The sequence below is a fragment of the Acomys minous genome (assembly GCF_964271855.1).
Source record: "Acomys minous genome assembly, chromosome: 6".
Taxonomy (NCBI): domain Eukaryota; kingdom Metazoa; phylum Chordata; class Mammalia; order Rodentia; family Muridae; genus Acomys; species Acomys minous.
Genome location: NC_140487.1, coordinates 435,187 through 496,134, shown reverse-complemented (window position 1 = coordinate 496,134; position 60,948 = coordinate 435,187). Strand labels below are relative to the sequence as shown.

Genomic DNA, 60,948 nt, shown 5'->3' with positions numbered 1-60,948 from the left:
TGCCGGTTTTTCATTTTCAAACTTGATCCAAGCCCTTGCTACTGTAAACCATTGCATTTTAGCCAACATGACAAATGCAGAGTATATGTAACTGGAGACCAAACGCTCCAAGTAAGGGGAAGCTGTTCTGTGGCTGGTTGCTAGATGTACTCATGCGTGCCTGCACTGTGAGCTCTCTTTGAGAACTAAGCTGGGGCTGGGGCTGGGGCTGGGGCTGGGGCAAGAGCTAGGCGGTAGAGACAGACTTTCTCCATTGAGGATCACAGAAGAGACCTCTGTGGGAAATGGGGCTGAGGTCCTTGTGAGACGAGCCTCAAAGAGGCACTGTTGATGAGAAAAGGCAGTTTCCTCTTTGTAACTTCTTACGGGAATTTGGCGGGCAGGTTATTGGATAGCCCAACCTGAGGCAACCAAACCCTTTAACATGTGTGCCCATATGCCAGGCTCCTAGGAACAAAGGTATTTTGCCAAGGGCTGAAGAGTCTCTGCAGCCCACCTTTCAGGACAGTGTCCCCTCTAGGAAAAGACACTTGTCAGGCCATCAGAGCGGCAGCTGCTCTCAGGACACACTCAACCACGAAGACCTCACTTTTGTGTGAAGGTCCCTGGGAGTTTGAGGCAGACTCACTTCATTTTCACTTTTGGTGGTGGGGCTTGTAGCTCCCTTTAAGCTTTTCCAAGAAGGTCAGAGCATTCTCCTCTGAAAATATTTTATTGGTACGTTGACTCTGAAAACACTCCTTTCCCACCCAGCTGCTGTAAAGTCTCTTGGATGGGCCACAGATCCATCTTTGGGGAATGGTTCCATAAAGGAGTTGGTAGGAGCGGGTACGGAGCCCAGATAGGACGTTAGGTCTTCTGAGAATAGCTGTCTCACTGGGCATCGGGGTGTGTCGGGGGTGGTCAGGAGTGGAGCACCTTGGAGCTTTATTGCTGGTGAAGGCCAAGGAAAGTGGGACCCCTCCCCCTCGCCAGCGTAAAACTGCAGCTGGGGCCATCAGCACCCACCACTCTGGAGAAGTTGGCACTGATTTCCAATACACGGAGCCTGGCTGCCGACCCACCCACCCAGATGCCCCTGGATGGGGAGCAATCAGAGAGAGGTATCTGGACCAGGCAAAAGTGGGGAATTATTACAGTGTGCAGGTCTTGGGCAGATTAGATGCCAGAAAAGGGGCAAACGGCTTAGCTGTGAGATAGCCGCCTCTTCACAGGTCTATGGTGTCGCTGCCCACGCTCAGCTCGTCAATCTGTCGGCAGGCATCCAGGAACTGCTCTCGCAGCAATGCCTCCTCAGCCTGCAGCTCAGAAGCATGTTCAGGGGAGTCGCGGGAAGGTGGGGATAGAGCCTGGTAGGATCCTGAGGCTGGGAGGCTGGGGCTGCTTTCTGAGGGCCGCGGGGGACTGAGGACACAGACTAGCGGACAGCGCGAGGGCCGGTCGGGGCTGGAACACAGAAGCATGGAGGAGCTGTCCCGCGAGAGTCCACACAGAGAGCCAGATGAGGCGCTACTACCTGCAGGCCAGGCCCCGGGAGAGGGGAGCTCAGGAGGAGCTGGGGATCCAGGTCCCTTCTCCGACCTCATACTGGGTCCTGCTCCTGTCTTGTTCCCCAGTGAGATGGTGCGGTAGAGGCCGAGCCCAGGCAGGGCTTCTCCAAAGGCAGGCCCCTGAAAGAGACCAGGAGCCAGCAGCGCCTCGCTGCAGAGGGCCTCCTCGATGCTGCGCCGCAGGTTGATGGGCGAAGGCGGGCGGAAGTCCACGGTGCAATCGCTGCTAGGGGAGGAGGCTGATGACTGCGTTGGGTTGGCCCCAGCATCTTCGAAGCCCCGGCAGCCGCCACCTTGGAGTAGGAGGTCGGGGCCTGGGCCCGCTAGGGCACATAGCTGCAGCAACTCCGCGTCCCCACGCGCGATCGCACTCCCTAAGGGTTCCTTGTCGCGTGTCCCAGGGACCCAGCCTCCCGGCAGCAGGGGCGCAGCGTGTCCCGGAGACAAGCGGAAGAGCTTGGCCCAGCAGCGCCGCGGCACGCGGGGGCTGCAGAGTGCGGGGTAGAGCCCCAGCAGCGCTAACGGGAGCGCGACGCCCACCTCGCCTAGACGCAGACCTAACTGGAAAGCCCACCAGGGCCAAGGCCCCTCCAAGCCGGCTTGGCTGCCGTATCCCAGGGCATGAAGCACCTCGTAGCCCTGCAGGGCTCCGCTCAGTAGCCCAAATGTACCCGCCACCGGGGCTGTGCGCGCTGCGCGCCTCCAAGACTCCCGCGGGGCGAAGGGGCTGCGCACTTGCGGGACGGGCGTAGCACCCTTGAAGCCAGACCCTCCCAGAGGTGCTCCGGCCCGCCGCCGCCGGCCGCCCCAGCAAGAGAGTGCCAGCAGGAGCCCGGACAAGAAGGTGGCGAGGAAGGCGTGCAGCCCGCGGGAGGCGAGCCTCAGCGGCCTCAGCGGGCGGTGCACGGCGCTCCCCAGGGCGGCCGCAGCTGCCAGCCCTAGCCCCAGCAGCAGCAACGCCGCCAAGCTGGCGGGGCACCTCGGCGTGCGTGGCCGGGCCAGGAGCAGGCAAGCCAGGCCCAGGCCAGCGGCGAGGCAGGGCAGCGGAAGGTCCTGCAGCAGCAGCCAGGCAAGGGTCGGCAGCCGGTCACGGTGCCCGTAAGCGTCGTAGAAGAGCGGGAAGGCTCTGGTGGTCCCCGCCGAAAGCAGCAGCAGATCCAGCAGTGCCAGGCAGGGGGCGCCGGGCGGGCAACGCCAGGGCAAGAGGGCCAAAGCCAACAGAGCCAGCAGGGCCACCAGGCCAAAGAGCGCTCCTGCCCCATAAACATGGGCCTCCCAGGCCAGGCCCCAACGAGCCTTGGCCTCTGCCCAGTCGGTCTCCAGGGTCAAGAAGAAGAGAGGCAGAGGGGAGGCAGGGGCCTGCCCCAAGTCATCGGGCAACTCTGGCTCGCTACAATAGTCTGGCTCACATTCAGGCTGTACCGAAGGGTTCCCGAAGCTGGCAGGTGAGGGCTCATCTAGACCAGAAGAGTCAGTGGGGTCTGTGGGAAGAAAACACTTGGCAGAAGCCGTTAGCAGCCGCCCCCCTCTCCCAGCCCTCAGCTAGAACTCCGAATGCTTCTATGAACCCGTTTTTCACCTCTCCCCTTCTCTTCCCAGAACCCCACCCTGCAGGCTGAAGCTTTCAGTGATCACTCTCCTCCCATCTGTCCACTGTTCATTCCTCCACCCCACCCCCTCACGCCTTGATTTTATTGAGGGAGAGGTTTTCTTAAGAAGTTACAGAACTTTGCAACTGGAAGAAACTGTGTGGATGTCCCCTCCAAATCAATCCCCACACACACCAGAAAAGACGTTTTATGAGAAGAACGTTTTTGTTTTCTTTGAACGCACACGAGTCTCCATACTTAAATGATTTGCGGCATGCGGGAGGCACTTAGTAGTTTTCATTGAATAAACGACCCCTTCTAATTTACCAAAAGAAGAAACCGGGGGTTTTAATAGAAGGACTTGTCCAAAGTCACAAATAGTCAGAGGACGAGGACCCAGATCTGAGTATGAATCTGCATTCCAGTCCCACCATGAACTGTCCCACAGTACCAATATGCTTCTCTTCCCCTAACACACATGCGTGTAAACACACACACACACACACACACACACACACACACCTGACTCCTAAACATGTCTAGCACTAGAATAGTCCTTTACCTGTCCCTTTTCAACACTCTCTTGTCCCTAGCCACAGAACATGCATGGACACATGTATGCACGCACAGAGCAGGGAAAGAGGTAAGAGTCCCCTGCCCTGTCGTTCTAAGGCGAACACAATTTACTAAATGTCCTTCCCAAGGCTACACACCAACGCTCAGCCAATGAAAGGCAGTAACCCCCATCCTGACTCACCCAGGAAACCATTATTAGTCTAGGGCTTTTTGTTACATGTTTTGTTGTTGTTGTTGTTGTTAAGACTTATTTATTATGTATACAGTGTTCTGCCCCCACGTGTGCCTGCCTGCCAGAAGAGAACATCAGATCTCATTATTGATGGTTGTGAGCCACCATGTGGTTGTGGGAATTGAACTCAGGACCTTTGGGAAAGCAGCCAGTGCTCTTAACCTCTGAGCCATCTCTCCAGCCCATTTTGTTGTTTTTATGAGATAGGGTCTCACTCTGTACTCCAGGCTGCCCTCCAACTCATTACGTAGGCCAAGCTGCCCTCTTAATTCACAATAATCACGGTGCTTCCTGGGTGCTAGGGCTAGAGACATGAGCTACTATGCCAGGCTCAAACTAAATACCCTTTCCCCTGCCTGCCCCCCATGCTCTACCACAGAGCTACACTCACACCCTCTAGTACAAGGCTCTTGATATAGGTGCCTCTTTTACTTACTCCCATTTTACAAAAGATAGCGTTGAGATGGGCCTCAGAGAGTGGACTTGAGCTCCCTACAAAGGAAAAATCAAGGGGATCATAGCGGGGAAACATGCTATCTAAATAAGTGAGCCCTTCAGGTGTGCTGGGTGTCTGCCAATACAGGCTCTGGCATCATCCTATGCCCCAACATCTCCTATGTTTCTTGGGGAAGGGAAGTCACTGAAGAGTGGAAAGGATTAAGACCCTTGGTTCTGGTCTCCTGAAGCAAGAGGACTCAAGAAAAAAAAAAGTTAAGACTCAGAGACCCTCCAGTGGCCACCCAGAAACGAATATGCTAGAAGTTGATCTCCTGCACCTCAAAGGTTCGGCGGGACTACAGCTGCAGGCACTGAGGAAGCAAAGGTGGTAGCAAAGGACAGAGATCGCCTGGAAGGTGGGAAGGACAGGAGGACGCCAGTGTGTTCTGAGGAGTAAGGGGCTTTCTGGTGATTACACTCTTGCCCCAATTGCCTGCCCATGCCCCAGCCATGCCCCAGCTGAACAAGAGAGAAAGACTGAGGAACGCCCACCCCAGACAGTTCTCCCTCAGGCTGGGGACAGCAAAAACCCAACAGAAGAAAAAGGAGTGAAGTCCCAGGCAGCTCCAGAGAAAGATGGGAAGAAGAACTGGACAGCTAGGAAAGGCATGAAGCTGGCGATCAGAACATTCAACACAGCTCCCCCCACCCCACCCCTGGCCCCCCGCGGCAGCTACATGGGGCAGCATGCACTGTGGTTCTGGTTCCGGTTCCGTTTCTCAAATCTGAACTGGGTAAGAATACCTATTACGCAGAACAGCAGTGAAGATCAATGAGATGTGTTCCTGGTGTGTGTGTGGGGGGGGGATCATCTGATGTATCACACTGTCCAGTGTCATGACAGGCTAATGTTCATCTGGGATCAATCATCAATTTATGTTTGTGCGTGATCAGTTCTGTCTGACCTCAAATTAGCTCCTTTTTTTTTTTTTAAGATTTATTTATTAGGTATACAGTGTTCTGCCTTCTTGTACACCTGAAGACCAGAAGAGGGCATCAGATCACATTATAGATGGTTGTGAGCCACCATGTGGTTGCCAGGAATTGAACTCAGGACCTCTGGAAGAGCAGTCAGTGCTCTTAACCTCTGAGCCAGCTCTCCAGTCTCCAAATTAGCTCTTTTTTAAAGATCTATTTGATGTGTAACTATGTGTTTTGGGGTGGGTATTGACAGGTGAGTGCAGGTGCCCACAAAAGCCAGAAGAGGGTGTTATATCCCTTGTAGCTAGAGTTACAGACAGTTTTGAGTTATCCAATATGGGTGCTCAGAACCAACCGGGGTCCTTTGCAAAAGTAGTATATGCTTTTAACCACTGAGTCATGTCTCCAACCCCAATAGAGTACTACTTGGTTTTACAACTTAAGTCTATGCTCTGTGTAAAAAGACCTTAGCACATCCTGAACTTGTTTAGAAGACAACAGTAAGTCCACCAAGTGAATATCAACCTGTCACCTCTGCCTGAGTTGTTTGAAGGACACCAACCTAGTGTTATGCTACCCCCTCCCTAACACCTGTTCAGGTAGCCGGCTGGTCAGAGGAGCCATCAGCCTAGTGTCAGGACATCAAACTAGTATACCCCTTCCCTTATTTTCTGGCCCCCTTTGATACCCTGGTCTAACCTACTGCTAAGTTACTGCTGAATTACCTGGGCTTCATTTGGCCTTTTCCTGCCCAGGAGCCCATAGTCTGTCCACACCTGTCATGCTGCTCCTCTTTGCTTACTACACAGACAAGTGCTCTCAGAGACCACACCCACTTCTTACTTACTGGCTATATGAAATACCATTTCTCATCTCTGGCACAGTGGCCAATAGAGAAAAGTTCAACATTTATAAAATCCAGGATGGAAAATAGGCTAAGCATGGGGGTGGGGGTGGGTACACCTCAAGTAGCAGAGACAGATTTATCAATTTGGAACAGCATTCCTAAGGACTAGAGTTTGCCCAGGGAGCCCCACTGGGCCAAGTGTGGACAAGGCAGGTAGGAGACAGCCTAGTTTCTGCCTGTGAAGGGTCCACTTGGCCTCATCTCTTGTCTCTCCATTTGTAGCTTCCTCAGAAATCACCTTGAGTTTTCCCCCAAAAAGACAGTGATCCTGTAGTCCCTATATTCCCAGGAGATGGATCCTGAGCAGGCCACCCCTTCAGGGAGGTTCCATCCTGTCCTTGTGGCCCCTTGACCTCAGGAGTGAGAGAAAAGATGGGATGTCAACATGAGTAATTGGTGAGGCAGGGCTGGCTGAGGAAGGGGGATGGGAAAGACTAAGCTAGGTCCAGGAGAAGCCAGGTCTGATTATCCACCAGCTGCCCAGATCAAAGGGCTGAGGAATCAACTCGGGATGCTGGAAGCTGCAGCCCATTTAATGGTTTGGCTACGTCCTTCTCCCTACCCCCAACCCCAGCATCGCGGAAGACTGATACTCTACAGCAGTAACACTGGAAATATTTAACAACTGGATGGTATTGGCCATTCACAGCCCAGACCTGCCAGTATTGTCAGACAGCACAGGGGAGAGCATTAGGATGTATCTATGGGCCTGAAGTCCTTGGATATGGAAGAGCCCATTATAAAATTTCAGTGTGTAAATGGGTTGAATGCAAGCTATGGTCCAAGAAAAGGGGGCCCAGTACAAAGAAAGCCCTATATCCTGGTATGATATAAACGGCACTTAAGTTAGAAAGATCCTAGGATGCTCTGTATGGTAGAACACACCTGAAATATTACCACTTGTGAGGTAGAGGCAGGAGGATCAGGAGTTCAAAGCCAGTTTGAGGCAGGTCTGAGCTACAGGAAACTCTTATCTTAAAAGAACACAAAGCAAAACAAAACAGAATATTTTGTTACAAGTTTGGTCCTCTCTCTCTCTCTCTCTCTCTCTCTCTCTCTCTCTCTCTCTCTCCTTATGAGCAAGGGTTTACCCAGGCTTCTGGGTTTATGCAAGAGAAGCAACAAGAAGAGACTGGGCTCCTGCAGCCACCAGCGAGGCAGGGGTGGGGAGAGGGGGTTGTGAGGCTGGGCTGCCTCTGATACTGTCCAGACTCATTAAACCTGCCTGGCCAGCACTGTCACCCAGGCTGACAGAATGCCAGCCAGCATCTATCCCCTGAGGCACAGAGCTGCCCCCCACCCACAGCAGATCCTGCCACTGCTGCACACTAACTAGACACCGAATGGTCATCCTTACACAGCACAAAAGGGAAATGCTATGACGATAGCTGAAGAAAGCCATAAAATACAGCACACTGTCGGGTTTGGGGCTGGAAGAAGCCAGTGTGTCCATAGCTGGGCTGAGTACAGGGTGGTTTAGATGTTTAACAGACACGGGAAGTCTTTGGTAGAGTAAAGTTGGGCTGGAAGTCCCTACCCATGGCCCCATGACCTCATTCAGCAAAGCCTGAATGAGCACCTTTGAGTACCTATATCCTCTGCCCTGGGAACTCTGTCATCTCACCATCACGGGGGGGCCAAGGCCAGAGTATCAGCAAGGCTGAGTCAGGAAGTGTATTCAGGGTGCACTGTGAGCAAAAGGCAAGATTAAGAAGCTACTGTTTAATGGGTTTCTACTTGGTATCCAGCAAGGATTTACACTATCGAGACACGTTAGGGATTCCATGGCAAAAGGGTACCATTACAAGCTGTGGTCCAAGAAAAGGAGACCCAGTGCAAAGAAGCCCTATATCATGGCATAATGTAAATGGCACTGGAGTTAGAAAGATCCTAGGATGCTCTGGATAAATGTGAAGACTTAGGTTCAAAGAGGTCAAATGTTTCCTTGGCACCATCCACCTGTCTAGGGCTCCCGAGAAAAGAGACACCTGTCTGTTCATGGTTCTCTCTTTAATGTCTTCTCAGTGAAGGGCTCATCCCATCATGACAGCTCAAATAGCAGAGGAGAAACCCCCAAGACTGGGTGGAGTGGAGGTAGGAAAGAAGGCCAGGCCCTCAGGGTGGAGGGTGAGGAGGGAGTGGAGATGCTGTAGAAACCAGGAAGTAGCTCTGCACTAGCTGCCTCTGGCTTACCTCTTTCTGCCTTCCCCTGCCTATGGCAGCAAACATCTCAGAGAAACACTTAACCTAACTCCATGTGGTACCTTCCCAGTCAATGCTTGCTAGATCATTAATGTGAGCTTTCTCCATGCTGACGATGAAGAGAAAGGCAGATGGTTATGAGGACAATGACATAAAAAGGTCCCAGGACACTGCTGAATGTCTAGCATGCACTGTGTCAAATACAAATGACTGCTTGCTTACCATGTTGCACTGGTGTCGTCTCAACTGAGGCAGAGCTTGGGGAGGCCACTGAGTCCAACAGGCTTGGGCCTGAGAATTTCCTTTCTGGGAGAGGTGGGGGTAGGGACCAAGTGGTACCAAACAGCCCTGTAATAGGAGTATTATGGGACTCAAATGTCATCCTACCACCTGGCAGTGGCTTTGGGGGCTTTGGAGAAAAGTCTATCTTTCCTCCGACCTTGCCCTAAGAAAGTCATTGTCCCAGGAACAGTAGCCACGTGTACAGGATGAACTAAGTACCAAATCAGAGTCAATATAGCAAAGAGACTGCTTCCTACACCCCACCTCCCACCACCACCCCCCCCAAAAAAAAACCCAACCCCACTAGCCCTTGCCCTAGAACCTGAAAGAAGGAGTGCAGATGTGCCTCAGGCCAAGAAAGGTGGTGATGGTCAGACCCTTAGCTCAGCTGATACCATGTATATATTTGTTACAATGAATCTGATACTCACCTGGAGAATCTGACACTTCAGAAGCAGAGCTTGGATGTGCTGTTATGACTGGGGAACTCTGGCCTGAGAAGTTCCGGAAAGGGGACAGAGTAGTACCAAAAAACCCTGTGGGAAGGAGTCTGGGCTGAAGCTGCCTCCAGTTGATGAATATGCGCTGTGGACATCAGATATTCATCAACTGGTGCCCAGCAGGGATTCGTCTCAAATGGGTGGCTACTTACCAAAAGGTCCCAAGCGCCCAGCAATCTCCGCTAGGCTGGCCCGCAGGCTGGGCAGCAGGGGTAGTGACCGGTGGGCAAGAGTGGGAGCTGCCCCTGCTCTCAGTGCCACATCAAACTTCAGCTCAAGCTCACTCTGATGTGGCCTGGGAGCGCTGGTTGGAGGTGCTGTGGCTGTCAGAGCCGTGGCCCAGGTCACAGTGCCCATCCTAGGCTGAGAGGGAGCAGTGGGCCTCTTCGTGGGCCCTGAGAGGGGGGGTGTGGACTCAGGAGGCAGGGAGGAAGCCCAGGGTGTAAAGCTGCCTTCAGCAGAACCCCACTCTGGGAGGTAGTTCCCAGGGGAACCCACCAGCAGTTCCCAAAGGGAATCAGTCTTCAGATCACCTTCCACCTCTTCCTCAGAGCCCTGCCCCAGTCCAGGGGAGAGAGCATGGGTCGCTGTGACGGGGCTCCCCCAGACAGCAGCAGGTCCCCGAAGATGGAATTTAAAGTTAAGTCCCAGGTTGAGAGACAGCACAGAGGCCTCACTCTGAGGTGGTGGGGTCAGGGTAGTAAGAGGGGCCCGTGGCACTGCGGAGGAAGCAGGCTGGGGACCCACGGGTACAGCTAGCAAGACCCAGCAGAACAGCCCCAGCTCCAGGCAGCCACGGCCAGCCATGACCCCTGGCTCAGCAGCCTGGGTGGGCAGGGGCTCACTTCTTCAGCACTTTGCAAGGGTCCTAGAGGGAGAAGAAGTCCTGTGAGTCCAGTTCTCCAACACCCTCTTCCCTTTTCCGGCATCAGATGCCCTAGGCAGAAGCTCTAACCAGAGAGGAACAGGTGCAGGCAAAATGTTCTGCCTCAAAGAGGCATGGTTACTCTTGCCAGCCCCTTCCACTACCTGTAGGCTCTCCCGCAAATCTCTTTCCTGCACCCTACCCCACAACACACACACACACACACACACACACACACACACACACACACACACACACTGCACCCAAGCTTCCCACAAGGGGCACTGAGGTCTGACTAAAACGAGCAGCAGCCTCATCCTTAAGGAGAGCAGAGAAAATCAACTTGGCCTCCCAGATGCAGTCTCCCCTCCTCCCTGGCCCCTCTACCCAGCTTCATTCCTCCCTCAAATATCCACTGAGGCCCACTGTGTGCCAAGGATTGTTCTAGTAGTAATACAGGGGCCAAAAACAAAACAAACCACCCTCCCGGTTGGATCCTGATCCCCACCTCCAGTCCCAACTAGAGAAACCGCTGGAGCACAAGGCCCCAGGAAGGGCAGAGCACAAGCCTGGGCTCTCTGAGCTGAAAGGCTACCCTGGCTACCCCAGAGCAGCAGGGTCTCTGGATTGGCAGAGGCTTTCCGGAGACTTTTGCTCCTTTCTCTGGGCTTGGCCTGCTCTACCCTCCCCTTGACCCTAGGAGTATGTGAGGGAGGGACCGATTAACCCTTTCTGGCTCCCTGGGAGAGGAAGGCAGGCAGGCAGGCAAAGCTGGGCTAGAGGCAACTGCAGCAGGCTACCACCCCCTCCCCAGAACACATCTGGTGGGGGAAGGGAGGGTGAACCAGGGACACACGTGCACCCAGTACCCTTACATCACACACACAGCCGCACCTAGCCCCCGTGGCACACTCACCCACGCACCCTTCACACACTCCTGCACACACACACACACACACACCGCCCTGATGAGCCCCTCTACCTCCTACGTGCTTCTCTCTCTCTCTCTCTCTCTCTCTCTCTCTCTCTCTCTCTCTCTCTCTCTCTCTCTCTCTCTCTCTCTCTCTCTCTCTCTCTCTCTCTCGCCCCTGCTCCCGCCGCCCGCATATGCAGTCAGAAGCAAACACAACCCTAACACCCTGTACAGATAAACCACACACCATCATTACCACCATCCCCCCACGCCCCTTACACACCCACCCTTCTCAGGCACACATGCACACGCGCGTGCGCACACCACACTCCCGCTCCCCCAGTCCGGACCGACGGACCTGCTTCTCGCGCTCCCGCGAGTCCCGGGGGCCAACTCCCGGGAGAAGGGGCGCCGTGTCTCAGTGGGCTCCAGCTGAGCAAGGCTCGGCGAGTCTAGCCTGTTCTCCGTTGCTCCCAAAGCCGGGACTCGAGCTAAGAGCCCCCGACTCCCCCTCGGCTTGTCGGGCGATCGCAGCCTTGCCCACCCGAAGATCCCGTTCCGTCCCTGGCCGGTCCTTTGACCCGCAGCGCTCTCAGCTGGCGGCTGGCGGCCGGGCTCAGCTCTCTTTCGGCACTCCGCTCCCTCCCCGCGGCGCCGCCTCCTGGCTGTGAGCCCGGCTCCCCGGCCCAGCGCCGGCGCCGGGGCCCCGCGGCAGCCGGGCTTCCACAGCCCTCCCCGTCGCCTCCCTCGTCCGCCCTCCTCTCCCTCCTCCTAGCCCGCCCGCCGCCCGCGGTTCGCCCCTACCCGGGCCGGCAGGCGGGCACGCACAGCAGAGCCTAGCCAAGGCCGCCTCGCTGCCTCGGCCCCCACGCGCACTCATTCACCCAGCGCTGCCAATCAGCGGCGGGAGAGCCAGAGCCTCGTTCTCAGCCTGATGCTAACAGCCACACACTCTAAGGGCCGCCCAGTGCACACACCCCCGAGCACACCATTCCCGGGAAACACCCTCGGGCGAGGGCACTGGGCGCGCTCGGGCGCGTGCACTCGTGCACACACACAAGAACACATGCATACATACGCACACGAGTGCAAGCACACATGCAAAGGTAGTCTGATATAGGATAGCATCTATTAAGGCTTTATGATGGATAAAGACTTATTCTATGGCACAACACTGTGTTCCCATTTTAGAGATAGATAAAGTAAGTCCCCGGAATTTACCAAATTGCTGAAGATTGCTCAGCCTGGTGGAGACTTGAACTCAGTCTCTCTCCTTGCCTTCTCCACCACCTGGTGGTTTGCAAACATTATACAGCTACCGAGGAGGGCCTCCTACGCTGCGCAGGCCAACTGCCAAAATGCCAATCCCCATTCATAGCGTCTCTTTTTGCTAAAATCGTTCCAAAATACTTAGCTTCAAAAAATGTCTGTGGGAAAGTATAGTGAGACAAGCTGCTGAGCAAGGAGGATCACAACTTGTCTCTAGTAAGACATGAGAGGAGAATGTAGAATCAAAGAAAGAGCACGCTGCCTCACCGGACTGTAGAAGCCAGGCAGAAACAGTCAGTAAGCCTGGTGCGCTGTCTAAAGGCTGTCGCACCGACTGACTGAGTAATTGTGGCTTGTTCATATGTCTGGAGTATTTAAATCCCTTCATGTTTTCCTTCTTCCAAAATGCTGTGTTTAGTAGTAACACACACACACACACACACACACACACACACACACACACACGAGAGAGAGAGAGAGAGAGAGAGAGAGAGAGAGAGAGGAGAAAGAGTCAGGCATGACAACAAATTCCTATAATTCTGTCACTCAGGAGGCAAAGACAGAAAGATTGAAAGTTTGAGATTAGCCAGGTTTACAGGTTGATAATCTCTAAAACAAAAACAAACAAACCAAAACCAACCCACCAACCAACCAGACAGACAGACAAAACCACAAAAGAATTACCCATCCTGTTGGGTGAGATGATAAAAACCTAACCTGGCAAGAGGATCCAAGCAAGGCTAGCCTCAGTTGGCTACACAGGGATTTTTAAGCCAACCAAGCTACATGAGAACCAGTCTCAATAAACAGCCGCACAGGCCAAAATTATCTAGTCCTGCCCCAGAAAGCGGAGAGCTAGCTAGCTTAGTGTTTTGGTCAAGGGAGGGGTAGGCAATGTGTTGCATTTCAGGAAAGCATCCGAGACTCCTTTTCTGATCACAGAACTTGTCCTGCCGACTGATACAAGATCAAATCAGGCCTCCCACCAAGCTCTCACAGCCAGCCCGTGATGGAGTCTGGGACTCATCCTGAATCCCCACACAAAGCACTGAGAAAGACGTGCCCTAGGTGTCCCTAAAGGACATCACTATTCTGGTCTCCTCCTCTCCCCCAGGCCACTAGGGGCTGCTACAGGCATCACACTAGCATCCTGACTATTTTTTTCTTTATATGCTTAATAAAAGTTATCCCACTGGAGACATTTCCTTTAAGTCTCCCTCTTAGAAAGCCTCATTTCTTGCTAACCATGTTCACTTAAAGACTTCTAAGTGAAAAAGCAGAAATAAACACATCCCAGTACATTAAAAGTGCAATCCTCCATGACCAAGTAGGGCCATTCCCAAGAAGTATATTTTTACAAAGATATTGAAAAGGGAAGTTAGGGCTCTTGATTAAGGTGGTGATTGAATTCATACCTCTAATTTTACTCCCTCCCAAACCCCTATTAAAACTTTAATAAGAAGACTTTAGACATCCATTGATAACTCCACATAGACGGAGAGAACATGAAAGGAGACAAAAGCAACAGGACTTTGGGGGCAGGATGGCAGGCAGGCAGGCAAACAGTTACCGACTTAGCTGCCCTGAGCAAAAAGCTGTCTCCAACTGACAGGAAGGAAACTGGAGCTGATTTGCACCACACTGTTCTCAGAAAGCACTGGGAGCTGGCAGTCCATGTGCCCCGGGGAACTATGGGAGCCTAGGCTAAAGGAAACACCAATCGAAACACAGCTAGATTCCTAGGTCTCTTGCCTAACTCCAAACCACCAAGAAATAGTGGTCCTCCTCACGACGTGGGGCGGGTGGGAGCGTGGGATTTTCCTCTGAGAAGAAGACGCTTGGGGCAGGCGGAGCCTCAGGCACCCTCTGAGCTGAGGCACCACACTGAAAACAGGCTGGGGACCCACGGGGAGCCCAGGTGCTGCTGGAATACTGAGTGCAGGGATCCAGGTCCCTTTGGCTCTTCAGGCTGGAGACTGGAAAATTCTACTGCTGGCTTTCCAGCAGGCAGAAGAGAAAGATTCAAGGAAGCAGACGTAGGCATCCTTCCAAGTCAGCCTAGGTGGGTCATCATCCAGTACCAAACCCAACCTGGGGGCTCAGGGGCTTTTTTCTTTTGTTCTGTCTTTTAAAGACAGGGTCTTTCTATGTAGTACAGGCTATCCTGGAACTCTCACTGTAGACCAGGCTGGCCTCACACTCATAGAGATCCACCTGCCTCTGCCTCCCAAGTGCTGGGATTAAAGGCATGCGCCACCACGCCCAGAGTTCTTGACCAGCATTTCACACACAGAGAGACACAGACACACACACAGACACACACACACACACACACACACACACCTCTTCCAACTTTAATCATGATCTAAGGATGTCAACCAGGGAAGCCTGGTAGGCTAACCAGAGGTCTTCACCTTTTCTTCCGGTCCTCCTCCAACACCAATCCCTCAGTCTCCCCGCCCCCTCTGCTGCAGACTGCTTGCTGCTGCCTCTGCCACCTGGCCCCTCTTCTCCATGGGTCACACAAATCTTCCCCTCTAAATATCCGTTCCCCTCATTCGTTCCCAGCCCCACCAGGCATTCCCAGGAAACCTGCAGCGCACTCCGCCGGGGACAGGTAGGCTACCTTCATCTCTCCCTCTACTCCCCCAAAACCCGAGCCCCCCAGTCTCATCCCCAGCTCTGCAGCAAACCACCTGCTTTTCCTTCCTCTGCGTCCCCATTCCCAGGCACCAAGCAGATCCTCCTGGAACGCTCTGCTTGCCCCTCTCCTGTGGACATCCTCACCCACCTCTAAGCCCATCCCGTTCTTGTTTGTTTGTTTGTTTGAGGCAGAGTTTCTCTATGTAGCCTTGGCTGTCCTGGACTCACTTTGTAGAACAGGCTGGCCTTGAACTCACAGTGATCTGCCAGCCTCTGCCTCCCGAGTGCTGGGATTACAGGTGTGCGTCACCACGCCTGGGCCCCATCCCCATTCTTAAGTGCCATCTACCAACGCACAGAAACACATTTTACCCAGAACTCCCAGAGGCCACACCTATCAAAACTCCAGAAGAATTTCCTATCACGAAACCCATGACCACCATACTCTGAAAACTAGAGAGGCCAACAGAAACCAAGGAACAAAAAAGCCATCCAACAAAGACAGGACCACATATCAGCACCTAGAATTATAATCTTCCCAAACCCAGATGCCCAGATGCCAATCCTAACCACCAGGAGGATGTCTCCACTGAAGCCCAGCAGCCCTCCCACAGCAGCCCCTGAGAACTGCAACGTACCTGAAACACAAGGAAAAGACCTTACAATAGCCTTTATTAATATGATAAAGGTCCTTAGAGAGGAAATGAATAAGTCCCTTAAGGAAATCTATGAAACACAGATGGGTGTGGTGACGCACACATTTAATCCCAGCACTCGGGAGGCAGACGCAGGCGGATCTCTGTGAGTTTGAGGCCAGCCTGGTCTACAAAGTGAGTCCAGGACAGCCAAGGCTACACAGAGAAACCCTGTCTCAAAATACAAAACAAACCAAACAAACAAACAACAAAAGAAAGCTATGAAACACAAACAGTAAAAGGGAATGAATAAAAACACTTCAAGCTGGGTGTGGTAGCGCACGCCTTTAATCCCAGCACTCGGGAGGCAGAGGCGGGCGGATCGCTGTGAGTTCGAGGCCAGCCTGGTCTACAAAGTGAGTCCAGGACAGCCAAGGCTACAAAGAGACCCTGTCTCAAAAAACCAACCAACCAACCAACCAAACAAACAAAAAACACTTCAAGACCTGAAAGTGGAAATAAATCAATAAAGAAAACCCAAATGGAGGGAAATCTGAAAATTAAAAGCTTAGGAGCTCAGACAGGAACCTCACAGGCAGCTTCACCAACAGACTGTAAGAGATGGAAGGGAGGGGTTGGAGAGATGGCTCAGAGGTTAAGAGCACTGGCTGCTCTTCCAGCGGTCCTGAGTTCAATTCCCAGCAACCACAGGGTGGCTCACAGCCATCTGTAATGAGATCTGGTGCCTTCTTCTGGTGTGTAGGTGTACATGCAGGAAGATTATTGTATACATAATAAATCTGTTAAAAAAAGAGAGAGACGGAAGGGAGACTCTCAGGCATTGAAGACACAATAGAAAAATGAATATCTTGGTAAAATAAAATGTTGATCTAAAGAAATCCTGGCACAAAATATCCAGGAATTCTGGGACATTGTGAAAAATACCAAACCTAAGAATAATAAGAATAGAAGAAGAATCTCAGCTCAAAAGCCTAAAATATATTTTAAACAAAATCATAGAAGAAAATTTTCGTAACCTAAAGAAGCCTACAGAATACCAAATAGATTAAACCAAGCCAGAACACCTAATAGATTAGACCAGAAAGGAAAGTCACCACTCCACCACAAAACATTAAACATGCAGAACAAATAAAGGATATGAAAAGATGCAAGAGAAAAAGGCAAAGTAACATATAAAGACAGACCTATAAAATAATACCTAACTTCTCAATAAAGACTCTAAAAACCAGAAGGGCCTGGACAGATGTTCTACAGACTCCAAGTGGCCACAGATGCCATACCAGACTACTATACCCAGCAAAAGTTTTAATCATAATTGATTGAGAAAATGAGAAAGTCCATGATAAAATCAAATTTAAGCAATATCTATCTACAAATCCAGCCTTACATAGGGTGCTAGAAGGAAACTCCAACCTAACCACAGCCCAGAAAATAAAGGGTATAATATTCCCAGAACAACAAATCAGAAGAGGGGAAACACACACACACTACAACCACCACCACCACCACCACCACAATAACAACAAAATATAAAATAACAAGAATCAGCAAACATTGCTGCTGTTGTTGTTTTGTTTTGTTTGTTTTTGTTTGTTTTTGTTTTCTTGAGACAGGGTTTCTCTGTGTGGCCTTGGCTCTTTTGTACTCACTTTGTATACAAGGTTGGCCTCAAACTCACAGCGATCCACCTGCCTCTGCCTCCCAAGTGATGGGATTAAAGGCATGTGCACCACCATGCCCGGCTTCAACAAACATTGCTAATTGATATCTCTCAACACTGATGATCTCAATTCCCCAGTAAAAAGACACAGATTAACAGACTAGATCAGAAGAGAGGATCCACCCTGCTGCATCCAAGAAGCACACTGTAACATCAAGTATAGACATCACCTCAGGGTAAAAGAACAGAAAAAGATATATTAACCAAATGGACCCAAGAAACAAGCTGGTATGGCCATTTAAATATCTGACAAAACAAACTTCAAATCAAAACTAATCAGAAGAGAGAGAGACCACTACATAATCATCAAAGGGAAAATTCACCAAGAGAACATTGCTTTTTTTTTTTTTTTGAGACAAGGTCTCTCTGTGTAGCCTTGGCTGTCCTGGACTCGCTTTGTAGCCCAGGCTGGCCTTGAGCTCATAGCAATCCACCTGCCTCTGCCTCCCAAGTGCTGGGCAATTCTTATTATCTATGAACCAAACAGAAGGACACTCAAGTTTGTAAAAGAAACACTACTAAAGCTAAAATCTTACATTGACCTTCGCACACTGATAGCGAAGGACTTCAATATCCACTCTCACTAGTGAGCAGGTCATCCGTACAAAAACCAAACAGTAATTCTGGACCTAACTGATGTTATGAACCAAATGGATCTGACAGACATTACAGAACATTTCACACAAACACAAAAGAATATACCTTTTTCTCAGCTCCTTATGGAACTTTCTTCAAAATCAACACATATTTCAACAAAAAGCAAGTCTCAACAGATGCAAGAAAGCTGAAATAACACCATGCACCCTATGTGATCGCCACAGCATAGAGCTGGAGACCAACAATAAGAGAAAGCTTACAAACTCATGGAAACCAAACAACTTGCTGTAAACATAAGGTTATTGTGTAATTCAAATGCTGATTTTTGAATGCTCTTTGTTCTGAGACTCTCTTGTCTCAGTGTATGTAAACACTGCTCCCCAATTGTCCCCTGATGTGCCAATAAAGCACCTTACAGCTAATTGCTGAGCAGGGGAGAGAATAGGGTGGGACTTCCTGCCAGCCAGGGGAGGAGGAGCTAGAGGAGGAAGTAGGGGATTGAGCCATGGGAGAGGTCCAGGAGCCATCAGGAGAGGAGCTGGAGCAGAAAAGCTACAAAGTGCCAGTATCTCTGGGTTGTAAGCTGGGAGGAAGCCAAAATATCTTAGAGGGTTACAAATAGTGTATTAACTTCTCAGTTCTTGTGCTGTGAAGCTTATTTAAATAATATAATGAAGTCTCAATTATTTGTGTGACAGCTGGGTTAAAAGAGAAATTGAAAAACAAATATAGCTGGGTGGTGGTGGCGCATGCCTTTAATCCCAGCACTTGGAAGGCAGAGGCAGACGGATCACTATGAGTTCAAGGCCAGCCTAGTCTACAAAGTGAGTCCAGGATAGTCAAGGCCACACAGAGAAACCCTGTCTCGAAAAACCAAAAAAAGAAAAAGAAAAAACCAAAAAAAAAAAAAAAAAAAAAAGAAAAGAAAAAAGAAAAGAAAGAAAGAAAAAAGAAAAGAAAAAGAAAAAGAAAAAGAAAAACAAATATAGTTATATAAAAATAACCCTAACACTTTGGCACCCAACACTTTCTCATGAGACTGTTATCAGTTGTGAATAAACTAAAGGCAAATTCACATCCCACACTTGGGATCAAAACAAAAACATGTTAGCTGGTCTCAGTAGGGAGGCAGAGGCAGGTGGATTTCTCTGAGTTTGAGGCCAGCCTGGTCTACAAAGAGAGTTCTGGGACATCTAGGGCTATTATACAAAGAAATCCTGTCTCAACAAAGCAAACAAACAAAAAACATGTTTACATAACTTAAGCAAAAATTCCACTACAACTAGCTAATGAATTAAAAAACTGCCAGGCATAGTAGCGCAAGCCTTTAATCCCAGCACTTGGGAGGCAGAAGCAGACAGATCACTGTGAGTTCGAGGCCAGCCTGGTCTACAAAGTGAGTCCCGAACAGCCAAGGCTACACAGAGAAACCCTGTCTCGAAAAACAAAACAAAACAAAATGAAAAAAAAATGGGTCAAGAAAAATATTGAAGAATTTCTAGGAATGAATGCAAATGAGCACACAATATACCCAAAATTCTGGGACACAAGAAAGTGGTGCTGAGAGGAAAGTTCATAGCACTAAGTGCCTACATTAAAAAAAAAAAGTCAGAGAAATCTCATACTAGTAATTTAACAGCATACTGAAAGCTGTAGAAAAACAAGAAGAAACTACACCCAAAAAGAGTAGATGGCAAGAAATAATCAAACTCGAGGCTGAAATCAATAAAATAGAAACAAATAGAAAACCCAATACAACCAGTGAAACAAAGAGTTGGTTCTTTGAGAAAATCATTAAGATTGACAAGCTCTTACCCACATTAAGAGGAGAAGAGAGAATATCCAAATTAACAAAATTAGTAATGAAAAGGGCAACATAACAATAGGCACTAAGGAAATTCAGAGAATCCTAAGGACATAACTTTAAAAACCTGAACTTCACCAAATCGGAAAAATCTAAAAGAAATGGGCAGTTTTCTCTATATATACCACTTACCAAAGTTAAATCAAGATCAGATAAGCAACTTCAATAGACTTATTACCCCTAGTGAAATAAAAGCAGTCATTAAAAGTCTCCCAAACAAAAAAGCCCAGGACCAGATGGCAGAATTCTACCAGATCTTGAAAGAAAAACTAACACCAATACTCTTCAAATTATTCCACAATATAAGAAGAGAAGGAACATTGCCCAGTTGAGTCCACAGTCACCCTGATACCCAAACCCTATTATAAAGACCTAACAAGAAAGAGAATTACAGGTCAACTTCCCTTATGAACATAGATGCAAAAATTCTCAAAAAAACAAAAAAAACAAAAAACAAAAAACAAAAAACAAAACAAAACAAAAAAACCAAAAAACTTGTAAGCCAAACCCAAGAACACATAAAAAGATCATCTACTGTGACTAAAGTGGAAGTTTCTGGTTTGTGTAATGTGGTGCTTTGCTGAAAGCTGTCTTGTAAGAGAGGGCACATGATATTTTTCTAGAAGATGGCTTGTGAGAGGGCATGTGATGTTTTGCTAAGAGCAGGCACGTGAGAGGGTGTGTGATAGTTGGAAGGAGTATAAAGAGAGCCACGGACAATGGGACAGGACTTTTGGCATTTCTATGCTGTGCAACACTTTGCTGATCTTTGCTGAACAACTTCGCTGGTCTTAACTTCGCAGAGAGAAACATTCTGGAGAACTTCTGCTGGGACTCCAGCTGTTTCTGGCCACTTCCATGGACTCATGCAGATTTGGCAGAGCTTCTCGGTTTCTGCCACGGATTCTTGTTGCTGTTTGATGTTGGCTATCAGACTGGGCTGCTGGTATCTTGACAATGCAGAGTGAAACTGGCCCAAGGTACTATGTCTAAAGGGATCCACAACCTTTTTTTCCTGTTAGCATTCCTTCTCCCCTTCCTCTTGTTGGTGAGTTAGAAATGAGGTTGAAGTGTTTAAGAACCCTAAGTAAAGTAGGTTTTGAAAAATCTAAGCCTATATATGATCAACTAGAGTTAATCTTAGAGATGCAGAGATGATTTGACATATGTAAATTGATAAATGAAATCCACCATATAAACCAACTGAAAGGCAAAAATTACATGATCATCTCATTAGTTGCAGGAAAGGCCTTTGACAGAATCCAACACCCCATCATGATAAAAGTCTATACAAGACATACATCAACATATACAGCAAGCCTATAGCCAACATCAATGTAAGTAAAGAAAAACTCAAAGCAATTCCACTAAAATCAGAAACAAGACAAGGTTGTCCACTCTCTCCATACCTAGTCAATATAGTACTTGAAGTCTGAGCTAGAGCAATAAGAGAAGTGAAGGAGATCAAGGGGATCTAAATTGGGAAGGAAGAAGTCAAAGTATCTTTATTTGCTGATGATATGATAGTAAACACAAGTAACTCTGAAAATTCCACTGGGAAACTCCTATAGAAGATAAACATTTGCAACAAAGTTGACATAAAATTAACTCACAAAAATCAGTAGCCATCCTAGATACAATGATAAACAGACGGAGAAGGAGATCAGGGAACAACACATTTCACAATAGCCTCAAATAACAACATATCTTGGGATAACTGTAACCAAGCAAGTGAAGGATTTGTATAATAAAAATTTAAGTGCACTGAAGAAAGAAATTGAAGAAGCTATCAGAAGATGGAAAGATCTCCCATGCTCACCAATCAGTAGGATTAATATAGTAAAAATACCCATCCTGCCAAGAGCAATCTACAGATTCAATGCAACCCCCATCAAAATCCCAACACAATTCTTCACAGATCTTACAAGGATCGTTTTCAGCCTCCTATGGAAACAACAACAAACCAGAATAGCTAAAATGATCCTGAATAATAAAGGAACTGTAGGAGGCATCACTGAATTCAAGTTGCACCTCAGAGCTATAGTTACAAAAATAGCATTGTATTGACACAAAAGCAGACTTGTTGATCAATGGAATTGAATTGAAGACCAAGACATAAATCCATATACTTATGAATATCTGAGTCTTGATAAGGAAGCCATAAAATACACACTGGGAAAAGATGTCTTCAACAAATGGTGCTGGTCAAACTGCATGTCTGTGTGTAGTAGCACCAAATAGACCCATACTTAATCTTTTGAGCACAAAACTCAAAGACCTCAACATAAAACCAGATACACTGAATGTGATAGAAGAGAAAATGTGGAATAGCCTTGAACTCATTGAGGAAAGACTTTCTGAACAGAGCACCATTAGCACAGACACTAAAATCAACAATTAATAAATGGGACTCCATGAAACTAAAAAACCTATGCATGGCAAAGGACACCTATTGATGAGTAGGACAAAATGGCAGCCACAGAATGGGAAAATACATTTGCCAGCTCCACATTTGATAGGGGATTAATATTCAAAATATATAAAGAATTTTAAAAACTAGATGTCAAGAAAACAAATAACCCAATTAAAAAACAGGGTAGAGATCTAAACAGAGAATTTTCAACAGAAGAATCTCAAGTTGCTGAGAAATGCTTGAAGACATGTTCAACATCCTTAGGCATCAGGGAAATGCAAATCACAACTACTTTGAGATTTCATTTTACACATGTCAGAATGGCTAAGATCAAGAAAACAAGTGACAGCTCACGCTGGTGAGGATGTGGAGTGAGGGGAAAGCTCATTCATTGCTAGTGGGAGTGCAAACTTGTATAGCCACTATGGAAATCAGTGTGATAGTACCTCAGGAAGATGAGGGTCAATCTACCTCAGGGTCCAGCTACAGCACTCTTGGGGATACACCTAAAGAACACTTAGTCTCACCACAGAGATACTTGCTCAAGCATGTTCATTGCTGCTCTACTCATAAGTAGCCCGAAATGGGAAACAACTTAGATGCCCCTCAGCAGAAGAATGGATAAAGAAAATGTAAGAGCTGTTTGTCTCTGACTCCAGTTTATAGAAGAAAGATAAGTTCCCAACAATCTTGACTCCGGACCCCCACCAAATAATGTGCTTGCTATGTGAAGACTGGCTGCTGGTTTGGCTTCTGTAACCTGCTTATGCAGAGATTCAAGGACTGTTTTGAGGTTACCTTCACCATCTAGTCTTGGTAGAATAGAACAGATCTTAGGTGTTCCTCCTTAAAAGTCTTTCTGTCGCCTTCCTCTGGGTGGCACATTTCTGGTTTGTGCTAGAGGTGTGTGGCCCTGCTAGCATTCCTAATAAATTTGACTAATTATAATTTAACTTGAGTCTGGTGGTCTTTCCCAGGTGGTCTCAACTCCATAACAGTATCCCAGACCCAGCAAGACAAATATGGTATGTGTTTACTTATATGTGGATAATAACAGCTGTTAAGTCACTGATAACCAAGCTACCATCCATAGACCCACAGAAGTTAGTTATACAGTAAGGACTAGATGGAACAGATGGATCTTATTAGGACAGGGAAATAGAATAGACAGTTATAAATGAATGGGGTAGGGGCCTGGAATGGGAGGATCAAGTGGGGAATTGGGGGAGAGAGGGAAACAAGGGAGGAAATATAGGGAGAGACAGCTAAAACTGGGTCCTTTAGAGTGGTGGTACGGAAACCTAATACAGAAGAAACATCCTAAAGTATAAAGATATATGAAAACAATCTAAGTGGAAATTGCCAAATAGCAGGGCATAACTGGCCATCTTTTGTCAGCAAATGAAGCTTCCAGTGCCCAGATTGAATTATATCTAATTGAGCTGTTGGCTAAAGGGTCCCATGGGAATCCCCCAACAACCCAGGCTTTTGCCAAGACTATAGGTTGCTCTCTACAAAATGAAGGGAAGGCCCCATTGCTGGAGATAACACCCACACAACACATTGAATATGAAGAAGTTGAGCTGCTGCCTACATAGAGCCTTCACTCCTACATGCTAGCATCTTGGGTACAGGAAGATACTGTGCACACTACCAAAGGAGAAGCATAAACACCAACCCAGCCACAAATCCTTTGTCTCCAATGATGTACTCGCCTACGAGATACGCTAAAGTAACCATGGCACAGAGTTTATGAAAATAGCCAACCAATATCTAATTTGACTTCAAGAACCTATACCCAGAACTGCCTTGGGTAACCAAAAACCTGGTCATAGCCTAGAAACCTAGAGTAAAACAAAATATTACTGTTCTAAACAAACAAACAAGCAAAACAACAAAAAGTAGCAATGAAATGACCCCTAATGATGTTCTGTTATACTCACAGATTGGTGCCTTGCTCAGTCATCACCAGAGAAGCTTCCCCCCCGCGAATAGACAGGAATAAATATAGAGACCCTAGGCTAGGCGTTAGGCAGAGTGAGAGACCTTGAACACTCAGCTCTAAAAGTAATGTCTCCATCAAAGTCCTCCCCTTGGGGCTCAGTGAACTCTGCATAAGAGGAAACAGAAAGTCCAAGAGCCAGCTGGGCAGGGCGGCACACACCTATAATCCCAGCACTTGGGGAGGCAAAGGCAGGAGAATCTATCTCTGTGACTTTGAGGCTAGCCTGGTCTACATGGTGAGTCCAAGACAGCCAAGGCTACACAGAGAAACCCTGTCTTGAAAATAACAATAACAATAACAACAAAAACTCCAAAACCAACCAAACAAACAAAAGGAGTAAGAGCCAGAGGATGAATCAACAGGATCAAAGCTCATACTAATTCACAGAGACCAGGCAGCACTGACTGCACAGGTCTGCACAAGTCCCCTGAGTATATATTATAGCTTTCATTTCAGTGTTTTTATGGGATTTCTGAGTGTGTGAATAAGTAAGTCTCTGGTTTTTGTGTCTTCTCTTGGGCTCTTTTCCTTTTGTTGGTTTGTTTTTTTTCCAACTTCAATGTGTTAGTTTTTGTTTTATCTTATTACACTTTATTTTATTATCTTTTAGAAGCCTGCTTGTTTTCTTTTCAAATTTAGTTTTTCTTTTATTTTCTTTAAGATTTATTTACTTATTATGTATACAGTGTTCTGCCTGCATGTCCACCTGCATGCCAGAAGAGGATACTGCATCTCATTATAGAAGGCCGTGAGCCACCATGTGATTGCCGGGAATTGAACTCAGGACCTTTGGAAGATCAGCCAGTTCTCTTAACCTCTGAGTCATCTCTCCAGCCCCTGTTTGTTTTCTAATGAAAGAGAGAAAATCTGTGGATCTGGATGGAAGGGTAGGTGGGAAGAAACTAGGGGTAGAGGAAAGGGAACTTGTAATAATATCTTATGTGAGAAAAGAATAGTTTTCAATAAAAGGAAAAGGAAAAGAAATAAATCATTATCAAAGATCATTGCATATACAGAAAATGTTCTAACCAGAAGAGAAAAATCAAAATATGCAAACAAAACAACAAAACAGGCACTATAGCTCACACACCAGTGATCCCAGGGCTAGAAGTGTCAGATGTGTGGTAGCACACACATTAAAATTTTTATTTAATTAAGTTAATATTGTTGTTTATATATGCACCCAATGTATGATGTGGGAGGGCACACATGACACAGTGTGAGGTTCAGTAAATAACTTTGAACAAATTAGTTCTCGCCTCCCTCTTTACATGGGTTCTGGGGGATCGAACTCATGTCAACAGGCTTTGCAGCAAAAACTTTACATGCTGTGGTGGTTTGAATTAGGAGTATACACTACAGGCTTGACCTGCATCTCGGGGAGCCTTCTGGGGGAAGTACACCCATGATTGCGTTGCGGGTCTTGAGGGTTTATAGCTTTGCCCAATCACAGCTGCGCTCGCTCTGCTTCTTGCATGTGGGCAGAAACGTGACCAGGCAGCCTCCTGCTCTGGCTGCCATGCCTCCCGTGCCGTTATGGACTCTCCGTCTGGAACTGTGAGCCCAAATAAATCTCTTATGAGTCGCCTTAGTCATAGTATTTTATCACAGCGACAAAAAAGAACTGATACACAGGCTGAGCCACCTCTCAGGCTCAAGGATGGATGGGGGCCACAGGACCAAGTTCAAGGTCATCTTTGGCTACAATTGATTCTGTTTCAAAACAAAAATAAAAGAAAACCACTACACAGGCATCAGCTGTCAGAAGGGCTTTGAATTTTTCAGCAGCAACACTAAAGGTTAAAAATAATGCTTTCAGAATTTTGAACAGAATTGCTTTCAACCTAGACTTTATACGAATTTGTACTATCAGCCTAAAAATGGTTAGAATATATACTTTTTGGCTGGGCATAGTGACACATGCTTTTAATGCCAACACTCAGGAGACAGAGGCATGTGAGTTCAAGGCCAGCATGGTCTAGTTAGTGAATTCGAGGACAGCCAGGGCTACACAGTAACATCCTGTCTCAAAAAGAAAGAAAGGAAGGAAGGAAGAAAAGAAGAAAGGGAAAAAAGAAAATAAATATATATTTAATATATTTGTATTAATTTCTTGGTAATTCATACATTGATATTTTTATCATATTCAATCTCCATTCCTCACCCTCACCCTAACTCCTCCAAGACCCACTCCCAACCCTGAACCACCACTACCACCATATCCCGCCCCTCAAATTACCCACTAAATCCATCCGATTCAGCTGCTTAGATGCTAATAGGCCAACCTTGGAGCACAATCTGCCGGTAGCCTTTGCCTTAAAGAAAGCTGGTTCCCCCTCCTGTAGCTATCAACTGCTGGCAACCTCTGTAAAGGACATGGAAGAAAGAAGCTGGTTCTCACTAGCAAGTCCATCCCTGGATTCCAGCATACACTGAAGAGCAGCTGAGATACCCAGGGACTGAGCAGCTACCGGATTCTTGGACCTTCTGCTGATAGACAGCCATTGCTGGTCCGCAGCCCGTAAGCCACTACAATAAATCCTGGGTATGTGTATATATTTTAAATATGTATATATTTATATGTGGGCTATATAGGTGTATATTTATTCATCTTATAAGGTCCGTTGTTCCTCTAGATAACCCTGGCTAATACACCCTGTCTCTCCAGAGAGAGAGCCAGAGAAAATGTGGTAATAGAGCAAAGGAGAGACAGCTCTCATTTCTGGGTAGAGCATGTCAATATTTTATAAGGTCATTAATTCTTTCAAATTTGATTAATATTTTAATACTGTTCAAATTAAAACATCAATATGATTTCATTTTATGTGTATGGCTGTGTTGCCTCTGTGTTAGTTTGACGAGAACGGCTCCCACAGGCTCATGTATTTGAATAGTTGCTTTCCAGTTGGCGGAACTCTTTGGGAAAGGTTAGAGAGTATAGCTTAGTTGGAGGAGATATGTCACTTGAGGTTTCAAAGACTCACCCCAGACACAGTTAGCTACCCCACCACACCACACCCCAACCCTGCTGGTTGTTGTCTCAACATGTGAGCTCTACCTTACTTTTCCAGTACCACGCCTGATGCTATGCTTCCCACCACGATGGTCATGGGCTCACTCTCTTAAACTGTAAACAGGCCCTCAATCAAACACCTTCTTTTCTACACAAAGAAACCCAGGCCCAGGCTTGAAAAACCAAAAATGAAAAATGAAAATAAGAGGACTTTGTAAGTTACCTCATCATGGTACTTTGTCACAGCAGTAGGAAAACAAACAAATAAACAACAACAAACTAAGGCAGCCTGCATCTACATCTGTGTACTGTGTGCATGCATGGCTCAAGGCAGCCAGGAGAGGGCGCCGGATGCCCTGGGACCGGAGTTACAGACAACTGTGAGCTACCATGTGGTACTGGGAATCGGACCCAAGTCCTCAGGAAAAGCAGCCACTGTTTCCTAACCACTGAGCCATCAATCCAGACCACACTATGGTTTTTAAGTTTTTTAAAAATAAGAATTCTGAAACTCATATATAGTATACATAGAGAGACCCTGTTTCCAAAATGAGGGAGGGCTGGGGGTTGGGGAGACGGCTCGGTGGTTAGAGAGCACTTGTTACTGCAGAGGACCCAAATTCATTTCCCAGAACCCACAGGGTGATTCACAACTGTCAGCCACTTCAGTCCCAGTGGATCCAAGCCTCCTCCCTGCCTCTGCAGGCACAGACATGCACATGGTTCACATCCATACAGGCGGGCAAAACGTTCATACACATAAAAATAAACACATCTAAAAACAACTGTAAAGGTCAACAGGAAAGGAGGTAGAGAGATGGCTGGCTTAGCTGTGAAGAGGACTGGCTACTCTTCCGGAGGACCCAGGTTCGGTTCCCAGCATGCAGATGGTGGCTGACAACAGTCTGGCAGTCAGGTTCCGGGCGTCATCCTCTTCTGGCTCCACAGGCACATATAGGATACATACATTGCAGGCAAAACTCTCATACACTTAAAAAAAAAAAGTCAGCAGGGGAGGTACAGGAGGACAGAAGATACCCAGAGGTCTGCTCACCATTGTGTGGCCTGCCCACCAAGGGTTCGGCTACAATAAAATATCATATTTGTGCACATGCTTTTAATTTATACAGACAGTGCTGGACAAGTGGCCTCATTTACTTTCACTCATTTACTTTCACTGTGTGTTTGTGTGTGTGCATTCACAGAGGCCAGAGGTCAACGTTGGGATTTGTCTCAGTTAGGCTTACTATTGCTGTGATGAAACACGACAGTCAAAAGCAACTTGGAGAGGGAAGGGTTTATTTAATTTACGTATAACAGTTCATCATCAAAAATCAGCGAGAGCAGGAACTCAAGCAGGGCAGGACCCAGGAGGCTGGAGCTGATGCAGAGGCCGTGGAGCAATGCTGCTTCCTGGCTTGCTCAGCCTGCTTTATTATAGAACCCAAAATGGGCTGGGCCCTGGGCCCTCCCACGTTAATCACCAACTAAGAAAATGCCCTACAGACTTGCTTACACCCTAACCTTTTTATTGGCTCTTTGTGAATTTCACGTCGTGCACCCCAGTCCCACTCATCTCTCTCCATCCCTTCTTACCCACCCTCTGCCCTTGCAACCTCTCCCCCAAAAGAAAAAATAAATCTTGTTGTGGAAGCTGTGGTGTGTCACAGTGTGTCCCACAGTGTACCCTTTTGTCCACACTCCTTGGCTTGCAAATGTTCCTTGCAATGGGTCATTGGTCCGGTTCGAGGCCTCTGGCTTCTGCTAAGCTATCAGTACCGGATCCTCAGCGGGACTCCTCTCAGATGGCCTGTTGATGCCCTGTGTGATCCTGCTGATTTGGATTCGTAGGACATGCCCCTTTATCCATTCCAACAGTTCATCTATGGGTAGACGCTGGGGTTGGGCCAACTCAAAGCCCTGGATCTGGGCCTGGCAGGTAGCTGCGCTGGTCGGCTCTCCCAAACCTATACCTGTAGGTTGAGCTCTCCAGTACTGCCCCAGCTAACTCACCCAGTGCTGCAGCTGCAAGGGGCAGAGCCAACTGCCCTGCTCTCATGCCCTCCAGGGCGGGCCACACCAACAGGGCCAGCTCTACTGTGCTTCCTAGGCAAGGTTCAGGGTCCAATCCCCAGAGTGCTTAAGCCTGTGAGGGGCAGGGACAGCTCTAATGACCTGGGGGAGGGGGAGGGGCAAGCTCTCCCACCTGCCATAGATAGAGATGAGGGGGAGGGGGAGAGCATCTCTCCCTTGCTCACACATCACAGGGACATCCTTAGGCCAGCTCACTCATAACCCTACAACCAAGTCTAGCTCTACTGTGCCACCCAGGTAAGTCCTACACCCAATCTTTTTGCTTGTTTGTTTGTTTGTTGTTTTATTTTTTGAGACAGGGTTTCATAGAGATCCCACTGCCTCTGCCTCCCCAAGTTCTGGGGTTGTAGGCATGTGCTGCTCCCGGCGAGGCAGAATCTCCACTCTGTACCCCAATCTCAAGGAGGCATTTTGTTTTTTCAACCTAGGCTCCCCTCCTTTCTGATGACTCTAGCTTGTGTTAAGCTGACATCAAAACTAGATGTCCGCACAAGATCCCTGCCCATTAGTAAGTCAAGCTGACTTCTAGGAATCCTCTAGAGCTAAGTTACTTCTGGGGACGGGCCTGTGAGTCTCATGCCCAGGTTATAGCAGAGACTGGAGTGTGATTTGGAAGCGGAGGGTGTGAGGGCAAGGTAGAAGAGCTCATAGTAGGAGCATCAGGAACAGCCAGGTCAGGACAGGGCCCCTCTGGCTCCCACATCCCATACCCATCATGGAGAAAGATGAAGAAAACTGGAGTTAGGGGCAAGCATAGTGGTGCAGAGAAGGGACTTGGAGAACCGAGGCTGGTCCCACTTACCATCACCCCTCACCCCACTGCCAATCTGTTGGGCTTGCTGGCCAGGAGCTACCTCAGAACAGTAAGAGTCTCTCAAGAGAACCCTGCTTTTCATGTCTCTGTCTCTATCTCTCGGAGTTTAAGGTCTGAACAGGGCAAAAGTCTACTGAACACATGCACTTCACAGGACACAAAAGATCCGTGGTTTTTTTGTTTTGTTTTGTTTTGTTTTGTTGGTTTTTCGAGACAGGGTCTCTCTGTGTAGCCTTGGCTGTCCTGGACTCACTTTGTAGACCAGGCTGTCCTTGAACTCACAGTGATCCACCTGCCTCTGCCTCCCAAGTGCTGGGACTAAAGGCGTGCGCCACCATGCCCGGCTAAGATCCGTGTTTTACTCTTTTGGCAAAGACAAATGCTTCGAGGGTCTCTAGTGCCTGTCTTCAGTCATTGAGGTGTGTAAGATTCCTATTTTGCAAACTGGTAGTTCTCCCACAAGTTAACATGGTCATCAAATGAGCCAGTGTATAGCAGGCTGCTGTGACAGTCCTGGCACACAGAAACGCTGTATGAGAGTGGGGAGGGGGCACACGTACACATCCATGTACAAGACTTTGCTTCAACCTCTAGAGCTGAGAGGAAGGAAGGGAGAGAGAGAGAGGTAGGGGGCACAAAAATGCTGGTCCTTGTGGGAATGAGAGATGGAGGAATTTAGGACAGTAGCCTAAGAGGGAGAGGGATTTCCAGGAGTGCTAGGAGGAGACCAGGAGAAAGATGACATGGTGAACGGAGGAGGCTCTCTATCAGAGGCTGGGCTACAAGGTGCCCTCTCACCAGCAGGAGAGGTAAACAGGCTGCTAGGTGGCAGAGCAGTTTCATCTGCAAGGCTGATTTGTTTAAGGTTTTTAGGCCAGCGCAGGCCCCAGGGAAAACTGTCCCTGCTTCTCATGTCAGTGGAAGAAAAGACATTGCCTTTCCACAGAGAGAAGAGGTACCCTACCTCTCCCTGTGCCTGTGCCTGTGCCCTGCCACACACCCATGGATAAACCAGGCAGAGGATAGAGGGGGACAGAAGGGAGGGGAAAGGTGGCTCTGGGGCTTCTGATCCCAGCCTCCCCTCCCACAGAAACTGTTCCTGGAGCAAGCCTCAGGTGTGCACGAGTATCTGACAGCTTGAAGGCTTTCCACAGGTGCCCAGCAAGCACTCGGCTGCTTCCCACTTCCTCCAACAGGAGGGGAGAGCAGACCTGTCTCCTGGGACCTTCTCTTCTCTCGGATGTAACCCCAATCTCACAGGTCCTTGGGGATCGAAAACAGGAGCAGTTGATCCCTGTTCCTGCAGGCAAAAGAGGGAGGATGGATGATAACGGAGCCACCAGGTCATCACTCACAAGAAGCCTGGTCAGGATGGCTATGGTTAGAGGGAGCCACCATGCTGTCTCTCAGTGTCCTCTGCTAGTGCCCTGGTTCTCTACAAGCCTCCTGTCTCCTGTTCCCAAGAGGTGGTGGTGAGAAAGGAGGCTCATGAGAAACCTCTCGTCCCAACCTGACTGACCTTCCTGCTTGTCTCCCTTTTCATCTGAACCTAAGACCTTCATTATGGTTCTCCTCCCCCTCACTCCTCCCCCCCCCCAACCTCCCCCTAACTGGGGATTGAACTTACACCCTTGTACTCCATAGGCACGTGCCTCACCGCTGAGCAGTATCCCTACCCTCTTTCAGTTTTTAAGGCAGTGCCTCACTAAATTGCCCACCCAGGCCTTGAGTTTGCCTCACCCTCCTAAGTTAGCTGCCATTACAGGCCTGCAGTCATGGGGGTCTGGTGTCCCCATTATGTGAACAGTGCATTTTCCTAGCAATGACAGGGATGCTGGGAGCACCTCAACAAGTCCCCAGAAGAGACAGATAACCTGTTGTGTCTCTTTTCTATTTCCTCTCTACATGCCCACCCCAACCCATCCCACAGTTGTAGTCTAAGTCAGGTGCCTGTAGGAGATACTTTGTAAATTCCAGGTTCAGGGCTCAGGGGAAAGGCCAAAGCACAAAACAAAAGGGCCTCCCCCATGGCTCAGAAATGCACTTCCTGTTCTGCAAAACAAAATTATCTTCCATCCAACTCCCAAACCCTGAAATCACAGCAGCGTGTTTGAAGCAGGCTTCTGGAAGAAGGGGGAGAACTGCCTCCCAGTGCCACCCTGGCAAAGGTGTGGAGAGCGCTCCACCCTGCTGTTAGTCTGGTTACAGCTGATAGGAAAGTAAAGCCAGGCCTTTGAATGCCAGCAGCAGGAAAGACAGACCGGGCAGGGTAGGACGGAACACAGGTCTGGAGCAGACAGGAACATGGAAACTCAGAAGCAAGGTGAGCCCATTTCTACCCCCAGGCAGCAGACTACGTCAGAACTGGAGTGGATGCTGCCATTCAAGCACTCATCACCAGCACCAGAGAGTGAAGGTGGCGGTGGGAGGGGCTGAGGATTGCAGAGAGCAGACGCTGTGTAGTGATAGTGCCAGGAGCACCACATCCCTGAATAATTGCAGCGGAGGAAGATTAGGTGAATATGGCCTGAGCCCTCCAGTTCTTTGTGCTCAAACTGTGGTCCACGGGGGTCGGGAGGGGGTCTACTCTCAGCATCACTAGGCAGGTCAGTAGAGAGGTGGATATGGCACACTCAGATCTGCATGCCAGGAGAAGATGCCCCTGTCACACAGTGTGAGCAGAGAAGATTAGAGCCAGGTGGCACTATTATAGCCACTTTTCTCTTCTTACAGAGATCAGCCACCTTGCTGACCAACTCGGTCCTCAGCCAATCCCAGGAAGCCCTGCTGCCCTATAGCCAATCAAAACCAAATGAATGCCTAAGAACAGGCGCACGGGGCAGTAGGAACAGCCTCTCTACTCTCTCCCCTCTGCTGAGAGTGACCTAGGTGACCAGCTGGCTAAGAGAAGGGGCCTCCTTTCCAGGAAAGGCTGTCTACACCAGGGTCTCTTCTCTTCTCTCCACCTCCTCCCCCTACTCTTTTCCTTTTGAGGGAGGGTCACATTTATGGCAGGCTGGTCTCAAACTTACTATGTAGCCAAGGATGACCTTGGATCTTTGATCCTATTGCCTGGGATTATACAACCAGTTCTGTATTGGGCTTACAATCAAACCAAGAGCTTTGTACACACTAGGCTAGCATTCTAACAAGTCAACTACATCCTCAACTAAACCAGGGTTGGTTTTTTTTTTTTTGAGCCCCTAATGGTGGGCTTCCACTCATCTCCCCCCCCCCAAAATGGATACATACACAAAAGAGTTGCATTCACAGACTCTCTTGCTTCCAGCCTGCAGTGGCCTGAGTGCCTGTCCCTTCCTGCCCTATGCCAGGGGCCTTGGAACAGATGGGCCTATGACATAACCCCCATCTTACCTTGAGAACTTGCAGGCTAGATGAAACTGCAAAACACAGGCTCTGGGGGATGATGACCCAGGAGAGAAAGACTGCTTTCCAATCTGTAAATGAGGCTGTGGGGTATGTGGCACCAGAAGTAATAGGGTCCATATGTACAGTGGGGATCCGCATAAAACGCCTTAAAGATAACGAAACAGACGCTATCCATGCTGTTTAGCTTTTGTTAAGCATCCTATAAATATTCTATCTCCCTTTATGGAGGTGGTCATCCTAGACAGGCGTGGAGGTCCAAGAGATGGTCCTCTGAAAATGTTTGCATGCTGACTCCTAGAACTCCGTGGTGAAAGGGGCACTTGCAGATATGATTAGATTGTAAATGTGCAGATGGGAAGACCAGAGCAGGCCCTTGGAACAGAGGCAGGAGTGAAAAGTCCAAGCAGGTCAGAAAGACAGGAAGCGTTGAAGATACTGGCTTTGAAGGTCTAAGATGAGGCAGTGGGCCGTAGACCTTACGCGGTCTCCAGAGCTCTCAATGTAAAGGAATGGGTTCTCCCTGGAGCCGTCAGAAGAAAGGCAGCAGGAAGGATGAAGCCTAGACCTCTGACCTGCACCACAGTAAGTCTATGTTGTCCTAAACTATGGAGTTGTAATCTGTTACCACAGCAACAGGAAGCTGGTGCACTCAAACCTTAGAAACTAGTGCCGATGGGGCCTGAGCCCCTGGTGAATTCTGCAACCAGCAGAGCTAGCGATGAGGCATAGGAGGGGCTGGGTACAGAGTGCTCAGCCTGTGACCTCACCCTTGGCTGCCCTGGCACCCTGATGCCTGTCAGCCCGTGGTTGTATGCATGACCAGGCCCCAAAGGGATCCTTGTGTAGTCAATGCAGTGCCAAAGGTGGGGGTGTGGCAAGAGGGCTGGTGTCCAGGCGGGAGCCCAGTCAGCCCCAGGCTACAGGCAGGAGGCAGCCCAGTGCTGGAATACTCTCTCTGCTGCTCCACTTGAAGCGCCCCAGAACTCTCATTTTTAAAAAAAAATCCATCTCTGCACTGTCCTGGCTTCCCCAGGGAGAGTGTGAGAAGGGACTTGGGCTGAGGACACTGCCTCAGCTCAGTGTCTGAGCAGTTAGATGGCCTTGTGCAAATGACTTCAACTCTCTGAGCCTGTATGCTCCTCTAGAAAGGAAGCCATATTCTCCACCGCACAGGTTTTGTTTTTGGTTTTTTGGTGTGTTTGGTTGGTTGGTTTGGTCTTGGTTTTGGTTTTCTGAGACAGAGTCTTTCTGTGTAGCTTTGGCTGTCCTGGACTCATTTTGTAGACCATGCTGGCCTCAAACTCAGAGCAATCCACCTGTCTCTGCCTCCCAAGTACTGGGATTAAAGGTGTGTGTCACCACACCCAGCTCACCCCATAGGTTTTATAGTGTCATAATCCGTGTTCTTAGTGCCTGTGTAGAGCAAACCCCACTAGTACTGCTGGCTTTTGCATCATCTTTACATGACCCTGAATTGGTCACCAACACAAATCAAAGCTGATCTCTGCTGCTAGGTGCTGAGCCCATCAAGGGAACGTGCTGCTCTGTCCACCTCAGCATCCTCAGCATTGCTACGCCTACTGAGAAGTATGAGGTGAGGGATCTGCTTCATATATTCATTCACTTACTTGTGAGCGACAGCCTCTTAGAGGTATGGTCATCTGGGAAAAGCAGACAGCATACATATATGCTTGTAGTGCTTTCTGGGTAAACTGCTAGTGTGCGCACTGGGAGGACTATCAAGATGGCCTGGAGCAGACAGGGGAGTAGATAGAAGAGGGATATCAGGGAGAAGTCAACCAAAAGGGCCTGATGGGAGCAGGAGAAGAGAACAGAGAGACAGTGGGTGCACCTCAGGGTGAGGAGAAAGCATTAGCAAGCAAGATCTGAGATGTAGGGGTCAGGTCACCTTGAAGGTCACAGTAAAGAGCCTGTCTTTTATTTTGAGCCTAAGAAAACCACTACCGGGCCTTCACACACTCCAACTTACATCTTGAAAGGAGCGTCCTTTAGGGCTCTAGGAGGAGGCAACAGTGGGAGCTGGGAGAACTGGGCCCATTGCTGTAATGCAGGCAAGAGACCGTCATGGCATGGGTGTTAGAAGAGTTTAGGAGTGGCCCAGTAGGCTACATAATAAGGCAGTGCCAAGAGGGCTTGCTCATGGGTTAAACATGCATGTGTGAGAAAGAAAGAAGGCGGGGTCTACGAAGCATGGTGGAGAAGTCCACGTGTCAGTGTCACTAGTCCTTGGGGCGCCCAGATTGTTTTGGGGGAAGCATTTGTGGTGCTGTTTCTGGACAAGGTTAACATATGGGTCCACAGGCTGAGCCAAGCTGATGGCTGGGTGGGCATCACCTAACCGCAGAGGATCCTAAATAGAGCAACAACAACAAAAGGTGAGTAACAGTTTGCTCTCTCAGCCTGCTGTCTTCCAGCCAAGGCATAGGCCTCCTGCATAGGGACTTTGGCTCTAAATAGTCAGCACTCCAGGTCTCCACAATGCTGACTGCAGCACCTTGCGTTTTCCTCCAATCCCTATAATCACGGAAATCAGATCCTTACAATAATTCTGACTATAGGTCTGTCTCCCCATCTCCACCTCTCTAGATCTACAGGGTGGATAGGTAGACACACATAGATACATAGATAATTGGTTTTGTTTCTCTAAAGAACTGAGGTAATTCATGGACGTTCAGTATTAGTCGTGTTCTGTGGGAGATGTGAAGTGGGCAGTGAAATGAGGACCGACCTGACCTGAATATACCCTATTGTATCTCTACTCATTAGAATTGGCTTCTCTCCTCTGTACAGTCTCCAAGACCTAACCCTAACTCTCCTCTTTTCTCCCCATAACAGTTGTAGGCTCCCTCTCTTGGAGGGCTCCCTTCTTGGAGAGCTAGCTGCATTATTTGGGAAATGTCACAGATAACCCCTGGAATGCCTAAGTCCCCTTCCCTCCACGTTGGTGGGGTTTTTGATATAAGGAGTCCATTCACAGTGGCAAAGCCCCTGAGCAGAGGACCCCACTCATGCCAGCAGACAGAACTAGATCAGGAGAGGCGCTATCTATCCCCTTAACCTTTACACACGCTCTGCTCTGCTCTGCTCTGGGTTTCCCGGCAAACCTCACTGCCAGCTGCCCTGACACTGCGTTACTTCATACACAACACAGCAGAAGGAGCAGCCACATCCAGGCAGGCCCAGGGTCCGACCAGCTGGTGGCTGCAGGTTATTTCCTGTATCTCAGTCTCATTCTCCTCAGCCATAATAATGGACTCCTTGCTTTACTGACTTGTATAGTAGCTGAGAATGTGACACCCCAGCAGGCACCGGTGAAGAGAAATAAACAACCATGTTAAAGTGGTTTTCCCTCACTTTCTGGGCTGCCCCAGCTAGCCTCTTTCCGAGATCGTTTTGCTCTCTGTGCTCTTCCTGTCCTTCAGAAACCAAATTTACTATAGACGTAGGCAACCAGGGAATGGTTGTCAAGGGCCGGGCTTTTAGAAACGCTGTCTGTTGCCTAGGAAACTTCCTCACTGTGAGTTCCCAGGGCTACAAGCAGTCGATGGGTTCTGGCGCCATCTGCTGGATGAAGAGCCACACTGCTTCTGAAACACCCAGACCTGGGAGCACCCCGCCCCTTTCCCCCTTTCGCGCCCCCCCCCCGCCCCCGCCCCCGAGCAAGGGGCCGCTCCCTTTCCGTGCCAGCACCTCTCCACTGAAAAGTTCTTTACTTCGTTTGCCTCCAGATTTCCCCCCAGGCTCCAGAGGTTTGCAAAAGATTCGGTCTCTCTTTGGACTACAGTGAGGATTAAAGCCTTGTCCTTCCCAAGAGCGAGAGGAAGCCGACTCAGGGAATGGGGTCTGGAGGAAGTCCCTCCCCTTAATTGATTTTCCGTAGTGCGGAATCCGCAGTGCAGAGTTGCATTTTGCTTTTCACTAGGCTGCAGTCTGCCAGGAGGGTGCAAGCCAGGATGAAAATGCTAGAGTTGGAGATGAGAGGCTGATGGCTGGGGTCATAGCAAGGTCCTTGTGTAAATTCCCTTTCCTCCTGTGCTCCTTCCAAGCCATTGGGGTTCTTAGTGACCTAGTACTACTGACTTCCTCTTGCTCCCAGAGGAGAACCGCCCTTTTCCAACAAGACTGTTGGCAGATGATCCGCTTCATTCTGAACTGCCTCACCCCTAAGAGAAGATAGCAGCAAACACCTTCAGGGGAGACATGGCTCCCAGGTGATTCCTGCTTGAGATAAGTCCTGTCCTCTCCTTAGCCTGAGTTAAACCCGTGTGAAAGGTGCCTGGCATAGTGGATTATCTGAGTCAAGAGACAGAACACTGATTGCCTCTATAAAGGTGTTTCTCCTTCCCTGTCATCATCACCAGTAAGGAAACTGAGTTCTGAACTGAGGGAGAGTCTGGCTGCTGTCCCATCTGTGCTTTCTGTCCAGATGCCCGTGTCCACCTCTAGCTGGGCCAGGAGCAACGGTGGCAGGCAGGGATCAGAAGCTAAGAGGACAGGGCAGAAGACTGGTGACCAAGGCCAGTCTAAGCTGAGCTAGAAGAAAGGTAAGGCTAGGAGTGTGATTCCTGCTCGCCTTACAGGAGGAGAGTCCTGCTATGCAACAGCTGTATGCTCAGTTCAGCACGCATACCCCACTGCTCTCTACTTTCTGACCAGACTCTGCTGTCAAACATTCCAGGTAAAGGGCAAAAGGGTCACTGTGGGCATGAAGAGGTAAGGGTTGGTCTTCCAGTGCCCTAGGTCCTGTGTGTATGTAAGGCTAGGCTCAGATTCTAGGCCTCACAAGTCAAAGCGGAATTTGAAAGAACAAAGATTCAGCCAAAGGGCATAAGGACAGTGGAAGAAGCTGTCCTCGTACCCCCATGGCTGAGGTCCTCTCTCTCTTTGGGTCCTTTTCCCAGATGAGAGGAGAGGGATGGGAGAGGGATTAAGGGCAGCTGGTCATTCTCAGTAGAGTTGCCACCTGTGTCCCTTCCTTCCTCCCCCCCACCTCCCCCCCCCACCCCACCCCCACTCCCCCCACCCCAGGCTGGGCTGTCTACTCTCTGATTGACACTAGGGCCCTGTAAGTTGAAGTGACCCTCAGGGCAGAGCTAGCCCAGGACTCTCCTGAACGCCTTCCTGGGTCATGCTATTTGAAATCTGTTCTTAGCTCTGGGGGTAGGTGGGGCAGAAGCAAGAAGTGCCCAATATACCTCTTCCATCTGTCCTCATAGGGCACCAGAGATGGCCAAAAAGCTTCTGGTAGCAGTGTGACTCTCCTGATCGATTCACCTGGGCCTCCTGCCCTGCCTGGCACCACCCCTACTCATCTTTCTGTCTTTGCTGAGGATGAGGCCAGCAGCCAAGACCAAGTACCTACAAGCGTACCAGGCCTGTGTTTTCCATGCCCATGTTGGGCCCTAGTTCAGGTTTCTCAGACTGGTGTTACTGTGGCGACCTGAGGGACTGGCTGCCCACTGGTCTCTCCCTGAGTGGCTGCACCTTCACACCAATGCTGTTGCCCACAAAGTGAGGATCTGTCCCAGCACTCGGGAGGCAGAGGCAGGTGGATCGATGTGAGTTCGAGACCAGCCTGGTCTACAAAGTGAGTCCAGGACAGCCAAGGCAATGCAGAGTGACCCTGTTTTAACAAAAACAAAAAAACAAAACAAAAAAACAAAACAACAAAACAAAACAAAAAACAAAAAAAACCAACAACAACAAAAAAGTGAGGATCTAGAGAGCTACCAGAGCTTTTGTTTGTTTGTTTGTTTTGTGGTTGGTTGGTTGGTTTTTCGGTTTTTCAAGACAGGGTTTCTCTGTGTAGCCCTGGGTGCCCTGGAATTCACTGCTAGCCTCTAACTCACAAGAGTTCTACCTGCCTCTACCTCTCCGAAGTGCAGGGATTACAGGTGTGCGCCACCGCGCCCAGCTGTAATGGGCCGCGTTTATGACAGTAAAGTGGTAGGCACCCTAGGCCACATAGCACCAGAGAGTTGCAGAGAGAGGCACCTGCACCATGCCAACCAGGCTGGACCCCTGATGGGCACAGAGTTCTGCTGAGCAGGCACTGCTCCCAGCTGTTTCTTATATACTTGGGATGACCTTCCTTCTCAGAGCATCTGTTCCACTTGCGGATCGACCACAGTGGCTGAATTTACAGCCAGAGTGTGCATGCATCTGCATCATCCCCCAGCCCCTAGCCGTTCTCTCACAGGCTTTGGTCATGAGGCCATAGGGTGAGCGCTGAGTTATCCGAGATTGTTTTCTACAGCACACGCTTTGAAAAGAGTCTCAGAAATCACGCGTGGTTCCCTCCACAACAATGATTCTCAAAGTTGGTGATGTATCAGAAGCTGGGGACACCGCGTCTATTGCGAGCCCCAGGCCCAGGCCACTAGGTGACTCTGAACTTCCGGGGTCTTTCTTGGCTCTCTGGAATAGTCTAGGTCACACCTAGCATGCTGCCTAATCTATTTGTCCATGTAACGAGGTCTAGGACCACCTGGGAGATGGGCCTCTGGGCATGTCTGTGGGGGGTTACCTGAGGTGCAGAGACCTGCCCACTGTGGGTGGCGGCCCTCTGTAGGCTTGGGGTCACTGTCATTCTCCTCTTCAAGACCTTGCTGCGTTGACCTCCCCACCATGACGGACCTCACGCTGGAGCTGTGAGCCGGAACAAACCCTTTCCTCCTTAAGCTGAGAAGATTTCATCCCAACTGATCTGGCACTTCCTCTAGAAAGGTCAGCCAGTGCTAATAAACTGCAGACCACTGGGGCTCCCTAGCTTGCAAAGTAGCCTATTCTAATGCCAGCTGTTGGTCAATGAGGTCTGATTCAAAAGGAAACTCCCCCTTTGATCCGCTCAACAGCTCGATTCAGAAGGAGCTGGTTTGATATTTGTCTAAAAGGCCGGACCTCTTTCCAACAGTGGGATGGGTCATGCTGCTCCTGTAGGGTGGCCTCAATTCATCCATCACCTCGTATTTTACCACCTTATGGGATCCAAGCATCCAACTAGGTCACCTCTCACTGTTGAGTGCCCACAGAGCCACAGACTCCAGGGCACAAGACCTCTGGGGACTCTCCACAGTTTCCACAGCAGCAGCTCTTAACTCAGCCAACAACTTGCCACCCAGATTTCCTTCCCAGTTCTGAAGGTGCATAAAGCTGGAAGACACTTTAGCAAACACCTGGTGCAGACTCAAGTGTTCAACAGCATGAGGCCTACAGCCAAAAGGCTTACTGCAGCAAGTGGGACCTGGGTGGCAGCAACCATTCTCACGGCGAGTCAGCAGGGCCCTATGGAACCTCATCTTGGTAGTCACAGGAACACTTTTGCATCATTAGCACAAACCACAATCTCTCCTAACCCTCTGACCTTTCTTGCCTTTGGAGCCTTCCTAGGGTACCTTCCTCTTTGCTCATCTGAGTGGTAACTATGCCAATGTAGGGCGGCTTTGCAACGCCCTGCCAGCCTCTACCAGCAGCATGGTAAAGCAAAGTGCACATCTTCAGACCCCCCCCTGCCCCCCCCCCCCCCGACTGTAGAGATGCCATCAAGGTCATCTGAGTAGATGTACTCTCCTGTTAGAATATCCATGTGTGCTTCCTAGGGTTCAGAGGCCTACGGAGAGCAACACCTGCTCAGCGTGGAGACGGAGGCTGCAAACGTTCTTGAAGCTCAGTAAACGGTAGCCCACCCACCTACTGTGTACACACGGGGGGTGGGGGGGGCTCTGTCTCAGGTGGTGAGGCCATAGGTCTTGAGTGGTAAGGGCAACCTCCATCCCATACTCCCACCTGCTCAGGGTTGCAGAGGGAGCTGCAGTGAACCCTTCTGTGACACTCCCCAGTTGCAGGAACTGCTGGCCAGCTGGCTCAGGCCTGGGGAGACTTCCTATCATATGGCCCACCTACATCAGTACCCCCTCAAGTGTGCCCCCCCCCACTGTCTTCCTGTAGAGGCCAGGCCCTGATGGAACTCCCAGTCAATACCAAGATGGGGGCCGGCCACCCTGAGGACAAAGGACAGAAATGGGATACCAGAGGCATTGATAACTGCATGATTTATTCAGATTATTTAATATACAATGACATGATTGTGACCCCAAAGTGTGCAAAGTTAAAGCCTTCAACTGCAGCTGAGAGGAGAGGGCAGAAACGGTTCACCTTGGGACGATGGTGAGTCAGGGATGAAGGGCAGGTGGTCATAGTCAGGCCCTCCCCAAGCTCAGGGGTGGGGAAGTGGGCTGAGGGGCAGGGCCCATGGGAGCCTCAAGCCAGAGGAAGGGGGCAGAGACCTCCCCCTAGCTTAGGTCCAGAACCCAAATGCCACATGGCTGAGAGGACAGAAGTCCAGGGATGGGCCAGAGGCAGGGTCAGGAGAGCACCATTTCCTGGGGGGAAGGGGGCAGCGAGAAAGAGGTGCCCTATAGGAGAAGCCAGGAGGGGCCACCTTCCCCAGGGGTCAGAGTTGGACACTGGGCCAGAGCAGGCTGCAGCGAGAAAGACCTGAGGCAGGCACAGGGCCTGAGAGCCAAGGCTGACTTGGCTCGGGGGAGGGGGAGGGGGGCTGAAGATGGGGGGAGCCCAGAAGGTCTCATGGGGCAGCCTGGCACAGGGAGCTACCTGACTCTGTGGGGGTGCCCTGAGAGGGGCCACAGTCCCCTCGGGGACTCCACTTCTCTCCCTGGAAAGGAACTGGGAAACCCATAGTGCAAATCTGTGACCGCTCAGTTATGGAGGGGGGCCGTTCCTGGAGTGGGACCCCGGGGTTCACCCCCTCCACTGCCTTGGCCTCCACTGCTGTCCTCAGTACAGCCGCTTCTCGTAACTGTGAAGACAGGTAAGAGGGAACTCAGAGAAGGTGTGTGGACCCTACTCCCTTCCCAGCATCCCCTTGCCCACAGTCCCCCCGGAGAGGGGCTGCAGAGCTTGCCTCTCAGCCAGGGGGCTAGAGGAGGCAGAGGTGGCCCTGGACCTCTTGTCTTCCTTTGTCCAGGGCTCCATGAAAAACCATGCCAGCCCCAGAGACAGCTACACTCCTTCCGGCCAATGTCACACCTGAATGGGCTCTCCTTGGTGCTCAGGAGGGAGAGACAGCTCAGGAAAGCACAGCCATCCTCAAGGAGCCGACTTCCACTACCTCAGCCTTTGGTACCCTGTTTCCACTGTGCTCCCCGCATGGATGACACAGGCCCTTCATAACGGGGTAGCTGCCCCAAGGCCTGTAATCACAGGCATCTCTTTGTATCCCACAATGGGATGTGTGTTTTGGTTGGAGAAGGGGCCGTGGTTGGCCTCCTCCACCATGGTGTGCTGGCAATGAGGCCCAGAAAGGACCAACTGGGTCCCTGCCCTGTGATTACACTCCAGCGTTAACTACCTCCCACCCGATTCCCACTCTCCCAGCCCACGGTCCACCCAGACTGCCCCTGCTCTATTCTACGCCTGGCCCCGGCAGCGCAGTTACTTACACGGCAGAAAGGTATAGCTACGGGAAGGTGGGGCAGAAAGAGAGACAGGTTAGATGCCCGCCTATGCTCAGGGGGATGGGTCCTCACGACGAGGGCAGGCGGCATGCCTACAACTACTGCTGCCAACTAGCTCCGCCCCCAACCCACAGTCACACCAGCATTGGGCCTGGCATCTGTCTCTCTGCCCGTTTCCCCAACCAGAGGGCTCACGCCCCCATTTTCTGCCTGTCTGCCTGCCTGCCTGCCTGCCTGGGGCCACCACCAGCAAGAGCCCAGCACCAACAGCCCCTGCTACCAGCCACCAAGCTTCCTGAGCAAGCAAGAGCTAGGGAGCCCGAATGGGGCTAGCAGCCACACCTCACCCGAAAGGTGGATGAGGAGCAGCCAGCCTGCATGAGGGCTCCATGACAAGGTTCCAGGGTGGACTGGGTGACAGAGAGGCCACGTGGGCCGCCCCGCCCCGGAACCTCAGTTTGACCCGCCCAGCACCAGCCAGCAATGGAGAGGAGGCCAGTCACTTACGAGTGTAGGCCATGCACGCCACCCTCTATCTGGGCTGACATGGTCCGCTTCTCAAACTTGAGCTCTCCTGAGTACATCATGGATCTGGGAGGTGGGCCGGCAAATAGGTCAGGAACATCCCAGGGGAAAGAGAGAGAGAGAGAGAGAGAGAGAGGGAGAGAGAGAGAGAGAGAGAGAGAGAGAGAGAAGAGAAGAGAAGGGAAGGGAAGGGAAGAGAAGAGAAGAGAAGAGAAGAGAAGAGAAAAGAAAAGAGGGAAATCTCCCAACATCCCCTGCTGCCCCCTCAAGTTACAACACTCACCGTAGAACAGACAGGCTTTGGGCCCCAATATCCTGGCAACCATGCTGGATCCCCGCTATGAGGTAGGGCACAAACTTCTGAATGGAGCCTTTATCCTGGATGGAGCCTGAGACACCCTGTGCGATCTTCACCTTATCCCCCTCGCTGTGTGGAGGGTGAGAAGGCTGAGCCTGGCAGCCCAAGGCTCAGAAGACCCCCAACCTGCCTCTCCAGGGTATAGACAAGAGAGGACACCACCTAGGAGGACCCCCACAGCAACCGCAGCCACATACTAGGCTACGGCAGAGGCGTGACCTCATCCCAGGTCAACATCCACCTGCCACTTATGCGATACCATCTCAGGTATCCATCTGAGGACAGCAGCGGCGCGCGGGACATCAAGAGCGTAAGGACAAACCTGAAGTATCGTTTCTGGCTGCTGCTGCTCTTCTCCATGGCGTCCAGAGACCCCATGCCTCGGTACTTCTTAAGCCTGACCCCATCTGAGAAGAAGTATTCGCCGGGGGCCTCCGTGGTGGCAGCCAGCAAGGAGCCCATCATCACTGCAGAGGGCAAGGTTGAAGGCTGAATGCCGCCTGCGCCACCTCCTCCTCTTCCACCACCACAGTATTCCAACTGCCCCACTGGCTCCCAGCCTCAACTGCCCAATCCAAAGTGTTTCCCCCCTCACCTGTAGAGGCTCCAAGTGCCAGGGCCTTGACCACATGGCCCACGGTCTGGATGCCGCCATCAGCTATCACTGGGACCCCAAAGCGCCGCGCATACTCAGCCACCTTGTAGACAGCGGTACCCTGGGGCCGGCCGCAGGCCATCACTGGGAAAAATGGGATGTACAGGGCAGAGGTGAGTCAGTGGTCCCTTATCCTCATGTCTGTCACCGCCAATGGAGAAAGGATGGTGAGAGATGGTATTTCTGAGGCCTAAGGTGGGACCCAACAGTAACAGCAGGGGCACAGCACTCCAGGTGCCTGATCCTAGTACCAGCAGCAGCTATGGATTAGGGGTTCAGTGCGAGCCTCCAGAAAACAGGACCTCAAGGCTGGCAGTCGCTAGCACCAGCTGCTCGTCTGGAGGAAGAGTTTCCTCTGCACTAGCAGCTAATACAGAGTCGGGTTCTTATGGCCTCCTTTGGAATACTGTTTTGCTCTTATGTGTCCTCCCCCCCTCCCCCCCCTCCCCCCAGCCCTGCCCCTGGGGTCCCACTCTATTATTACACTTAGCAATGTGGGTTCATACTACCCCTGGATGGTCAGAGACATGTTTTCTTCATACCTTAGGCATGATTTAGTCACACATGTGACCTAAGCCCTCAGCTATCTTCCAATACACACCTTATAGGAAAGCGTCACACCAACTTTGGACCTCCAGACAGAGTCTCCACAGAGAAGCAGGTTGGTCCACTCCCAAAACGTGCGTGCCCTCATCTGCCTCTCCCTAACAACTATCTCAAGACAGGGTAAAGCCCGGCACGGGCCATCCTGAACCCGACCCCCTGAGAAACGCCTAGCCGGGCCATCTATAGAACAAGAGCGAGGAGGCCACAGTAGACCAGGGTGGTCCTAAATGGCAGTCCTTCCTCCTCTGTGGATACCCACCTTCCTGAGTGATGCAGATGGAGCCACAGCCCATGCCCACGCGAAGCCCGTCCACACCGGCATCGATCAAGTTCTTGGCCTGGGCTGCTGTCACTACTGGGGGGTGGAGGGAGCAGACAGAGGAGTGTGAGGGTCGCCTCCACCCTTCCCAGGATTGTCCTAGGATCTGAGTCTACCTCCCCGCCACCTGCAGTGCTAGCCCAAGCCCATCCTACCCCTTCCCCCCTTTGCCTGAGGGGCTGAGGAGGGTCACTCCGCACTCACCGTTCCCCCCAATCACCTGGAGGTGGGGGTACTTCTGCTTGATATAGTGTACCATGGCGATCTGATACACTGAGTTCCCCTGGGATGAATCCTGCGAGCAGGGACAAACAAGCTCAGACTAGACAGCCAAGCCCCCTCTCGATGGGAGGCCAAACCCCTGAAATCCTAGGAATTAGGAACCAGGGCACCCATCTCTTTCTTTTCCTGGAAAGTTACTCGACAACTCCAAGCAGTTCTCTCAGAAGGGCTTGCTTTGCCCGTCTTAGAGCTTAATGTGCGGTCAACGTGCGGGTGCAGCCCATTCCTATTCCCTGCCCAAGGCCACATCCATGACGGATATCATCAGCAGACTGGGGTCCTTAAACTACGATGAGCCTCAGTTTTGTCATCTACTATTACGAATGGCAGTTGCAACTCAAGGAGCTGGTGCAAAAAAAAAAATTAAAACAGGTGAACGCCTGTAAAGTTAAGCAAAGGAGGGGGGGAGCTCCATGAATGTGAGTTGTAATCATCAGGGTAAATGAACTTATATGTGAGGAGAGCCCCTTGGAAAGAGGGCGTGGCTTGTTCTGGGCTCTACAACTGGCCTAACCCTGACACTAGAGAAGCAGAGAGAAAGAAAAGCAAGGTGGGGAGCGAAGGCTCTAAAGAGGTGAACGGGCCTCACTGGTGCTGAGAAACCCTCCACCGCGTCCTTACTAGTACTATGACGTCAGCGCCAGCCTGAGTGAGCAGGTCCAGGCGGTATTTGTCATCTTCGCGGGTGCCTATGGCTGCCCCACACAACAGCTGTTTGTGGGAGTCCTTGGAGGCTAGAGGGTAGTCTCTGTTCTTCTTCAGGTCTGTGCGTGCGATGATGGCCACCAGCTCATCCTGATCGTTGACTATGGGCAGCTTCCCTGACCAGGAGGAAGGACAGAGAGGCAGGGAAGTGGGTAGGAGGATGGACTGAGACTAGGGAAGCAGAGACCACTGAAGTACCCAAGTCAGCCACTAGGTGACAGCACCCACCCAGGACCTGGACCTCTTCCAAGGGACAGGAAGCAAAGAACCTTCCCAACCAGGCAAGCTCCTAAGGCTCTTCCTGTGCTGGTGCCTGGGTGGTGGGAGCCGCAGAACCCGAGCCCCAGCAGCCTTTCACCTGCCGGGGCTAAGTCACAGCTCAGGAACCCAGACAAGGCCCCAAAGTGAGACTGTCCTGAGGGAGGGACATGGGTTCTCCCTGCCCATTACAAACCCCAAAGAACTCTCCACTGGGGACCTGGGAAGCAGGAACCCACAGGGACTTAGTGTATATTATACAAACAGCTGCCCTATTAAATACATTTAACTTTTCAGGGACTTTGAGAAGCTAATTTTCTTCCTTCCTTCCTTCCTTCCTTCCTTCCTTTCTTTCTTTCTTTCTTTTTTCTTTTCTTTTTTTTTTTTAAGAGACAGGGTTTCTCTGTGTAGCCTTGGCTGTCCCAGAACTCAGTAAGAAGACCAGGTTGTCCTCAAAGTTAGACAGATCCACCTGCCTCTGCCTCCCACCTTGAGTGGTGGGCAAATGGCATAAGCCACCATGCCTGGCTTAAACGGTTAATTTTAAAGACAAAGTCTGAGTATGTAGCCTTGGCCTTAAATTCCTCCCGCCTCTCCTGATGAAATCCTCGACTCCTGTGTGCAGTTCTTTTTAAAACTGTGTGCATGCTAAGCTATGAGCACGGAAATCAGAGAACTTGCCCGGGTCACTTCTCTCCCCAACACGTGGGTCCCTGGCCTAGAACTTCAGTCCTCATGCTTAGCATCAGAGTGTCTTTGCTCACTGACCCACCTTGCTGGCCCCCATGGACGTTGATCATTTGCACAGGATGGAGATATAAAAGCAGAGTTGCTAAGGACAGAAACCTAGGGCCTCCCATGTTTAAATGCACTCTGCCACCTGACCACACCCTCAGCCCCTTTCCTAGGCTTCTTTTTTTTTGGGGGGGGGGGCTTCGAGACAGGGTTTCTCTGTGTAGCCTTGGCTGTCCTGGACTCGCTTTGTAGACCAGGCTAGCCTTAAACTCACAGCGATCTGCCTGCCTCTCGAGTGCCGGGATTAAAGGCGTGCACCACCACGCCTGGCTCCCCTAGGCCTCTAAGACCAGAAAGTTCTTACTGTGACAAGCACCTCTCAGGACTAGTTTGGGAAAACATTGGGAAGACAGTGAAATTAGGAGCGGGCTTCTGTAAACAGGTGGCAGAGTATCAGGGATCCTGCTCCGGACTGCTTAGGGCTGTTCAAGTTTCCCCCAAGACCTAGTGTCATTATTGGGCCAACAAGAGAGGCTGAGAAATAACAGAAATCCAATGTACAGGAAGCAGGGCTGGAGTGTCTACTCCCTTGGTACCTTTCTTGCTGCGCTGCAAGATTTCATTTGCCTCTTTCAATGTCACACCTGCCGGAGCCACCACCAGATCGATCCGCGGCGTCATCACCTGTGGGGCCAGGAACATTTGCCTGCAGGTTGGCAGGTGAGAGAGAAGGAGCCAGGCCTCCCTGTGGTCCCTGGTCACAGGCACCAGTCTGGGACCCTGGGGGTGAAGTTCCCCTCTATGTTGAGCTCTGCCTTCCCTGCCCTGCAGGCACCTCACTGAGGAGGGTGGTGTGGTCCTTCTCAGCAAGGAAGTCGATGTCTCGGGAGGTAACGATGCCCACCAGCTTGCTACCCATGGTGCCCGTAGCGGTGATGGGGATACCCGAGAAGCCATGTTGTATCTTGGCCTCCAGAACGTCACCCACAGTATGTGAAGGGCTTAGGACCACAGGGTCAGTGATGAAGCCTTGCTCAAACTTCTGTAGACAGAGGAAGAAGGAAAGAGCTGCAAGAAATCCAAAAGTGACATGCAGCCTAGCCACAAGGTACAAAGGGGACCCTGATGTGCCACTGAGAGCTTTCGATGGGGTAAGGGCCAATGGGAAACAGAGAGTTGAGCCCACATTCCATTGTAAGGCAGGGGACCCAGGACCCACATCTGTTAGTTAGAGGAGCTTCAGCAGGCTGTGTCTTGTTGAGGATGGGACTGGTACTTGCCTTGACCTTCCGTACTTCGTTGGCCTGGAATTCTGGGGTGCAGTTGTGGTGAATGAAACCAATTCCTCCCATGAGCTGGGAAAAGAAGGGAGGTATGGGTAAGAGGAAGAGCTAGCCTGCTCTGCCCTGTCCCTCTGCACAGCCCATTCCTGTCCAGTGTGGCCCCCGCCCCCCTCCCCTGACCCAGGCAAAAGACTCACAGCCATTGCAATGGCCATGTCAGCCTCTGTCACCGTGTCCATGGGAGAAGAGATCAGTGGTGTCTTCAGTGTGATCTTCCGGGTCAGGGCTGATGTCAGGTCCTAGGGATGGAAGCGTGGCCCACTGAAGCCTTTTATCCACTGGACAAACATTTGCTGGCATCCACATGCCGCATAGGACAGGCCCTTGGGGGCACAGCAGCAAGCAGTACAGCTCTTGGGGAACTGACCACCCCAATTGAAAAGAAAGACAGAAGAGGAAAGCCACAAAGAGTGCCAGGCCCATAGTCCCAAAATGAGGCAGGAAGGTTAAGAGTTCAAGGCTAGCCTTGACTAATACTAAATTCCAGGCCAGCCTGGATTAGATGAGACCAGGAAGGAGAGGAAAGGGGGAGGAGAGGCCAAGGCCAAGTGACACTAGGAACATGGTGAGTGGGTTTTAGGTGACAAGGGCTGGTGGCAAAGGGAGGCCCAGGAAGGCACCTATTAGCCATGTAGGAACACAAATGGCGCAGGCTCTAAAGCTCAGGAAAAGATCAGAATCGTTAGGGCAGCTGTACAACCCTAATCTGAAGATCCCAAATCCAAAATGCTTTCAAACCCAAAAGCTCGGTGTGGTGGTGCACACCAGTAATCCCAGCACTGGGGAGGCAGAGGCAGGTGGATCTCTGTGAGTTCAAGGCCAGGCTAGGGCTGTTTCACAGAGAAACTCTGCTTTGAAAAAGAAAACACGGGACTGGAGAGATGGCTCAGTGGTTAAGAGCACTGACTGCTCTTCCAGAGGTCCTGAGTTCAATTCCCAGCAACCACATGGTAGCGCACAACCATCCATAATGTGATCTGGTGCCCTCTTCTGGCCTGCAGGTGTACATGCAGGCAGAGCACTAGTATACATAATAAATATTAAAAATAAAAAGAAGCAAAGAGAAAAAGAAAACACAAACAAAGCCTAAAGTGTTTTGAGTACAGACATGATCACAAGTACAACGTTCTACACATGACCTCATATGACAAGTTGCCCTCAAATGCAGGAAAAGTACTGTATAAAATTACCCTCAGGCAGTGTATAAGGTGTACATGCAATATAAATTAATTTTGGTTTAGATTCAGGCCCATTCCCAAGATGTCACACTACACACCACACCTTCCTGACAGAGGCCACAGGACAAGGAGACCCTCCATGACTAGGCAGATCTTTCTAGCCCCTCTCTTCCTAGCACGCAGACCAGAGTCTGGCACAAAGCCAGGATGCACAGTAAACCCTGTTGAACTTCCTGACTGCTATTATGACGGAACAACCAGAAGAACCCAAATTTCCCCCAAGTAAAATCTGCCTGGGTCAGAGTTTCCTCAGTACTTAAATGGTCTAGGCCTGCACAGGCGCTCAGGCCTTCTGTGAAGATGGACACAGCCGCAGAAATGAGCGGTTTTCACCAGGCATGAGTTCAAGATGGAATCACTGCACTTCTGAACTGTCCTATACGCATTCATCTCTTCTCGGGCTTCCCAACCTCCTGACCATTCATTGATTTGGCTCAGCACTAGCCCCTCACGGGAAAGCAAAGTCCTCCCTGACCATGCCCCAACCCCCAGTCCTACTCCTTCAAACCCTCCCGCCAGGTCTTGTCCATTACGGGTCGGCGCCCGACCACTGTGCACCGTATGCAAAGTGCTCGTAATCTCGGGAGCATTGTCCTTGCTCAGCATTTCAGACCTGATTGCCCATATAATAAAGCAGCCACACCCAGCCCTTCTCCTCACAAGGCCTTTTCTGAGCCTACCCGCCGACTTCTTCATGGACAGGGCATCCTCTAAGCCTACGAGAGGCTGCCACTCAGGACTCTCCGGGATCTCCCGCAGCCCAGAGGTCTAACTCTGCCAGAGCCTCCCGCTATTAAGTGTAATAAGCAACAGCACATTCCCAAGGAAAGCCTCTCCCATAGCCTGCCCTTGAACACGAATTCAGTCCTCTCCCTGAGGCAAAGGAAGAGGCGCTTACCACTTCATCAGCTGTGAAGTCTATGAACCCTGGGAGGATCAGGAAGTCGCTGTGAAGACAGAACAAGAAAGAGTGGTGAGCAGGATGTCTGAAAGGGTCAGGGTCTGCTGTTCTAGGGTTGGCAGTAAGGTGGGGGTGGGTAGAGGAGCAGAGAGGCTGGGGTCCACTGACCCTGCTGTCATATCATCAGGAGTCTTCCTCACCACACCCCATAATGTCCTGCCGGCTTCAACCTTAAGACCTAGAGTCAAACCAGGCATGGTAGCGCACGCCTTTAATCCCACACTCGGGAGGCAGAGGCAGGTGGATCGCTGTGAGTTCAAGGCCGGCCTGGTCTACAAAGTGAGTCCAGGACAGCCAAGGCTACACAGAGAAACCCTGTCTCTAAAAACCAAAAAAAAAGAACTAGAGTCAAAAATGGCAGAAGGTCTAGGCAAGCTGGAGGTTCGCCCCCCACCCCACCCCCTGCCGCGTTTGTGAAAGGACACAGAGGCGCCCTATATGGTCACACTCAGTAGATTCAATGCGTGCCGATGAAGACTTCTCAATCCGTTGTTGTTTAACTTAATCTATTTTTTTATAGACAGGTCTTGTGTAGCCCAGGCTGGCCAGATTATCTGCTGTATAGCCAAGGATGACACTGAACTCATCTGCTGGCTTCAAGTGATGTGATTGCAGGCATGTGCCACTATACCTGGATTCCTTTTTCCCTTTTGAAACAGTGTTTCACTTTGTTGTGAGTTCATGATCCTCCTGCCTCCACCAGTTGGGATTATAGGTATGTGCCATCATGCCAGGTTTAAGAGTTCTGCCTTGACAGGTGTAATAGTGCACACCTTTAATTCCAGCACCCAGATAAAGGCAAATGTATCTCTGTGAATTTGGGGGCAGCCTGGTCTATAGAGCAAATTCTAAGTCAGCCAATAGTATATACAGAGACACATGCCTTTAATCCCAGCACTTGGGAGGCAGAGGTAGGTAGATCACTGTGAGTTTGAGGCCAGCCTGGTCCACAAACGAGACCAGGAGAGCCAAGGCTACACAGAGAGACCCTGTCTTGAAAAAGAATAAAAATAATAAAATAAAATAAAGAGACCCTGTCTCAGAAAGACACACACACACACACACACACACACAGAGAGAGAGAGAGAGAGAGAGAGAGAGAGAGAGAGAGAGAGGGTTCTTAGTCCTGACAAAAACAAACAATAATTCAACACAGAAAACAGAACCTACATTGGGCATGGTGGCTCATCCCTATAATCCCAGCACTTGGGGGGGCAGAGGCAGGAGGATCTCTGTGAGTTCGAGCCAGACTGGGCTACAAAGAGAGTTCAGGACAGCCAGGGCTATTACACAGAGAAACCCTGTCTCGAAAAACAAAAACAATGAAAGAACAGCAAAATAACAGAGAATCTGGGTTGAGAGAACAACTCAGTAACACAGCATTTGCGGATTACGTGTAAGGTCCTAGGTCTGGTTCCCAGCACTGTAAGATAAAAAGAAAACACAGACTCTGAAAACAAGTTTGCAATACAACATGACTCAAGCACAAGCCAGTGCCACGCAGGGCCTGGGGCTGCTGAGTCACACAAGGTTCAAAGCAGCTGGAGGGACCCCAGAGAGCAGAGCTACGGGCATGTTCTGACAGGGCAGGCACTGGGACAGGAGCAACCAACACACATGGGAAAGGACAGCCAGAAGTCCACAAGACTGGGAACCAGCCAGAGCACAGCAGCTGTCAACATGAGTGTGGTAACAGTTAAGTGACACCTAGGAAGGAAGAACAGGCCTACGTGGTACTTCTAGGCACAGGTTGTCACAGACCACTGATGCTATGGGCCTGAAGTCACAGCAAGCTTTGGCAGACATACTCCAAAGCAAATGCCATGACTTCAGAAACATTCTGAGCCCAGCTTAGCAGGAGGCACTTCCGTGCAGGAAACAAAAGCCACAGGGCAGATAGGAGTACTGTGATTAATGTACTGCCAGGCCTAAAAACGAAACTTTTTCTTTTTCTTTTCTTTTCTTTTCTTTTTTTTTTTTTTGTTTTTTTGTTTTTGTTTTTGTTTTTGTTTTTCAAGACAGGGGTTTCTCTGTGTAGCCTTGGCTATCCTGGGCTGGCTTTGTAGACTAGGATGGCTTAGAATTCACAGAGATCCGCCTGCCTCTGCTCTGCCTCCCAGGTACTAGGATTAAAGGCATGCACCACAACCCCCTAGCTCTAAAAAGAAACTTTTTTGTTTGTTTTTTTCATTTTTTGAGACAGTGTTTCTCTGTGTAGCCTTAGCTGTCCGGGGACAGTCTTTGTAGACCAGCCTGTCATCGAATTCATAGACATCTGCCTCCCAAGTTCTGGGATTAAAAGTGTGAGGCCTGGGGGTGGTGGCCCATGCCTTTACTCCCAGCACTCGGGAGGCAGAAGCGGGTGGATTGCTGTGAGTTCAAGGCCAGCCTGGTCTACAAAAGGGAGTCTAGGACAGCCAAGGCTACACAGAGAAACCCTGTCTCATTTAAAAAAAAAAAAAAAAGTGTGAGCCACCACCTCCTGACTTAAAAAGAAACTTTTAAGAGTTCTCCTTGAAATTTCCCTAGAAGGGCAGTAAAAATCCTATCAAAGATGTAGTAGCCCATCTTTCATGATTGAAGATCACCAAAGCAACAGCAAATAATTTTTATCCCACCCTGGCCTCCCTTGGCAGCCCATTACCCTCTGTGGCTCACTTAAGAGGCCAAAGAAGAAATACTGGCGTCTGGGCCCACTTTCATCTGGGGGCAGGCAGGAGGGCACCCTCCTTGGGAGTGACTGGGAAATTGCCTGACACACAGGGATGCTTATGAGCCAAGCAGAGACGACAGGCCAGATGCTCTTGCCGATCCAGCATCACTCCTCTGCCCCAATCAAGGGTTCTGACACTGCTTCCTGGCAGGGACATCATCCTGCAGCCAGAAGACACAGCTAGTGCCAGGTCTGCAGGGAGATCTGGCCTAGGGCCCACAGGAAAATGCGAACTAAGCTTAAGGCAGACAGGTAGGTCTCTACCTTTCTCCAAGTGCCACGTGGAGTGGGCTTGAAGGGTGGGCACAGAATATCCATGGAAGGCACCAGCCCTGACCTGTGGGCAGGTAGACGCACAAGTGGAAGGTGGGCTAGACTGGACAGGGAAAGAAAGGGCCATCCTACTGCCAGATGGGACCACCTTCTGAGGGTTATTATTCAACCAGCTGCCTGAGATGGGATCTTGGGATCTCCCTGCTTTCACGGTGAGGCTTGAGGAAGGAAGGCATCCTGGATCATGCTGGTTAAAGTCTCCCAGGAATGGCCATTTCTTGTTTCCCCGCATGTCCCAGGCCTCCCCAGGGAGGCCAAGACGCCCAGGAGAATAGCAAGGAGGGCAGGCTGGCCTCGGATCTAGTCAGTTATCGGTCCAGGCTCCTTGGGCAGTGATGTCGCTGTGCCACGTCCCTCTCTATTCTTGGTGCAAGCCTCCTTCCTTCCCTTGCCCAGCCCCCCACTGGCCCCAAGTCACTCTTATTGGGCGAGGGCATTAGGGCGTCAGCAAGGGACAGCCGTGCACGTGTGGGGCTGGGGCCAGGGACCGCCGGGCGGCGGTGCGCGCACCCAGGTGGGGCCAGTCCCTGCGCTTACTTGTAGGTGAGTCCATCCGCGTTGGCGAAGAGCTGCTGCGCGGTGAGCCCATCCTCGGGAACGTAGCCGGTGCCTCCGCTGATCAGGTAGTCCGCCATGCTGCTGGAAGACACCGCGACCCGACATAAACACCCGCGCGGGCCGCCCCGCTGCCACTGCCTCCTCCGCCGCCGCCGCCGCTGCTGCTGACGCGCACCGAGGCCACGCTGCCGCCGTGGGCTAGGGGCGGGGGCTGCGGCTGCCGAGGGAGGCTCCGGGCGCCGCCCTCTCCTCCAGCCCCTCCTTCGAGAACCGCTGCCTCCGCCCCTCGCCGCACAAAGGCCCTGCCCGGCTCTCCCAGCTATCGCCGCTGCACACATGCCCCGATCACCCGCAATGGCACCTCGACTCTGGCATCCAGGGCGGGGGCTGCGGGGAGGATGTGAGACCAGAGAAAGAGGGGACGGCAAGCCAAAAGGAGACACGCCCCCTTCACTGCTCTTCAACGTGCTCCCCACAAACCCCAGCAGTGTATCCCACGGGGTTCACCCCTAATCTGGGTCCCTCACGCCACTGAGCCCCTTAGTCTCCTGTTAGCTACCCTAGGGGTCCCTCTAACATTATTTTGCCTTTTCCCAATTCTCCCAACCTTGATAAAATCCCAGAGCCCCGAACTATCAGTCTGAACTCAGAATTCCTCAACACATAAGAGATGGGCCCTAGACCCTATTCTTGCCCCGACCCTACACAATTCCTAAGGAGCAAGCTTTTTTTTTTTTTTTCCACAATGACACTCTTGACATTTGAGAGGCCCTGGAGTCCTTTGCAGTCTTCAAAACATTTTTCATAAATGAGCACATATACACCAAAATCTAATTCCTGGGTCTCCTCGTGCATAGGTGCAAAGGTTCAGAAGGAGAAAGGCAATTCCTGGTCCCAGTCTACACACACACACACACACACACACACACACACACACACACACAGGGGTGGGGGAGAGAGAGAGAGAGAGAGGGCGCACTCATCCTCAGTCCTGAAAGATCTAGAGACCAGGAAGGTTACTATAGAGAAGAAAATCTGTTTTGATTTGGGATTGTCATATGGGGTGGGGTGGGATGTCATGGGGGGAAGGCTTAAAGGTCTGAGGCAGTGGCATAAACAAATATGCATAGAAGCAGGCAGTTTTAAAGACCTCCCTGCTCCCCCCACCCCCCCACCCCCCGTGGGAGAGCTTTGGTGGTCAGTTCTGAGTGGCCAGCAAGACCCAGATTGCAGTCTGAGAGACAATATATTGAGGGAGTGAATCCACTGACATGGAGGAAGGTGGAGGTGGCAGGACCTGCAGAAAATCAGGTGGCAGAGAGACACTTTTCTCTCTGCCATGAGAGCCATGTGGTTCCCTTCCTCCTGATCCCAGGAAGGCTGGCTTTGTTTACCTCTCAACTGTGTAGTGACAGCCAGGCCCTGGGGAGCTTTGGCTTCCAAGCCACCAGGCTCTCTGGGGTACTCTGCCTCCCCAGTGGTGCCCCCGGGACCCTGCCAGGAAAACACAGGCGGTTCCAGCCATGTGCAAAGGGAAAAGGAAGTCTCCCACACAGTTCAAAGTATTACAAAAGATTTGCCCATGTCTTCTTAGCTCATGGGAGGCTGGGGGTTGTACAACGGACCCCAAGCTTCTCCCCTTCACCAGTGGAGCCTAGAGGACAGGGTCTGGTGTGAGCTCTGAAAGTATCAGAAAGGAGAGGAGACAGCTACAGCTCCCGGCAAAGCACAGATTGGTATCTGCTTGCTGGGGTGCCCTCTGGCTCCCCAACACTCAAGAGATTCACTCTAGATACCTAGGCCATATAGGGAGCCAGGCATCTGAGCCTCTCACTTGCTACCAAGAGTCAGAGAAGTGAGACCAGCCATAGCTAGAGGACACACACTGGTCATTCTGAACGGCCCTTCCTGGACACAGAAGAAATAGCCATGTCAACCATAGGCTGTGAGCATTGCCTACCTCAGTGGTCTCTCTGGGTTTCTAAGGAGCCTGCTGCTGGTCACTGCTCCCTACCCGCATGAGTCAAAATTGGCTCTGGTTCAGGGTTCAGCCAAGGCTGGGGCCCAGGAGAGCAGCTGGGGTCTACCACCTCACATAACTTTAATGTGGCATCTGCCCCATCCCTAGGAGTCTGGGCCTCAGGAGAGCAGACTGGCAGGCTGAGCTATGGGGACGGTCACCTTCCCGGTGATTACAGACCTCAGGGCCCCTGTTCTCCCTCCTGCTTTGACTGATGTCAGAGCTCTTCATTACTCTAAGCTGCTGGGCTCAAGGCTGGGTTAGGCTGTCCTTTTCTAGAGAGTTAATCCAACCCCCCCCCCCACCCCTCCTCCGGCTTCCCTCCTCCCTCTTCCTGCAATTCCCCAGCTGCTTCCTCCACCGGGAGGAGACACCAGGCAACCAGTGGGCCTCTTCCACAGCAAGGAAGGGCAGCTGGTCCCCTGAGACTCCCCATCTCACAGCTTCAAGGGCAGGGGGCAGGTCCAAGCCAGCTGCTCAGGGGAATAGGGGAATTATGTCCAGCATGGCACCAAAGTTCAGGCAGGCGACCCAGAGGACTCTATCTGATCTGAGGTTGTTCAGAGGAACATGATTTCAAAAACACTTTTAGGGGAGAAAAGGTAATGACAACATTAGCGTTGTTAGGTTGGGATAAAGTGGGCAGGGATCGCCGGAGTTCAAGCCAGAGACCACTAACCCTGGGCTCAAGCTTGCCTCTTCCTACAGCTCCAGGTTGGTGGGGGCAGATGGAGGCCTAGCCAGCAGGTTTTTAATCTCATACTACCTAGCTGGGGCTCAGGTTTACACAGACTCTTCCGAGCCTTACTTGGGGACAGGAGGGTGTGGGGTTGGCAGTGTCCCTTGGATGCAGCAGTACATCTGGTGAAGGGATGCTTCTGCCCAGCCTCGGAAATAACGTTCTACAATTCTAGCACTGCTTCCCTCAAGCACACAAGTGCAACTGCCTGCTTCCTCCCAAATAGTGGCACCTCTCTATAACCCCAAGCCCTTCAACCTAGATTTCTATGATAGGAAAAAACAAAACAAAACACGGACGGGGATTGTCTAAGCCTAGGTCAGTTCTAAAGAGTCAGCCTGCAATGGCAAGAGGGGCTGGTCTTGGTAGCGCCTAAAGCCGTTAGTAGTTCTTACGTAAGCGACTAGACCCTGGGCGGATCTACCTGGCTAATTCATCAGACCACTCTCCCCTTCCCCCGCCCTCCCCCCCCCCCCCCAGGCCCAGCTGCCAGGTCACCTCTCCAAGCTGCTGAGCACCAGCAGATGGGTAGAGAAAGAAGTCCAAATCCCCTGGACCGGAAGGACAGTAGGATTGCATTTCAAACTGCTATACAATCCAGAGATTAGCCGATGTCTCTTTTTCAGCTAGTTCCCTTGAGGCCCAGTTCACTTCCCCCCACTCTCTCTCCAGAGATCCTCATTCACTGCCTTTCATACCCCTGCACGGGGGTCCTGACTCTTCCAAGGGAGTGAACAGCTGCAGCCTCATTGGATCTCAGTGCCTAGTGAGGAAGAGCAAGTCCCTTCACCTGGTCCTAGGGAGACACTCAATCCGGACACCCACACCTACTGAAGACAGTTCAAGGGAGAAGAAACAGCCGAGGAGGAAGCAACATTGGACCCGGGACTCCAACAAGCACCATGTATACCCCACAGGTTGGAACCACTTGCACCAAGCGTCACTGAGCGTGTAGTCTAGTTTGGATCCTGATATGAAATTTTAGGGAGCAAAATTACAGCCTGCGCCCTCTCCCCGGCTTCCAGGAGTAACATAGCACCGAACTGTTTGCACGGTGCCTGCTTGCGTCGCCAGCCAGAGTCGGGTGTATGGCAGTCTAACTGCGTCTGGGGAAGTTAGACGTGCAGACTGTGGAGGGGACCTGGCCCTGGCCTCCCCCGCAGCGCTACACGGTCTCCCGGTGCTGCCGCACCCTTCTCTGCCGCCCGCCCCGGATGCGCCCGCGCGCTTTGCCCTGGGCGTCACCTCTCCGGCTCGTAGCCGGCCTGCAGCAGGCGGGCGCTGTACCGCTGCGCCGCGGTCTCATGTCCCGCGTGTTGCCGGACTCCGGGCTCCGGAGCAGCAGCGGCTCCGCCTCCCTGCAGCAGCGGCGAGAACAGCCCGGACTCCGGTGCGGGTGAGAGAAGCTCCTCCATGCCATGCGGAGGCCGCAGCTCTGAGCGGCGGGAGCCTCTCCGCGTGGAGGCTCCCGGACTAGGTCGGGCAATAAGAGCACCAATCTTTCCCGGGAGGGGGCGGGGCCGTGGGTGGGGCCTTCTGCAAGGGGCGGGGCTGTGTGCTTTGGGGCGGGGCTCTGGCGGAGCTGCGGTGTGGGGGTGGGGGTTCTGGAGTCCATCGGGCTACGCTCTTGGCACCACACTCTGTTTCCTTCCCCCCCCCCCCACGAGTGCCACTCAGGCTCAGAGTAGATGGGCAGATGGCGAGGTGGAGCGAGGTTTGTGTTCTCCAAAGACTCAACTGAAGAGGACCTCCGCTGTACCCTGTCTCTTGGACCTTCTAGTTTCTCCTGGCTTCATCTGAGGAAAAGGTGTGCAAACGGCAGGGTAGGAATTCTTAGGCCTTCCATGAAACCGTTGCATGGCCTCTTGGAGCGCTTCCAACCGTGGCCTGCAGTCCTGGGCAAGGGGCGGGGGGAGGGGGCACTCTAACAAACCCTACCTATTCAACAAATCCCACCGTGTATGAGAGATTTCTTTCAACTGCTACCCAAAGAAGACAAACAGGCTACTGGCTCCTGAGAGGAAAAGACCCTAGTCCTGTCTTGCTTTCAGTATCCCTTTCAAGAGAATAGGGCTGAGCATACAAGGTACTCACATTTGCTCATCTGCCAGCTAAAAACCACTTTCTGTTTCAGCTTTGTTACTACTGTCGGCTTTCATAGAGCAACTCTCCCGGAAAGCAAGAAAAAGAGTTACTGCCTTCAGGCAGTCTGTTGAAGAAGCCAAGGAGACAGAAAACAAACAGCTCACAATTCCTACACTGAATCCTTTTTAAAAACCTGACAATCTGAGGAACAAACGGATGCTTTGGGGCTGGAGAGACAGGTGGGTGGTTAAGGGCACTGGCTGCTCTTCCATAGGACCCTAGTTCGGTTCCCAGTACTGACATGGTAGTTCACAACTGGCTGTAACTCCAGTTCCAGATGATCTGATGCCTTCCTGTGGACTCTGCAGGCACTGCATGCACATGCTACACAGACATACATGCAGGAAAACACCCACATACATACAATAAAATAAATAAATGAACTTTTAAAAAATTGGGTGATTTGCTGGTGCTAAGATCCATTTCAAGAAAGCAAAAATCCTGGCCTTCGTTATATCTAGTTTTATGTCAACTTGACACAAGCTAGCTCTGCCCTTGGCACCACACTCTGGGCCTCCTGCCCCCCCCCCCATCTGAAAGGAGGAAAACTCAAGGAGAAAGTGCACACCTAAGATCAGTCTGTGAGGCATTTTTAGTGATTGATGGAGAAGGGTCCAGTCCGCTGCCAGTGGTACCATTCCTGTGTTGGTGGCCCTAGTTCTATAAGAAAGCAGGCTGAGTAAGCCAGGGCCATCAAGCCAGTAGGTGGCACTCCTCCATGGCCTCTGCATCAGCTCCTGCCTCCAGCTTCTAGCCCCACTTGAATTCCTCTTCTGACTTCCTTCAGCGATGAACTGCAATATGGAAGTACAAGCCAAATAAACCCTTTTCTCCCCCAAGTTTGCTTTTGGCCATGGTTTTTCATCACAGCAATAATAACACTAACTAGGACAGCCTTTAATCCTAACACTCAGGAGGCAGAGGCAGGATGAACTCTATGAGTTCAAGGCTAGGCTGGACTGTACATCAAGTTCCAGTCCATGCAGGGATACAGTTAGACCCTATCTCAAAAAATAAAAAGAAGAAGAAGAAAAGGAGGAGGAAGAAGAGCAGGTGGAGGAAGAAAGAAACAAACAAAGAAAAAAAAGGAGAATTAGGACCACACTTGGTGGTTCAGGACTGTAAACTAACTACTCCAGAGGTTGAGGCAATAAGAGTACAACCCTAGCCTAGGCAATTCTGTCTCAAGATAAAAAAGTGAGAAGAGACATTGGAGAGATGGCTCAGTGGTTAAGAGTATTGGCTGCTCTTCCAAATGTCCTGAGTTCAATTCCCAGCAACCACAGGGTGGCTCACAACCATCTAGAATGAGATCTGGTGCCCTCTTCTGGCACACAGGTGTACATGCAGGCAAAACATTATATACATAAATAAAATAAATCTTTAAAAATTAAAAATTAAAAAGTGAGAACAGCCAGGCAGTAGTAGCACATGCCTTTAATCCC

The 60,948-nt window shown here is 50.5% G+C and overlaps 2 protein-coding genes across 11 annotated transcripts; both read right to left on the bottom strand.

Moving 5' to 3' along the window:
• Nucleotides 1-693: 693 nt before the first annotated feature.
• On the bottom strand, nucleotides 694-11,788 carry PRRT4 (proline rich transmembrane protein 4). 4 transcript variants are annotated; one of them, XM_084786790.1, is made up of 5 exons: nucleotides 11,394-11,788; nucleotides 9,410-10,125; nucleotides 9,189-9,293; nucleotides 8,698-8,823; nucleotides 694-3,031 (listed from the first exon to the last, which is right to left on the bottom strand). In XM_084786790.1, exons 2-5 carry the CDS (start codon nucleotides 10,062-10,064, stop codon nucleotides 1,209-1,211), a joined length of 2,709 nt encoding a protein of 902 aa, XP_084642916.1. In that variant the 5' UTR covers nucleotides 10,065-10,125; nucleotides 11,394-11,788; the 3' UTR covers nucleotides 694-1,208. The 4 variants fall into 4 exon arrangements, with proteins under 4 accessions (XP_084642916.1, XP_084642917.1, XP_084642918.1 ...); XM_084786791.1 differs by having other exon boundaries at nucleotides 11,580-11,788; XM_084786792.1 differs by lacking the exon at nucleotides 11,394-11,788 and adding an exon at nucleotides 11,105-11,121.
• A 29,782-nt stretch (nucleotides 11,789-41,570) lies between these two features.
• On the bottom strand, nucleotides 41,571-58,832 carry IMPDH1 (inosine monophosphate dehydrogenase 1). 7 transcript variants are annotated; one of them, XM_084788031.1, is made up of 16 exons: nucleotides 58,604-58,832; nucleotides 54,579-54,680; nucleotides 50,933-50,981; nucleotides 48,934-49,035; nucleotides 48,734-48,808; nucleotides 48,289-48,495; nucleotides 48,050-48,137; nucleotides 46,377-46,576; nucleotides 45,678-45,768; nucleotides 45,414-45,509; nucleotides 44,489-44,632; nucleotides 44,216-44,360; nucleotides 43,819-43,962; nucleotides 43,518-43,601; nucleotides 42,996-43,012; nucleotides 41,571-42,352 (listed from the first exon to the last, which is right to left on the bottom strand). In XM_084788031.1, exons 1-16 carry the CDS (start codon nucleotides 58,771-58,773, stop codon nucleotides 42,252-42,254), a joined length of 1,815 nt encoding a protein of 604 aa, XP_084644157.1. In that variant the 5' UTR covers nucleotides 58,774-58,832; the 3' UTR covers nucleotides 41,571-42,251. The 7 variants fall into 7 exon arrangements, with proteins under 7 accessions (XP_084644157.1, XP_084644158.1, XP_084644152.1 ...); XM_084788032.1 differs by having other exon boundaries at nucleotides 54,579-54,677; XM_084788026.1 differs by lacking the exon at nucleotides 42,996-43,012 and having other exon boundaries at nucleotides 58,604-58,831.
• Between the last annotated feature and the right edge of the window lie 2,116 nt (nucleotides 58,833-60,948).

Coding starts and splice junctions, on each gene's coding strand:
- PRRT4 (XM_084786790.1), bottom strand. CDS start 10,064: ATGGCTGGCCGTGGCTGCCTGGAGCTGGGGCTGTTCTGCTGGGTCTTG. Junction 8,824..9,188: donor TGAAGTGTCAGATTCTCCAG/GTGAGTATCAGA, acceptor CTCCTATTACAG/GGCTGTTTGGTACCACTTGG. Junction 3,032..8,697: donor GACGACACCAGTGCAACATG/GTAAGCAAGCAG, acceptor TTCTTCCCACAG/ACCCCACTGACTCTTCTGGT.
- IMPDH1 (XM_084788031.1), bottom strand. CDS start 58,773: ATGGAGGAGCTTCTCTCACCCGCACCGGAGTCCGGGCTGTTCTCGCCG. Junction 50,982..54,578: donor GCGGATGGACTCACCTACAA/GTAAGCGCAGGG, acceptor CTGTCTTCACAG/CGACTTCCTGATCCTCCCAG. Junction 43,963..44,215: donor AGCCAGAAACGATACTTCAG/GTTTGTCCTTAC, acceptor CCCTCCACACAG/CGAGGGGGATAAGGTGAAGA.